This window comes from Saccostrea cucullata, unplaced genomic scaffold (genome assembly GCF_032062105.1).
Source record: "Saccostrea cucullata isolate Sc308-1 unplaced genomic scaffold, CSIRO_AGI_Scuc_v1 ctg1240, whole genome shotgun sequence".
In the NCBI taxonomy this organism is placed as follows: domain Eukaryota; kingdom Metazoa; phylum Mollusca; class Bivalvia; order Ostreida; family Ostreidae; genus Saccostrea; species Saccostrea cuccullata.
In genome coordinates this window covers 30,016-102,104 of record NW_026921639.1, presented here as the reverse complement: position 1 = coordinate 102,104, position 72,089 = coordinate 30,016, and the positions used below count along the sequence as shown (strand labels likewise).

Sequence of the window (72,089 nt, the reverse complement as noted above, 5' to 3'; positions counted from 1 at the left end):
ATAAAATGTATCTGTCTTCCCACAAATTTTTATTAAAATAACCAAATTTTCTATTTTAATAAAAATTTGTGGGAAGAGAGAAGACTGCTAAAGTAAAGGCAGTGGGGGACCTGAAGACATTCATTCCAAGAAGTTTTCATGTTCCTCCAAACGTTTAGAGAGGTAAGAAATTCAAAAAGAAATTGTTGGATAGGAAAATGGAAACGTGGTGGAATCTTGAGCAAACAAGGCCCAGTCCAGATGAACAGGAACTAGCTAGACAGATAGAAACCCAGGAATGGCCAAATCTAGTGGCGAGGGAAACGGGCGAAATGGGAAGGGGAGTATTCTCCGCGGAAAGGGAATTCCAGAGGGGTGAAGTGGTGGGTGACTACCATGGGAATCACGTTTCGGCTGGTACCGAAAAACTAACTACGCAGTCATACGGAGATGACCCTGCTGGCAATTACCATTTATTTTATACGAACAAAGCAGGACAACAAAAGTGCGTTGACGCATCAGCGATACCTTGCAAATGCCGCCCGCACCTGGAAACAACAAAAGGACGCAGTTTTGACTGTATTAATCCTGTGAAACTTTGTTTAACAAAATTAATGTTAAAAACCCTGGCCTGACACTTAAAGCTCCTAGACCCAAAATGTTGATCTTTTTTGTCTTGTAGCTTTAATCCTGAAGTGAATGAGGTGGTTGTGGATCCCACAGAAGCCAGATTGAGTGACATTCCTCTAACAAGGTAACAAATCACATCAGTGTACAGGCAATCAAATTTGTCAGCTGGTAATTTTTAATGCCAATTCAGCAGCAAAATTAACTGATGCAGATTAATCATTACATTAAATATACTGTTTGTAGAAGAGTCGTATTATATAGTGCCATTGTTCTTATTTTCAGTTCAAATCATCCTGAGGAAAGCAGAAACAGTTATGACCATGAAGAATTTATTTCAAAAAGAAAGGCTTATTTTAAAAACAGTATGTATTGAAGTGCATTTTAATACATATACTTTTATTAAACAGTTTAAGGCCTTTGGCTGTTAAGAGATGATTTCATGTTAAGTTCAAGTGAATTTTGTCTGGTGTCCATCTTGTCACATTTTTTGACTTCTCTAGATTTATTTGGGCCAATTTCAACCAAACTTGTCAAAAAGTATCCTTGGGTAAAGGGGATTCAAGTTTACCCAAATGAAGACACATGCCCTCTTCTAAGGGGAGATAATTATTAATAAGTGAAAAATGCATACATCTTTAAAAAAAATAACAGAATTTGTGCGTTTTTGAAAGGCATCACTCTGTACATCTCATTGCCTGTCTGTTTGCAGTCGTGTAAATGACATGTTTGGTCCTTAATTTTGTGAAAGAAACAATTTCTGTAGCAAAACTGGATTGAAAAAGAATTGCAAGATTCTGGATTCTATGATGTCCCAGAAGAGTATCTAAATTTAGAAGTATGGACAGATTTTGCAGCGAAGTATCATAACCCACTACGTATTGGCAATGATAATAAGGCAAACCAGATTTCGAACGTTCAAAGAATGTGTTGGATAATGGGTGGCTGTAAGATTGAGTTTTCCTCAAAAATTATCCAACGAGAAGCATACCATGATTTCGTTGATTTCATGTCAATGCCCAAACTTGTCATAACTACCTCAAGTGTCTTCCGAAATTCCTTTAATATTTTATCAATAGCTGTCAATGTCCAAACTTGTCATAACTACCTCAAGTGTCTTGAGAAATTCCTTGGATATTTTATAAGTGGTTCTGACCTTTACCAAAGAGACATGCCAGAACGAAACGACTGAAAGTTGAACTAGACCATATCCAGAACATTGTCGGCAAGGGTATCTCAAAAGATGCACGAGTCCAATACAGGATGAAGATCCTCACTGCCCCTCCACCATTACAGCCACGACAGATTGCTGAGCGTTTCGACCTTCTTCAGGCCACAGTAAGAAAGGTAATGGATGAAATCGAAAAAGGTAAGTCATTAAATAGAGATAAAATTGCTTTACTCAACAGGTACGTGGCTAGTGAGATCTGTTTGCGGCAAGGACATCGGCTAGGAGTGGTAGAGCACTGGAAACTTCAGACCTACATTGCAGCACTCCAGAACAAGGAAACCAGCCGAGTGATAATGGGACAAAAGATGCTTATTGTTCCAGTCCATGAGCATAAGACCGCCGATAAATTCCTTGCCAAGATCATCCTCAATCCTTTCCTTCAGACATTTATGGAGAAGTACCTGCGACTGGTAATGTGCAAGATCGTTAGCCAAACTAGGAGCGCGAGTGATAATTTTCCTTCTGCAAAATTCAGGAGATCCTTTAGATGTAAAAAAAAAAAAAAAAACTTATTCTAGGATGAGGCACCAGATTCGAACTTCTGGCATAGAAAAGCTCAGCGAAAAGTTACAAAAACAATATTAGAGTTATCGCTCTTTGCTCATAATAAAAATTGCCCCCCCCCCCCCCCCCGAAATACCACACCTTCATAAGGAAGGATTTCTTACTCAGTGAACAAATAAACTTGGTCCCAATATAACAATGTACTTTCTTAAAACTGAAGTTGTGGAACACATGGTCCGTGATGTTTTCAACTTTATTTGTTACTCTAAAACATCATCCATAATATAGCTTTATGTATCATGTATGTAACTGTAGGCCTATCCTTGTATATATTCAGCTGTTTGATGTTGCAACTGACAAGATTGCCAAGGAACTAAAAGACAAATTCACAAGCCCTCCAAGGGGAAATCTCAACTATCAAGAAAATGGGAAATGGACGAGTTTTCGTAAAAGGGACAGTTGAAAGAGTATGTTTGGCTTTCTTTTTAATCCATATTCTTATTAAACTCACTGCATAAAACACTGTGGTTCCAGATAAATCAGGTAATGAGTGAAAACAAAATAAGAATTCAAGCAACACCTATAATAAAAAATATCAAATAAAATCATCATAGATAAAAAGATTTCTTGTTTGAATTACTTTTTATATAATTCAATTAAAAAAAATATCTGAAGCAATTAAGAATTAATCATTTATGTAAAATGATTTATCACATGAAAGCATAAAATTTATATTCAACTGTCTTTTATGTATATCTTTAAATGACAGACTTCCTCATGGGCAAAGTTTCAAAGAGAAGGATACTTACACTGAGGGATATAACTGAATCCATTTACGTAAAGTTGTGGGAAAAGAAGACGTGGTAAACCTACCCATGAATGAAAACAGCACCGTACAGATAAATTGTCTATCTGTAAAGCACTTAATTCCACAATGTCGACAACCATTGAGGTGTGCTAAAATCTTAAATTCTATACATAAGACACTACGTACTCACTAGAAACCTTTATTTAGCTGACCCGGACTCAACTGAGCTTCTTTGAACACATTTTGTCCGTCTGTCTGTCCATCCATCTGTCTGACTGTCCGCCTGCCTGTAAACTTCACATTTTCAATTTCTTTACAAGAACCACTGGGCCAATTTTAAGCAAACCTGGTTCAAACCATTTTTTGGGAAAAGGGACATTTAAATTACTACAATTAAAGCCAAATCCCTTCCAAGGGAAAATGATCCAAAAAAAAAAAAATCAAACAAAAATAAAGTGAGGTCTTCAAAAATCTTCTTCTCAAGAACCACTGTGCCAACAAGAGGCCCAAGGGCCACATCGCTCACCTGAGCACATCAACTAGGAAAAAGTGGGGCTTGAATTTTAACCCTCCTGGGTGTCATGATTTGAACAATGTAGAACCTACACTACCTGAGGATGATTCGATATAACTAGAAAAATATCACTAATCATGGCTTTAAAGTACTTGAAAAGACGATTAAAAGGTTTCCCTATATATCCTTATGTACAGCTTTGGTCAGCCATTTTGGGCCCAAAACTAGCCCCAGAGGTCATGGTTTGAACGAACAAGCTTGAATCTCCACTAACTGAGGATGATTCCACATAAGTTTCGTCTTTCCTGGCCCAATGGTTGTTGAGAAGATTAGAAGATTTTAAAACATTTTTCCTATTTATTCCTATGTAAAAACTTGGCCAGCCATTTTGCCCCACCCTAGCCCCGGGGGTCATGATTTGAACAAACTTTAATCTACACTACCTGAGGATGATTCCAAATGAGTTTCATCTTTCCCGGCACTGTGGTTATTGAGAAGAAGATTTTTAAATATTTTTTCTATATATTCCTATGTAAAACTTTGCTCAGCCATTTTGGCCCCACCCTAGCCCCAGGGGTCATGATTTGAACAAATCTTAATCTACACTACCTGAGGATGATTCCACACGAGTTTCATCTTTCCTGGCCCTGTGGTTTTTGAGAAGATTTTTAAAAAATGCTATTCATTTTTCACATTCATTTTTATCTCCTCTTGGAAGAGGGCTTGGCCCTTCATTTGAAAAATCTTGAACCCCCTTAACCCAACGATACTTTGTGCCAAGTTTTGTTGAAATTAGCCCAGTGGTTCTTGAGAAGAAGATGTGAAAAGTTAACGACAACGACAGACGACGGACAAAATTTGATCAGAAAAGCTCACTTGAGCCTTCGGCTCAGGTGAGCTAAAAAAGGAGATGTTAATTAATATGCATCTGGATTCAAGGCTGTTTCTTCCAAATACAAAAGGAATCCCGTGCGGCGGGAATTTATTGTTCAAAGTAGGTGCCAATTCAGAAATATTTTATGGATCTAGTAAGAGGTGTTCACTACTGTCTAATAAAGTGCCCTGCCACAGCATGATACGCCCATCAAATATTGTTCCATAATCATAAATTGTTTAGGGTGCAAGAAAATCAAGTAACCTTGATTAACAGATTGACACAGATTTCAATGATCTAATTTCCATTTCTTATGTTTAAAATATTGATCATACATCTCTAAGAGACTTACAGTGTATGGATTAATTAAAACAAATAATACATCATATAATTCTAAACTGGCTGTGTTAGAGCTTAATAAATATCCATCTGCAGCTTTAAATTGTTAATTGCATATTTTATAAAATAATGGAAATGCTACAGTCTAATAAAAAAATCAAAAATTAATTATTCTTTAGATTATAAAATTCTAAGTGAGACATGACTGCAATTTGTTGCAAATATATAGAAAATGAGATGTAATTTTTTTTCAATGAACATATGTATAATAAATTTTAATTACTGTATATTATACAATACTAATTCAGTTTTAATCATACACTAAAACATCAATTTGTTTTAATTACATTACACCAATTGAAAGATCTTTATCTGAACTACAGCCATCAAGAACTCTTAATTAACACAAGCAACTATAAGGCCATTTCTTTTTGCCCAACTCCCCAGAGATGAATTAAGATAATACTGCATGATGCTCTTGCCAGTTAACTCCCGACAATGAACTCATTAATTTCTCTCTAATTTGACATGCACATTTCTGCTATCAAAAATTCTCCTTGACCAGTGCTTGATAATTATGCCCATGGGAAAAACTGAATTCCTCTCAAATCATTAACATTTGTTACAGAATTTGCTGTAAAGTATATGATAAAAAATATGTTTTTACTTAATTTAGCATTTTTTAATAAGGATAAAACTATATTTTTACATTTTTTAGGATTATGAAATTTAAAATTTTAAAGACTTAGTTTTTTAAAAAAAATCACTTAAATTAAGGGTCACAGTGACCTTGAAATAGGTCGGGACACACCGTCTACCCAAGATGCATAAATTGTCCAAGTTTGATGATTGTAAGTCTAATAGTTTTCTAGTTAAGAGCCAAACAAAATCACAAAATAAACAAGAGGCCCATGGGCCTTATAGGTCACCTGAGTATCATGTAACAACTTTCCAGCGATTGTAATTGGTTCGTGTTTTAATCCAAAAGCCATGAAATTCACAAATTTTGAAGGAGGCACCATTGCTTATCAAAGGACAGATTTCAAAGCATTAATTTATTTTTAGTCAAAGTACCCCCTGGTACCCCTGACCCAGCGGCCCTGAAATTATCTATTTGAAAGAGGCCCCTTTCTTCATTATAAGGCCAGCATTTTTTTTTATGTTTAGGTTTAGTTATGAACATGAGAATAAATCAAAGTACTGAGAGTACTGATAGCGGAAGCAAGATTGCTAGTTCTCATGTGCAAAACTTTCATGACACATATTTGAAGCATAATCTGTTTTAAATGGGGGGGGGGGTGTGATAAATATTATGATGGATTGTAGTATTGAAACCAAGGAACAAGAATAAACAATATGTCTCCCTTTTGAAGCAGATACATGAGAAGTGACGTCAATAACAATATGAACATTCTAAAATTTATTATACCCCCCGCTTGAAAAGTGGGAGGGTATACTGTAATCAGTATGTCCGTCCGGCCGTCTGTACGTCTAGCTGTCCGTCCGTCCATTTGTTAAGCTTTGGGGTACTCATATCTTATCTGCAACTCCTCTTATACCACTGAGTGAAATTTAATGAAACCTTCACAGAATCCTTATTACATATTGCCATTGTGCACCTCCTATTTTACTTTTTGATCCGACACATATTTTGGGTTTCCCGGCCACAGCAAAAGATGGACTTTTCCATTATAATCATATGGGAAGCGGGGGTATCATTTCGTGAGCTCATTGCTCACAGTACCTCTAGTTTTTATTAAGTATAACAAGTTAAAATTGAAATGCAAGTTGCAATACATAAAATTTGTAAGATATGGTTTTGGGGAACAAGAAATGGATAATTATAAAATTTCACACAAAAATGAGAACTAATGAGTAATAGAAAACAATAAATATCACAACTGCTTTTGGTTTTTGGTTTTTTTTATGTGTATTAAGTTTCAGTACCAATGAAACAAAGTCTTGTTATAAAACAGCAAATTATATAAAGATGCAACATACATAGAAGATCTTACATATATTTACAATGTGCTTGTGGTTCTATGAATTGTTTTCATTCAATACATATATAGCCCAGGTAGAACAAATCACAAGTCTCTAATGCTGATGACAGGTGAACACTGTGTCATGATGTCCACAATAAATGGGATATTTTTTCAAGAGAGCTTCTACCATGGTAAGCCCTTGAACGCCAGAAAATTGTATTTTTATTCCTGTGGTAAATTTGTCTTTGATGATTGTAAAATATTGGTACATGTACATACATCCCAATATCAGTAGTGATTTTTTTTCTGGAGATTATCTACACCATTCCCCTCACAACTGTCTCATGGCAGAATTTTCTACAAAGTGTATAATTGAAAAAAAAAATTAAGAATATCTCATAATGTTTATTTAACAAAAATTATTTTACAATGTATCCGACTTTCAATGAATGAAATCAAGGACTTCAAATAACCTTTATGATATATTTTAATATATTTTCTAGGGAAGTCAACTTCACCAGGTACTTGATCCAAGGTCCAAGTATCGAATACTAAAAATAGGTACTCGTTTACTCGGATGTATATTATTTATTATTTCAATGTACACATTTTTATCAAAAACTTATCAATTAAAACTAAAACATGCAAATGGTATTAGCATGTCTTCATCTACACCTAGCTGTAAAACACCCGCTATCACCTTGATCTACATTCATTCATTCATTGAAATCTGACATGCAAAGAAATTAATGCCACTATACCCACTTCAAAAGTAAAGTGGGTATATAGAAATAACAAAAGATTCAAAACTGCTGAAAGTCAACTTGTGTAGTAAGTTTAGTGTAAGTATACTGGAAACAAACAACAAATGAAATAAGATAAGACTAGCCATCCTGACCAACAACATCTGTCCCCTCTCTTTGGCTAGTTATATAACCTACATGTGTACACAGCAGTTTGTCAAATAGATCCAATTAAAACAACCTTTTGTAATTTTGGGTGTATTGTGCATTCGTGTTTTATTTGATAACTAATTTTAGTACCAAAAAATATTTCCAATGGAATTGATAATTATTTGTACATGTATTACATTGATAAACACGACAAAATCAGCTTTGTGGGTTAGCAGAGCTTAACTAGGCTCAAGAACAAACTTCTGTCTACAATTTACCGTGTAACTGTGTATTCAATTGGGAAAAAGTCAGATATCGAGTAAGCGATTATTAAGGGGGCCGACTATCGTTTCCATTGCGCAATATTTCGCGCATCATAGTAAAATGAAGCGTATTTACTGTTTTAATGCAACTTTATTCGCTTAATTCTTAAAATTAAACAAAATTAAGAAATTATAGGTATGAAAATGTAATTACAATTTCATATAACTGATTTTTTAACCGATATTGCAATTGATAGGTAGGTTGACGTCGTTGCAGTGTGTTTTTGACGTTATGATAATCTTTAGCTCTTAAAGAATGGGTAAGAAAAATATTATTAAAGAAAAAGTGATAAACATACGCTCTTGAAATTTTAAACATAGAAATTAGAGAATATTCGCAATATTTTTATTATGTTTTCATGTGAATCCATTGTGTACGTCATATTTTGTAATACTCTATAAAAATAGTAAAATTTGTTAATTTTTTGCATTTTGAGATGCCCCCTCTGGTAACAAGACGGTAGAATTTTGCGTTTCTTACATACATTGTATAATATAGTATTACTCATCAAATATTATAGTTTGAACAAAATGTCTATTGTAGTATTTGTATAATTTGCTTTAAAGTGCTAAAATTGGCATTTTCCTATATAATCCTATAGTAAATGTACCTGTATTTTGAGACGGTCCCTCAAAAATACCTGGACGGTAGATTTCCCCCAAACTTTGCATGTACACTGAAGTTAATGTAAGTTATATATGGTATAAAAATGAAGAGTTTCGCTATTGTAGTTTTCACACAATAGAACTATAGTCGGCCCCCTTAAATATTAACCTATTGACTACCCTAATATTTTTTTGTATTTTTTTTCTCTCTCAAAAGCCTACTATTATAAGTAATCATGTATTTGCATGTATTTAAAAAAAAATGAAAATAAAATAAGTCAACAAAAATAAGAAATGTCAAAATATACTTTCAAAAATAGTATTCGGTTCATTTTTGCCATCATAACAAGAAAATTTGTTATGCTATCAAAAATACGTATGTATCATAACTTATGAAAAACTTTTCCACTAGAAATATAATAAATTGATGTACTCACCTTCAGAAAAGTGTTTCTGGTTGTGCTGAGTTGAGTAGAGGTGACACAGAGCAAATTCACTATGCAATCTTAATTATATCCCACTTTCTGTTAGCTGCCACTGTAGCAGGGACACATCTATACAGACTAAAACACAATGTAGTTCTTATGCTTGCGTCTTAATTTCTGTCCAAATTTTACAGTTTTGGTCCATCCTTAAACATACATATATTTACATTAAATGAGAAAGGATAAATGTATACACAAACTCGGCGTGATAATTCCTAAAATAATTTCTCCCAGGCATGTAATCATGGTAATTAAAGAGTACCAGTCTTTCGATAAGAGCCGACCATAACAGCTATCATATTACGATATCTAAAGCATGCCTGCATAGGGAGGCGACATTCTCAAGTTAAAACAATCAAAGATAAGGGTGACAATAAAAGACAGCCTAATCACACAGCGTGAGTTACCTTGCTTATTTTGAAGAGAAGGCCCATCACTTCCAATCAACCATTGTAAATCATTTGTGCTCCATGTGCATGGGTTTGTTGACAATAATTTCACGCTGAATCGTCTATGTTAGATTATTACGCGAATGTAGTACATAGGCCTATATATAAATAAAATATTAAAACAATTGATAAAAGGAGTTACATACCTCTTTTCTTCTATTTTATACAAGATTATTGAAAAGATTAGTTCCTCAGTAGCTATGTACCTGTCATTAATTCTTAAACATAATTACCTATACTTGAACTATTTTGTCCCTTGTAGTATTTCTAAAGATCGCTTCAGGACCCCGTGCTAATCAAATGTTGATCCCGATTTGTTTATGTTTTAGACATACAGAGTTGTCGTTCGTTCTTCTCTCAGACGTGAAACGTATCAGGAGTACTAAAGTAACTTTTCGTTCTATTATTAGGCTGTTAATTTTATTGGACTTTTTTACATTAATCAAAATAAATTGTTAAAATAAATTCGCCATAACACACGCTTTTTGATATGATAATAACGATAAAGATTGGGAAGGGGGTAGAATATAATTTAGCGGGTTGTATGCCCTTAGTTTAAGATACATCCGTTTGGAGTACCACGAAACGGGGCAAACATCTTGAGAGGTCGAAAGGTCAACAAAGCAAATGCAAAAGGCGGCTTCCGCCTAAAAAGTCCCGAAGTAGAAGGAAATAAAAATTTTTTTTTGATAAATCAATTATTAACATTTGTACATTCTTCTTTTATGCTATTCTAACATGTCTAATAGGCTCCTTACTACTGGACACATAATGCTTACAAATAGGAAAGTAGAACTTTTAATTGCTTATTTCATCATCTGCCAGTTTGGGCCAGTTATATAAATTTTGTGATGTTGGTCAAAATATATTTTAAAAAATCAATTCTTTAAAAGTCTTTCAATATATCTTCATTTTTTTTAATATGTGTTAGGTGAATGTGTAGACATTGTTCTAAAATTTACTTGATGCCTAAAATTATAATTAATTCCTATCATAAAACAGACCGGGAGTATTGGGGAGTAGGGTGAACATCTTGCCTTTTAATAGTAGATTTTTTTTTTATTTCTTCAGGTTATTGTTTATTTCTTCCTCAAGTGGACATAACTTCTTCCATAGTTTTATTCATTACTTCTGAAGCATAAGCAACCCTTTTCTGAAGAATGATGCTTAGACTGTAAGCTATAACAGAGACCTAAACAATGTCGCTGGCAATATGCCATAGCTACCACGGGCAGTTTAAAACCTGGGGGAGGAAAATAATTTACCGACAGATATTTTTGAAACGAATACATAATTATCTCACCAGCATGTCAATGTGCAACAAAGTCGTCAGCATTTTATCTGTCCTTTGAACGGGTGAAACGTTTTGAATGGCACTCGTATCGATGAATTTTACACTAAACCACTCTCCTCAGATCTAGCTTTATTTACCCGCCATTTCATCTTTAAAACCGGAAGTGCGAGTTCGTAAATTTGAAATCTCGATCCCGACTCAAATTTGACATAGGAAAGAAAAAAAAATTGTTCTATTTTTTTCTGAAAATTCAAAACCTTGAACGGAGGGTTTGTAAAACAGAAAATAAAATATATCCTGGCCTTAAATATGTATTAGATCATTAGTATATTAACCAGAAGCAAAGGATAAGATGTTCAAAGAATTCATGCATTTCACTATATAATCATTAGAGCTCCACCCTAAAACAAGAACCCCTGACCCTGGGGCCATAAAATTCACAATTTTGGTAGAGGCACTCTTGCTCATCATAACTATGTACTTAGTTAGTTTATTTAATAGCCAGGAGCAGAGAAGAAGATTTATCAAAGAATTCATGTATTTTCACTATATAATCAATAGAGCCCCGCCCTAACACCAGAACCCCTGACCCTGGGGCCATAAAATTCACAATTTTGGTAGAGGCACTCTTGCTCATCATAACTATGTACTTAGTTGGTTTATTTAATACCCAGGAGCAGAGAAGAAGATTTTCAAAGAAATAATGCATTTTCACTACCTACTTATTTAGCCCCGCCCTAGCACTAGAACCCCTGACCCCAGGGCCATGAATTTCACAATTTTGGTAGAGGACTCTTTGCTGATTACAATCATACAAACAGTTTGACTGCTTGATGTCCAGGAGTAAAGAAGAAGATTTTTAAAGATTGCATTAATTTTAGTGGTTTTGGCCCCACCCCTCAGGCCCCAGGGGGGCAGGGATCATGAAATTCACAATTTTTGTTCCCCTTCACCCATAGATGCTTTGTGCTAAATTTGGTTGAAATTGGTTCAGTGGTTTCAGAGAAGAAGCTGAAAATGTTCAAATGTTAACACACGACGGACGACGAACGACGGACGACGGATGCCGACGGACAAACACGGATGGCAATAGGTCACCTGAGTGACTCAGGTGACCTAAAAAGAAAAAACGCCTGTAAAATGCAGAACAATTATCCAATCATGATGAAAATCCCAGGTGCACACCTTCACATGGTGAATAATAAGTGTACAAATTTTCAGACAAATCCATCCAACAGTTTCTGAGAAACGGTCCGGACAAAATCTTGTCTACAGACAGACGGACAGACGGACATGGTGATTCCAATATACCCCCCTAAACTTCGTTTGCGGGGGTATAATTATACTTTATATCCCTAGAATGTGACCCAGAGACAATATCAATACTTGGATGGACGAAGGAGGCAGTACCTTCCGCACGGGGAAAAAAGAAAGTAAGAAATGAAATAACTGTGACAAATGAAATAAATGAACAAACTCTCTATTTACAGTCCTTGTTTTTTAGTGGTTAAATGGAAATTTTTTAAGGGTGAGTATCTGGTTAGAACCATTTCTAAAGTTGTTATTTAAAAAATTATTGAAGAAGCTCCACCCCTTCTCCTTTTAAATATGCGTCGTTTTGACCGTCGTCAGTCGTCCAGTACAGCCATTTCGGCAAGGAGAGGTAGCGGAAGTTATCGGACACGACGGCTAGAAAACATCTTAGATTTAAAACAACGAGATTTTGGAAACCCATGGGATTTTTACGGCCTGTTTTCAAGATCTGAAGATGTACATAACTGGTGCAGGGAACACGGCATTCTGGCATCAAAATTTCGATCCATGGCCGTACAACTGTGATGGTCAGATAAAGCTCAAGGCGCTAGCTCGGGCCCATGGAGTCAGCATATTCCGATGTTCAATAAACAGAGAATCAATGGACAATGTGGAAGCGTGCAATATAGCAGCGGCAAATGAATTTCTGCATGAAATACAAGGATCCGATGAAAGTGCAAGTTCCACAAGTACTAGTACACCAAAGGAACAAAAAAGGGACGAATTTGGCCAGTACTCACAAGCCATGCGAGCTAAAATGGCAAGATATTGTATTGAAAACGGCCCTTCAAAAACAGCTCGCCATTTTTCAACAAAACTTGGACAGACAATTAATGAAAGCACGGTAAGGAGCATAAAATCCTCATATCTTAAATTGGAAACTCTAAAAAAGTGTTAAACCCAGCCACACCATTTCAACGTTCGCCAAGGGGCTGTCAAGTTGGAGTATACGACACAATGATAGACTTACGTTAGACAAGAGGCCCACGGGCCTTATAGGTCACCTGAGTATTGTGTAACAACTTTCAAACAAATAACTGGTTCGTGTTTTAAAACAGAGGCCATGAAATTCACAAAACACAATTTTGAAAGAGGCACTATTGCTTATCATAATTATAAACTTAGCATGGCCGCTTACTCTATTTACTTAATACCCAGAGATTGATCGGAGTATAAACACAGAAAATGTTTATAACCAGTTTTGTACCTCATCTGAAAAGAACCACTGATCCTGGGGCCACATATTTCAAAATTTTGCAAATCTTATCATAAAATGGTTGATTAATACCAAAGAGCATATTTCAAAGCATAAATTTAATTTCAGACTATGACCCCCCTCCCCCCAACCGGGGGGAGGGCATTAAAAAATTACCATTTTGCTAGATGCACCTTTCTTCATCAGAAATATAAACTTAAAACATGGGCATAAAACCTAGGAGCAAATGGAAAGATATTCAAAGAATTAATGTATTTTCACTATATAATCAATAAAGCCCTGCCCTATCACCATAATACTGACCCTGGGGCCATTAAATTCACAATTTTGGAAGAAACACTCTTACTCATCATAATTATGTGCTTATTTAGTTTATTTCATACCCAGAAGCAGAGAAGAAGATTTTCAAAAGAAATAATGCATTTTTACGATATAATCAATAGGGCCCCGCCCTAACACCAGAACCCCTGACCCTGGGGCCAAAAAATTCACAATTTTGGTAGAGGCACTCTTGCTCATCATAACTATGTACTTAGTTGGTTTATTTAATACCCATTAGCAGAGAAGAAGATTTTCAAAGAAATAATGCATTTTCACTATATAATCAATATAGGGCCTTGCCCTAACACCAGAACCCCTGACCCCCTAGCCATAAAATTCTTAATTTTGGTAGAGGCACTCTTGCTCATCATAACTATGTACTTAGTTGGTTTATTTAATACCCAGGAGCAGAGAAGATTTTCAAAGAAATAATGCATTTTCACTATATAATCAATATAGGGCCCGCCCTAACACAAGACCCCTGACCCCCTGGCCATAAAATTCACAATTTTGGTAGAGGCACTCTTGCTCATTATAACTATGCACTTAGTTAGTTTATTTAATACTCAGGAGCAGAGAAGAAGATTTTCAAAGAAATAATACATTTTCACTATATAATCAAAATAGGGCCCCGCCCTAACACCAGAACCCCTGACCATAAAATTCACAATTTTGGTAGAGGCTCTCTTGCTCATTATAACTATGCACTTAGTTGGTTTATTTAATACTCAGGAGCAGAGAAGAAGATTTTCAAAGAAATAATATATTTTCACTATATAATCAATATAGGGCCCCGCCCTAACACCAGAACCCCTGACCCCCTGGCCATAAAATTCACAATTTTGGTAGAGGCACTCTTGCTCATCATAACTATGTATTTAGTTGGTTTATTTTATACTCAGGAGCAGAGGAGATTTTCAAAGTAATAAGGCATTTTCACTATATACTTATTTAGCCCCGCCCTAACACTAGAAGCCCTGACCCTGGGGCCATGAATTTCACAATTTTGGTAGAGGACTCAACGCTGAATACAATCATGCAAACAGTTTGACTGCTTGATGTCCAGAAGATATTTAAAGATTTCATTAATTTTAGTGGTTTTTGCCCAACCCCTCAGGCCCCAGGGGGACAGGGACCATGAAATTGACAATTGTTGTTCCCCTTCACCCATAGATGCTTTGTGCCAAATTTGGTTGAAATTGAATGTGTGGTTGCAGAGAAGAAGCTGAAAATGTTCAAATGTTAACGGACGACGCACGACGACAGACGCCAACAGATAGCAATAGGTCACCTGAGTTTACTCAGGTGACCTAAAAATTAAGGTGTAACAACTCTACCCACTGATTTTCAACATATCAAAGAGAAATACATTGAATGCGTTGCAAAAGTTGTGAGGGAGGATTCAATCCCTCCCGAAATGATTGTCAACTGGGAACAAACGGGGGCAATTTTGTACCTTGCGGGAACTGGACTGGCTGAAACTGGTAATTATTCTCTTCAAATTGTTTTGTGATTAAGATCATAACTAATTATCATTAATCTGCTTTAATATTATCTCCACTTTTGTCAGTTTTAGTTTCAAAACGAGTTCAATTCAAGGGGTATGATGACAAGCAGCAAATGACAGCTCTTCTTGGAATAATGAAGAGTGGATACGTCCTGCCATCTCAGCTTTTATATCAGGGGAAGACGGACGCGTGTCACTCGAAGTTTAAGTTTCCCTACGTTACGATATACAGCATTCGGAAAACCACTGGTCAAGATTAGATATATCCATAAAATAATCGTTCCATATTTTCAGCAAGTCCGCGAGGAGCTTGATTTACCTTTGGTCCCATAAGTTTTATGTATTTTCGACGTGTTTGCGGTCCAGAGAAGTGATGAATTTTTAGACCTGCTCGCCAGAAAAAATATTCGAGTCGCGTTCGTATCAGCAGCTTGCACGGACAAACTTCAGTCATTAGATTTAATTCCAAACAATCAAGCGACATCTGAAAAACGAATTTCAGCAGTACTGCGCTGGTAAAATTGAAAAGTCGCTTGCTAATACCGGAATTGAGAATGTAGATGTTGATTTAAAACTTTCGATCATCAAAGAAAAACACGCGCAGTGGCTTGTAAGCGCTATTAAAAAACTTGCAACACAACAGGATATGATTAAACGATCGTATTTAACCACCGGACTGGAATAGAGACACATACGAAATAATTCAATGATCGAGGTCACTGTAAATATGTTCTGTTGATAATTAGATTGAATGAATTTGTGAAAGTATTGTTGTCTTTAAGTATACATAACCTGTGCTTCGATATCGGATTAATGGTCATTACTTATTAAAACGCACGGATGAATTTGTATGTAATTACATCACGCCTGTACTAGGGCCGTGCTGATTATGCCCCCGGATCGAAGGATCGCGGGTATATTGTTTTTGTCTTCTCTGTCTGTCTGTTTGTTCCACACATTTAACCTAGCCCATAACTATTGAGTGGTTGGGGCTATGGCTTTCATAATTCATAGGTGTGTTACTTGTGACATGACCTTTCTTTGGGTACCACCAAATTTGACCTCTTGACCTTGGAGTTTGACCTACTTTTATTCTATTTGTTATCAACTTTAACCTTCACCATAACTTTTGAACAGATCGAGATAGGGACTTCATATTTAAAATGCATACTCCACTAAATAAGCACTTTCAACTGACACCAAGGACAATTGCCTTTTGACCTTGACTGTGACCAATATGCTAATAATAGATTTTTCGAACTTTCGGTATAACTTTTGAACCATAGGAGATAGAGACTTTATATTTGGTATTCATACTTCACTAATTAAGTGCTTTCAAACGACATCGAGGTCAATGACCTTGTGACCTTGACTGTAACATTTATGCTAAGAATAGCTTTTTTGAACTTTGTTGCCGCCGGGGGCACAGTGTTTCACAAACACATCTTGTTTAGTTTATTTATTTAAAAACAATACCAACTATGTGTTATAATTACTCCTTACACCAGAAAATCATTTCAATGGGACGTACAGAGTGGTGTTTATGTTGAAGTGAATTTTCTCTTAGTCATTTAAACTTAAAATAAAAATACATCTTTTATTTTATTGTATTTCATAAAAAATATGACATTACTTCGTCTGGAAGAATAGGTACATGTGCACTATGATTACGGAGGCACGTGGCTTAGGAATGTGTGAACGTTTAAAAATAAAATCGGTAATGGCGGCCTACACGAGACTATAAAAATGCAGCTCAAACTGATTTTAAATTGCTTTTTCTTAACATTTAACTATCAAAAGTCTATCAAAGTGTGATTCTCAACAAGCATACGTTCCAAAAACTTTCCGAAGTTTAAAATATTGAGAAAAACAAAAGAAATTTCATATATCTTTAAATAGTACTACGGTATGTACATATATTAATACGGTATTCATATCAATTCACTGTATGCTGAATTCGCGGAAGTTTTATCTCCGCGAATATAGCGAATATTAACTTCGCGAGTTAATTTCCTGCTGTACAGTATAACCTAGGAATCAATGCATGTGGTATATATAATAATTAATGGCCTATTAATCAAAAAATTCATTTTGGAGTGAAGTTAATGCCTGAAGTAATTTTTTTTTCGAGAAAAACAACATGTTTTGAAATTTGTGCATTGCCTGTTTTGCATTACCATACAGATTACTCATTTCAAAATATCATTACAATTCAGTTCAATGGAATGAAGAAACGACTCTTTAAAGAGTTTAATTGTGTTAGAATTTGACTATGTAGAGAAAAAGTTGACATGGTGCACTTTATTATTCACTATCTGATTAAGCATATATCTTTACATTTTTCAATAGATAAAGAGAAAACAATCATCAAACAAACTAGATCAAAGCCAAAGCAGCCCAGCACCTCTGAAGCCCTTGCTTGGCTAAAGCTCAGTGCCAGGAACTACGGAGATAAAACTGCCGAACACCACTCAGATACACATGCCACCTTGTCGGCCAAAAGCTTCAGTGTATTAACAAACGGTAGAGGAAACAGACATTAAACTCTCTTTGTCCCATTTCCTTAAGTTACGCCCAAAGTCAACATGTCTCAATAATTTGGTCTTTCCTTCTTTCTGTGGAAAGACCTATTGAAATTCTTCTGTTTATTATTATTCTTTCTTTTTTTTTTCCGCCGCATGTTTTTTTTGTTTGAAGATTTATCGAAAAGATTTATAGTCCATAAGAATGTACTCCGTAAAAGATTATTGCAGTTCACCCTGCGTAAATGAACCTTGACCCCTTTCAAAGTTATTACCCCTTTTGCAAGGAATGCTTGTTAGCGCTACTCCTCTGAAACCGTAAACCGTAGAGGTATGAAACCTTTACCAATAACTTCGACTAATTAAGGGGACTCTTCAACCTATTCATTGCGAAAGCATTCGGTGACCCCTTCAATCAGTTATTGCCCCTGAAACTTTTAAAATTTTCCAAATAATTAAAAATTTTAAAAACGACAAGTCGTAGAGACATGGGACCAACTGCATATGATTCATTGACCTGTGACCTTAAAATTCATATTAAGGTCAAGGTCATTCCAAAAATGGAAAATTTACCTCTTTTTATATCTCTTTTGTCTTTTAACATATATTTAATGTCTATGCATCATTTATATGTACTCTTAAAACTATTTCAAAGATTTCACTCTTGTCCCCCAATATTAACCCTTTTAAAAGTTATTGCCCCTTGTGCGAAAAACCTTGTTATCACTACTCCTCTGAAACCGTAGACTGTAGAGACACCAAATCTTCACTAATGTCTTAAGGGACTCTAGTCCTAACTTCACTATATAAGTGCAAAAGGATCTGATGACCCCTTATATGAGTTATTGCCCTTTAACTTCTTAGTACTTACTCTGAAACCTTATAACTTGAAAATTATAAGCCGTAGAAGCATGGGGTCAATTGCATTGTGACCCTTGACCTTTGACCTTGAAAAATTTCTCAAGGTTAAAGGTCAAGGCATTCTATTTTTAAAAATATTTTATTTTTCTATGCTTTAAGCGATTTTGGTTTCTTTTTCATGGAAATTAATTTTAAGGAGTCAGATATAAAACAAATTTGAAATTCAAGAGGGTGGAAAGACCTCTTATTGTTCTGTGAACAATAAGTCTCCTAGTTATTTTTACAATTGCTTCAAATAAAACTATGTGTGGTATAAAGTCAAAAGGTTTACAGTTTAGAAAGTATCACTTGATAAAAAATATCTTAAACAAGATATTTCTGATAAAATTGTGTCAAGAAGTGAGCATATTTTAAAGGAAAACACATGATTAATTCTGTCCTTTTTTGAAAACCAACATTTTAGATATGATAAATGTTCATCATTGAAGAGCAATTTGGACATAAATGGTCTCTAAAAGGCTGTTATTGAAAACATGACATGTATTTTTTTTTATTCAAGTGATATTTTCTATCTGTTAAGCAATTAAAACTTTATAAACTGTAGAAGTTTTAACTTTATACCTCACACAGTTTTAGGGGTCAATTGTCAAAATAATTTTTTGAACATGTTGACACCTTGACGAACCCTTAATGTTAAATCTCACTTGACTTTGAGTTCCCAACAAAAGCAGTAGAATACCTCTCCACAAAAGAGAAATGTAGATATGGAATCTGTACAAATTTTTGCGGACAGCAGAGGAAAAAATATGTCTGTTGACAATGTACATATAAAAACATTCCCAGGAGTCACGATGGTCACCATTCTCCAAACTATACTTCAGTTTGTGAATAATGAAATCAATAATTTTTTCTACCATTTATGTATATGCAGGAATTAACGATTTTACTAGTTTCAAAAGAGAAAAAAGCTATGCGAAACTTGTTGTAGAAGAAAATTTCATTATGCCAGATTTTATTCGCATCGAACATATGAAAACATCAATAGAGGAAAATGGAAATAAAGTTATATTTGCAATAACACCTACAATGAATATTGAAAATGAAATAATACTAGAAAATTACGAGGAAAAACAACTCATTTAAAATTTGAACCCAAATGCCATGAAATGCAAAATGCAAAATAACATCAATGCAAACATTCAAGAATTCAATTGAAATATAATTAAAATAAATTCTACTTCAAATAACTCAACTCCATATATCCATACAACTTTAGAAGTTGACGTCCCAATTAAAAGAGCTGGAACCGTGAAAAGTTTTTACAATCCTTTAAAATACTTCAATCGGCCGTGTTGTCGTTAAAGCAGCTCTGACTCTTTACTTCATATAGACACAGAGTACTGGTATATGCTAATAAAAGTAAACTTAAAGAATATATTAAAACTGAACTGAATGAACACAAAATATTCATATATGGCCCTAACTAAAGGAAGAATGGGACTCCTAATCAACAGTAGAAAACGGCTGAAGGACCACCTTATTGAGACAGTTTTGACATTCAATGAAACATACCAGCAGCGGGAAAAGATGGAGCCTATCTGATATCTATTTTCAAATACGTTTATTAAATACTTTTTGAGAAAGTTAATGACGGCGAATTTCTCACGAAATCTTACAATTATTATTCCAGATGCATTTGTCATCTATCAACGTTACTTTTTTTTACAGGGAAGAACATGCCTGGTGATCACTTTTACAGGGTAGAACATGCCTACTGATCAGTTTCTCTGTGAGGATTGTAGAAAGTATTTCGCAAGAATTTCTAAATTACATCGACATCAGCGACCTGCACATGGATCAAAATCCTCACGTTGTCCAACATGCGGTAAAATCTTTAACAGAAGGGATAGCTATTTACGTCACATTAGAAATCACTCCAGAATTGTAGATCGGAAATCTCAACATGGCAATCCTGAAATGGGGGATCATACACAAGCCTTGAACAACATCAACAAAGAAAATGTAAACCCTGATTCCAAAATTCAACTTAGCGGGGTAGAGTCTTCAAATAACAATTTCTGATATTTAATACAATTCTGCTGATGACACAACAGATCAATTCTGAAAGAAAAACGCTTCAAAAGAAAAAAAATGAAGTTTTACTTTACCTTACAAGTTCGTTTTACCAAGACAAGAGGTATCAAATTGAGCATGCTGATCCCCTTTTCCACGGACGGTGTCACATAGTTCTCAAAAACGAAGACATCGAATCAGCACTATGAAAATTGTTAACTCTTTTGTTGAATACCAAAGAGAAAGTAGTAACTTGGTACTTGATAAAGTTATGGGAGTCAACATCTAAATCGACAAGTTGTCGTCCTTTCAAACTAGAACTGTCCAATAGGGACAAATACCCCCGCTGGGTTTTTCAGAGAAGGTGCCAATTATAAAATACTTAATGGATCTATATGTGTTCACTATTTACTTACAAAAATTTGCAGTGAAATATATTTGCTTATTATGTTTCTTAAAAAATGAAACAAATGTGCAACCAAAGGAAACATCAATACTAATACATTGTAATTCCATTGTAACATTTTTTTTTATTTCTGCATTTAAGAAATATATTTCAATTATGTGTCATGACACTGCAAACCGATTGTTGAAAAAAATTCATTATACAAAATGTTGAATATGTACAACATGTTGACATATACTTCTGTTTATTTTATATGACTACCATTTTAAATAATATAGTCACCTATACACTTTTTGCAATCATTTGAAAATTTGAACTCTATCAAATGAAAATACTTTTTAACATTTAACCATTACAATTCTAAGGGTGGATGACCTTAAAAGGTAGTAAAATAATGAGTTTTCTAATTTTTATTTTTGATATTTCATATAGGTTCAAAGACACTGTGGTCATGCGTGAGGAAGATAAGTTCAAGGTCCACTACTTTGGTTATGGCGCCCATTTCGACAAATTGGTCTTAAACGAAGAGATCAAATTGTTCTGTTTTGTAAGTATATTTTGAGAGTTTAATAAATGAATAACATTCTATACATAGGTGTCGGATTAAAATTGATGGGGGGGGGGGGGGGGTAAACAAACAAAATAAGGTAAACCCCATCTTTCAATAATTTGATCTTTGCAGATGAAAAAGAGCTCTTCCCTCCCAGTTCCAACACCTTATTTCTAAGAAATTGAACTCTTCATAAAATATGTTTAATTGATCAAAATCAAATGTTTATTCTTCGTCTTATCAAGGTAAAATATGTTGTTATATATAAAGTGCTTAAATTAAATATGAAATATTTATTGTTCAATTTTTTTTTACAGGCTGTTTACAGGCTGTTGGAGAGAAGCTGAAGGCACAGTGGGAGGATGGGTTCTTTTACAGAGTCCAAAGTGTTGACGGAAGAGGTAATTTTTGTCAAAGTGTAATAATATGTTGTATTTGTGTGTATCTCAAAATTCATTTATATAATTATGCTTCTTATATAAATTAGCAAAGTATAATATTCAATTCCCCAACATCTTCTTCCTGGAGATATTGCGTATAACGCTTATTGTGTGTTTTTACACGTGGGAGGAAATGACATAATTTCTACTACAGTTCCTAGAGACGTTTTTACATGTACGTTTACGTTGCCGAGGTGATGACCAGGGGAAATTTCGAGCGTTGCCCAGACAAGACCGTCACCAAGGCCTAATTGGACAGAAAAAGAAAGAAGATCAACAACCTTCTGCGATCCGCCCTAGGGAAGTGTTTCGTAGTGCTTAAGGACATTCAATTCCCTAAAGAGTTTGACAGAGACCAGGTTCATCTAGGAAGTGTAAAATCAGGAGAGCGGTCTTCGGGAATGTGCCGTTACATGTTCAGAATTCGTCGTATCCTTCTGGTATTTAGATATTCGGTCACATATAATGAATATAAAAAACAAAAAAATCGCATTTTGAAACAATCCTATCAGGTTTTGTGTTTATCTTATCGTGAAGGTCGTTTATCAGGTCTATCATGTTTTGCGTTTATCCTATCGTATCGTGTATCCTGTCCTATCGTGCGTGTATCCTTATCGTAAAGAATGACGATGCGGGTACTGTACACTAATGTTTTGTTCTTCATTTATTAACTTTTATGTTTAAATACATGTCTAGTGTAATTTTATAACAATGTTTAACTTTATTTTCAAAATAAAAAAGGCTTATGTCCTGGACAAAACAGAACGAAGATCCATCAATTTTCGGCATGCAGCCTCAGGGAAGACCCTGAAGTTTTTTCCCAAGCGATCGTAGAGAGATAAATCACAGTAGTGTCAACATTAAAGAAAGAGCAAGCTCTTATAAACCAAATGAAGGCAAATGCCTAAAATCAATCAAGGCATCAGTAACACAGCAATACGGTGTCGAAATGAATCGTGTGTTAACATTTGAACATTTTCAGCTTCTCCAAAACCACTGAACCAAGTTCAACCAATTTTGGCATATAGCATCTATGCGTGACGGGAACAAATATTGTGAATTTCATGGTCCCTGCCCTCCTGGAGCCTATGGGTGGGGTCAAAACCACTAAAATTATTTTACGAAGTCAAATCTTATTAGTTGAGTAAATTAAATGAGGTAAACGTACAACAGTTTGCACGATCGGCGGTTTTGATCACAGCACAATTTGGTCCCAATGGTGGAGGAAAAAAAATTGGAGCGTCACATCTCCAAACCAAGATGGTTGTTTCACAGTTATATACCCATACATATTAAAAATGTACCTAAGCAGTACATCGATTATCAGAAACTTTCAACAGTAAAAGTTTAAATAAACATCACCTATAAATCGGTAATTGAGCATTTGCCAGCTGTTGAACTTCTCACTTAGCAGAAAGATCAAGATTTGTTAAATATTAAAAGTATTTCTTTTAATGAAACGCAACTTCTGTGTTAATTTGTGTGCTGTACCTATTGGTGCAAGCTTAAGCAGCCTTAGATCGCATAAGTGCATGCACTTAAGTGATGCCTCCCCACGCCTGAAGATGTGCTCAGTTTTCCTTTGGATAGATGCCTCCCATGCGAGATGAATGAAGTTGATCTCCGTTCCAAACTAACAGTCTTGGTCGAACGAATCCTTTGCAACTGAATTCCTTTCTTTCAAGGAGAAGAAGACAATGTCTTGTGCCATATCCCTCATCAATTTTCTCAGAAATCATCTGGGAAGAGTAAAACCTGCTTCTCCAGGTTGGTTTCATTTTGTTGAGTAATTTGTAATAAAACATTTTGACCAAATTAACAATCAAACATGTTAGGATTATGTTATGCCAACCTCAAGGACTAGGTACACGGAATATTAGGTTTCATGTAGCACGTGCTGGAGCAAGGATGCAGGTATTTATTTAAGTTCCCTTTCCAAGTCAAGTCTATGGACATAGATAAGTTAAGGCTGTTTGTTCCTCAGTTATCTGTATTTTTCTTAATTTTCCAAGAGGGTAGCTTTTACGAGTAGTTCAAAGAATGAGTTAATTTTCTATTTCACACGTGTAATGTCACTCGGACGTAAAACTATTCGTTTTTACATACCCGGCATTGCAGTTCCTCGTTATGCAATGATAAGGTTCCCGCCTCCCGCCCGTCTGTCTGTCAGAATGGACGAAAGGGAACAGTATCCCAGGCGGAATTGTACCAAAATTTCTGGAATTCTAGAATCGGGAGATGACGTGGAGCAATTGCTTTTAAAGTATTCAACAATTTGGTTCTCAAGCCCGATAACCCAACTATCGCACCGGACCGAGTGTGCAGGATCCCCGGGTAGGAAAACCCAATAATCGAACTGCCGGACTGGATCGAGTGCAGGACCCTCGGGTAGGAAAACCTAGGGTCCCAGACGTCCCCGTGACATCATTATTTCTGTTTTTCTTCGTCTTAATTCTGATCGGGATCGGTATTCATCTACCATTCTACTTTCGTTTTAGGGGACGACCATTTGATTCGGGGGGGGGGGGGGGGGGGGTGGCAGATTTTGGAAATAAATAATCTGTCCTCCGCCACAGAGAAAATAAATAATCTGACCTTGAATTGATATTTTTATTTCTATTTACGTCAAATTTAATCTCAAAAGTCTTAAATTCAAAAAAAATTTTGGCTCGCTTCAATCGCCATTTTAGAACAAAATAGTATTTAAAATCCTTGGCCTCCACCAGGGCTTCGCCCAGGACCCCCTGGGGGCCCGACGGCGACCCCAGACCTCTTTGCCTGAACGAAGTTTAATACGCCCCCTTCCAAAATCCTGTATCCGCCTATGGTAAATAAATGAATCAAGTGATCAAGGTACGATAATGTAATGATTCCGGAATTTTTAGGTATGACCATGCAGAGTTTAGAATTAGTCATTGTTAACATCACGTGACTTTCATAGGGTATATATACCGCGACTCTACAGTCGTCGGTGTCATTGTTGATGCGTCGGCCAAAGAAAGAAGACGAGTGTAAGTTTCAGTTGCATAAAGCATTGATATTAATTAATTCCTCGCCGTTGGTTCAGTTTGGAGAGAATTTGGAAGGCCATTGAGGTTCACCAAACCAGTTGTAAGGCCTGCCACAGAGGTTAACCTCAAGCGAAGAGGCTAGCCATAAAGTTAGTTCGTCTGCATTGGCTGTCCAGGCCGCTATACTCATTGTCAGTCCTGAATAAGGCATCCTACAGTGAGTGTAATGGTTGAAGGGCTATCACATATACTGTCCGTCCTGAATAAGGCATCCTACAGTATATGCGGTATCCATCATGCAATATAACAGTGTAATGAGTGCAATATCAAAGTACATTAAATCTATTGGAAGCAAAGGTTTACTTAAAAGATTTTCTACTCCATATATCCCGATGTATTATAAACCTTTTCTTTTGCAAAACAGATGTACTAAAACTGTATATGAACAGTTAAATGTAAATGTAATTATTCCTGCATCTGTAGAGAAATGGAATTTAGAGCTCAGCCATTATGGTATAGAGTTATGTGTTAAGGATGTTTTTAATGCTTGTTTTAAGACTACCATAGACTCTTCAATCCAATGGCTACAATATAGAATTCTTCACAGAATTTTACCTGTTAAATATTATTTGAAAAAAATCAATGTTATGTCATCTGATAGCTGTTCTTTTTGTGAACATCATGTTAAGACAATAAAACATGTATTTATTAATTGTGAAAAGGTTTCCTCACTACGGAGTGATCTTAGTATGCATATTTATCAAAAAACTTCAAAAAGAATTGGTTGTAATGTAATTAACATTTTATTAGGTGAACTTCCATTGTCTAAAGGCAACAAAATTGTAAATTTCTTGATCATGTATACAAAACAATATATTTTTTCTTGTTTTAAAAAGGGCAAAATACCAAACCTCTTGGAACTTCTCTTTCACTTATACAATAAATTTAGAGTTGAAAAATATATTGCAAGCCAAAACTTGGAAATGCAAAATTTTGATAATACCTGGCAAAATTTGAAATGTTTATTTGAAAATCTCATTAAGATATAGACTGTTATAATATGTGACACTTTTTTCAGTTATATTGATATGTATATATATATATATTTATATCTTTTTTTCTGTTTACACATAAGAACAAATGTAAACACCACTTACCAAAAAGAATGAGTGTGAGTGAGAAAGAGTGAGTAAATGGCATAAAATATACTTTGTTGAAATATGTCTGTAATAAGACGAAAAAATAAATAAAAAAAATTCTTTTGAGTGTCAGCTCATATCATTGTATTTGAACCTTTTGTGAGTGTTTCATACATACGCAGTATATTTTATCATGCAATGTTATAAATGCAACTGAACTGTGTAAATGATATTGTTTATTCAAATTCTTTGTCAAAATTTATATGATTGTTTTTCTTTAATTGTAGCCTTTTACCACAAAATTGTAGCCTTTTACCACAAACAAATACAATACAGTTTACGAATCAATCTGAAGTTCATTGTTTTATGGTTTACTGGCTGTGACGTCGGTGGTCCACGACTTCACCAGCACAACACCAGAAACACCAAAGATGTCTACGTCTCCAACAAGCAGTAATAATATGGTTCCCTCCACTTGTTCTGATGATAGTATAAGGAATTGGCCTTGACCATTACCTCCATTAAATATTGCCTTACCTCTCCTGCACGAAGACAAAGAAATAACGTCAATGCTTTTACCATCCTCTATTGGAACTTGTACCCCAAAGGGAAATGCAACACCTATGCTTTCACCGTAATCTTTTGGTATATACACTCCAGAGAAAAGTGCAACACCTATGCCTTCACCGTCATCTTTAGAAACACACACTCTAGAGGAAGTTCCACTGACAAATTCATCATCTCTAGTTCCCCCCCCCCCAAAAAAAAAATGAAGAAAGAATAGGGAAGAAGTTGTCACCAATCTTCTCTGCATCAAAGATAGCATCAGTTTGCAGTACTGGGAGAGCATCTTAAGCAAGATTTCAAGACTCTAAAACTGCCAAAAACACCCCCAGTAAGAGGAAATGCAAGGTTCAAAGAAGGGAAAGAAAATGTTTTCCAATCAAGATAGAGATTATTGAAAAAGAAAGAGTTAAGGGGACAATATGAAAAGAAGAAACAAAATCTGAAAACAGTTACCACAGTGGATGAAATGGAATTAATAAGAAACCAAAAGGAGATGTTATCTGACAGCCACATCATTGCTGCTTAAAAGGTATTTACAGAGCAGTTCCCAAAAGTACGTGGACTACAGGACACAATTTTGGGCAGTAAACTTCAGTTTTCTGTTGAAACTGGTGATTTTGTGCAGGTCCTTCATGATGGTGGATTGCACTGGTTAACAATATCAAAACTATTCTGCGATGACAATTGCGTTGATATCCTCGATTCCCTTTATACATCGGTCGCAGTGGAGGTAAAAATGCAAGCCGTGTGCATAATGATGATTCAAGAAAAACTGTTTCCATAAATGTCAGATGTCTTGCTGTCATTCGTGCAAATGGGGGAAATACTCGGTACTAAATGTTAAGAATTTTGAATTTCAGGGTACCTATACCGGAACTTAATTTCATCAAGCATAGGATTAGCAATTAATTTTAGTGGAATAAAATGAAATTCCTTCAACTTACATAAAGGTTTAGTCAATATAATTGCGTTTAAAGGTAATGCTTTTATCGTCTGGGGCGTGTGTATTCGATGGGATTGAAAAACCCACTACAGGCTGTATGAAACGTACTTGGGCCTCTCAACACCCCCAAAGTGCTTTGATTATTTATGTGATTTATATCAATATCATCAGAGTAATTAATTGAACAACACTAGTGCTACAGTAAGTAGCATGTCTGGATTAGACATATTTGAATGAGTGATTGGAGGGTAGATTTATGAGATTTAAATTTATTTAAAAGTATCACATCTAGGATTTCACTTAGTAATGTTTCAGAGTATGACAATAAGATGACGCAAAACTTACCCAGAAAATAACTTGAGACATACGAATGGTATTGTTGTATTTGTAGGTAAAATGAAGAATCTTAAAGTTTGGCTTTTATTACTTACTCTTATATTTTCTGGTACAACAAAAGCTACCCTTGTGATAGAAAATGTGTTTTTTGAGAAAATACACGAAAATCAAACTACAAGAATTAAATGATTTCAACTAATCGTTTGGAATTCTGTTAATTCTCCTGGATTGATTGATTGAATATTGTTTAACGCCAAGTCGGCAATCTTTCAGCCACGTTTTGGCGGAATTCTCCCTGGAGAAACTACCAATCGAGAACGCCCAAACTTAATGCAGTTGGCATTTGCGAATCTCTCCCTCAAACGAAGGAAATTTAATCCTTGTGTAATGACACAAATCAGGTGACAATTTCTTGTTTTGAGACAAAATGGATGAACAGATTAAGAAAATAGATTTTAAAAACAAATGAGGGGAAAAGAGAATGAAAATCAACATTTCACACCAACATTAAGAAATAAAACTCGTGTAAAAGAATCTGGTGGAAATAAGTGTATACACAGTAACATACTTGTCGGAGGTAACAAACAAAAGCAACCATTTCTAAGGAGGAGCAAAGGCAGGAAGCCTATTGTCATACAAAAATTAGAAAAGTGATGTTAGTAACAAAACAAGGCATATCATTTCTAGGGCTTTTGCTAAATTCTCATTTGACAGTGTCTTTCACACCAGCAAAAGCAAAGAACATTATTCAAAATTGTTAGTAATTACTACTTCAGTTGAAATTTTCATCCGCGATTTTTCCAAAAGGCCTATGGGCCTTCAAGGTCAGCTGAGTAAATTATAAAAACAGACTGTTACCATACACTTAGCATGCTTACATATTATCCATAGGTAGATCAGAGTAACAGAGAGAATATGCATTTCCACTTTATCAATTATGCACCCAATCCCACAGAAATCACCGACTCTTTTAAGTCGTTCTAACTCTTTTTCAACTTTAGGTTTTAGCGCGTAAGCAAGCGATCCTGCTTTCACAAATACTGGTTTAGCGTTTTCCTTCATGATGAGATTCGCATTAAGGTAGTTCTATACTCGGCACTAAATGGGCTCAACCTTTAAAAATCTGCTTTTCTAAGATAGACATACATCCCAGCAATGGATAGACACAAGAAAAAGTATATGTCAACATGTTCACTTTTCCGCTATAGCCTATCGGAGTATTTACCCCGAAATGTAAAATACTGAAATTTGACCTATCCTAGATTTTGTTGTATATAAATTAATTTAAGTCTAAATATTCAACTTTTATACCCAAAATAGAATAGAAACATGTTAGTAAACAATATTATGTCATTGTATTGGTTTGCATGTCATTGAATTATTATAAATAGATGCACTTTGTTAGGCTATTGTATCAAAATTTAATGTGAGAAAATATGCTTCACAGGACAATCTCAGTCATTTAAAAAAAAATTATGGACTCAAACTTCGTAAATTTGCATTATTTTTACTAAATTATATTTAAGAATAATAATAGGCTTAAAAAATTATATGTTGACGCATTACTTTTCGTGGTATGAGCTCCACACTAAAGGGACCCCCTATTTTCTTTCTTCCAGAAGTAATATATTGCCACATATTTCTGTAATACTGTTAATGTTTGATTGTATACTTGTATCAACAAGGTTGTACATAGTTTAAAACAATAATTATACACACCCAAAACCTATTGTCCCTCAAATTTATCTTATTTTACTCAAAAAATAATAATAAATAAATACAACACTCTTGTCTTTAAATTGGAGACGATGAAAATGTAAGTAATTCATTGATTCTCAGAAACTGGATGATTTTGCTACAGAAAGAAACGAAGTGTGCTGCAAGTGAATCAACTTTTGTCATATACTTATACAAAAGATAATTTTGCATTGGGATACGTGGGTAAGCAGGTTGGGGGAGGGGGTATGCGTTTTATGCAATAATTATTATTCAAAGTAAATTTTGTAATGTTTGATTAGTAAAATCCATAAATTGTCTAAGTCAAACCGTAGTCATTACTTTTCTTCCGAATTATCACTATTAGCTTCAACTTGGCCGCCGACAATAGTCGCCTCGATAGTTTGATACATATTCTGATGTAGCATGCATATGGTCCGTGTTTTCGGCGCGGCATATAAAACATGCATCATTCACAGAAATATCGTTTTATTACCTAATTATTTCTGTCAACCGAAAGTTGTTCCCAGCCTTCTCTTTTTAATCAATTTATCCTTAAACTGTAGAATATGTGTTTGTTGACGCAACCGACTTCGAGCAAAATCGTTACTGGATATTTAAAACGCTAAGTAAAAGTCAAACCAACACAGTTAAAAAATCTCATTTCGGAAAAAGGAAGCGCGGTTCCGGTATTACTATTCGTAAATGACGTAGTGCGAGTATAGACCTACTTTAATTCCATTGACGGATCCAGTTTCCATTGTAAACACGGCACTGTATTTATCAAGAATTTTATCAAGAATTTCTCCAACTTCTGTTATAATTCGTTGTTATCAAGTGTAACATTGTTGAGGGAACTCCAATCCAATTTGATTTTTCGTAGCCATTCACGCCCGAAAAGTATCGCTTTTCCCTTGGAACCACATGCAGTTCTTTCTCTTGTTGATCTCTGTACTAGACGTTTACGTCAGCTACTCCAAGAGGTTTCAGTTTTTCTCCGGAGTAAGATATTAAGGTTTCACTTGTGTCCTTCAGTTTTCTGTAGGGAAACAGTTCTGTAGAAACTTTTTTCGGAACAATGGAGAGCGCAGAGCTTGGTGTCGACTTCCATATCGACCTTTTTTTCCGTCAATGCACACGTCCACCATAATTTCGTTTCTTTTTCCGGTATGCACAGAGTACAATCCTAAGTCACAACAACCGTCTTCATCCACTGCATGTACTTTCTTCGGGAAGGACTTATCCTTCGCACGACATGCCGCCCTAATATGTCCTTTCTTCTTACATTTGTGACATGTTGCATCTTTGAATCTGCATTCTTCTGCTCTGTGGCCACTTTTGTTACATCAGTTACAATTACCACTTTTCGGTTTTTCAAACCTTGCTTTCGATTTCTGGAATTTTAATTTGTTGACACCATACTCATGACTTTTTTCTTGCAATTCCAAGGCGTCTTTTGATGCAATTTCCATAGCGGCCCCTTGTAATTCCATTAACTTCAAAATACTGTTCTAAACGTTCAGTATACGCTGTCCAAGAATCAACAGTGTCGTCAAACGCTTCTATCTTTCCAATATATACAGCCATTGTAAAATCCTCGTCGCCAATTTTGTGTTCTCATTTAACACAAGAAATGAGGCTAGAAAGCATCTATATAGATTAGCATTTTATTCTAGAATAAAGCATACAAACATATGTACGGTGTATAAGCCTGGCCATGCAATTCGATATTCCTAGGATAGATAGCTAATGTCGGAAACCAAAATAAATTTAATATAAACAGTTCACGGGTTTGTTAATTATGCACTTAAAATATCAAAACACAACAATTACAAGAGTATATCTACTAGAATTTATAACCATTATTCTTACTGATAGCATTTTTTTTTAAACAAATTAAAAAGAAAGTAACTGGAATTTAATATTTTCAGATTTAACATACCCATGAGCAGCTCAACTCTGAGAACAACCCCTTACAAAGCCACACCTGTGCCTGAATGTTAGCAGTTAAAATTAAAAACTTTTCTGTTATTTTTCTGAATGGATGTATGTATTTATATGATATGGAAGAATTGTGAATAAAACTACTTATGATATTCTTTTTGGGTTTTATTTAAAAATCAGATGACTTCACATTGTAATAGTATCGTTGAAAGAGCTGAATCTGGGCTAAAAAAATGCAATATTTGCATTTTTTATTTACTTAAAAAATTTTTAAATGCCCCCCCCCCCCCCCCCACAAAAAAAGTAAAATTACCATCGGGTTCGAAAAGAAAAAAAAACCCACAACATTGGAAGCAAAAGTAGAAAGAAAAAGTAGAAACTTTTTATGTTGTATGTACTTTATCCCACAATCAACTACTCATGGGAAAAAATATTCCATACAGTAGAATTTAAGGGATAAATCCTATGCTTGGCAGTATGTGGGAGAAAATATCCCACTGATGAGTGTTCGTGGGATTTATCCCATCGTTACAATTCCATGGGAGCAAAAAATCTCAGATGGGAGAAAGAAAATCTCAGATGGGATTTTTTTTCTCCAATCTGAAAATGTTTCTCCCATGGAATCGCAACGATGAGATATTTGGTGGGACTGAAAATCCCACCATTCCCCATGGAATTCTGATATTTGGGACTTAATATTTCTGTATCTAGATAAGCTTGCGGGTTCACCATGAGATTATGTGCTACTGTTTGAAAATCCCACCAAGTTATTGCGAGCGTCGCGACGCTCGCGAAGCGAGCTCAAAAGACTAACGTGTAAATTCGGAATTGTACATACGTCAAGCAAATTTTGTTGTGAAACATTCCCAGAATTCCTGCACTACCCAATGTCCTTTGCGCGAATATTGCCGAATAAATAAATAAATAATAACGTAAAGCATATTCATGTATAGGGCTTTCAGTTTGTAGAAATCTTTCAAAGAAACAAGAAATAACACTGCAATGTTTCTCGACAAAAATTGCACTAGTTCTATAGTTTCAAACAGACGCTCGGCTGTCTCCGTAAGCTCCGACGAGCTTTGTGACGTCGTATGACGTCACAGCTAGTCGAGATGTCTCCTGCGGCTTGACGTTCGACGTGACTGATCAATTTCTTAAGTGTTTTTGATGGTACAACTGCGCTCGCCCCAACGGTCATACCGCAAAGCATATTATTAATGTTTTTTCATATCGCTATTAGATATGGAAGTAAAAAGACCGGACTATGTCGTGTCAGGAATTAGATGTCGCACTGGTAAAAGCATAACTACAACATATTGTAAATCGAGTCACAAGTCTATCTCTAGGTTACAGACACGTCTACGACAAGGAACACACAGCGGGTGTGAACGGTCGGTAGGGGATGCTCACTCATTTATGGCTCCCGATCTCATCTCCGATGTTTGTGTGTGCTCTGTTCCTATTTTGCACTGTTTTATAGAGTTTTGATTTTGAATACTCTTCGTTATCACCTTTTGTTTCATCTTAAGAGCAAATAATGTCCTTCAAACCCACAATATTCTTCAAAAAAAAAATTGCGAAAACGTTCAAACTATCGGACCAGATGGGGCGAATGTGCATGGTCCAGATTCGGTGATTTCTATGCTGGACTGGGCCTTAGAAAACCATAATTCGGGGGAAGTGTCATGTACCATCCATGCTGATAACTGCTGTGGTCAGAATAAAAATCAATATGTGCTTGGATACTTTATGTGGCGAGTCATGACGAAACAACACAACGCTAAAGAGTTTAAGATGCAAATTCCTGGTCATGCGCGATGCCGCATCGATGGAGGATTTGCTCTTATTAAAAAGTTATACAGGCGATGTGATTGTGATGGTATTGGCCAACTTGAAGATGTTGAACTTCTGATTTTTCTGTACAGTGGTTACAATATAGAATTTTACATAGGATCCTCCCTGTAGAGTCTTATCTTAAGAAAATCAATATGAAAACTACTGATGTCTGTAGGTTTCGTGCCCAAGAAACTGAAACTGTACTGCATGTATTTGTTCATTGTGACCATATTATATCTTTATGGAGGAATTTGAGTTCACATATATACAGAACAATTTCAAAAAGAATTGCATTTAATATTAAAAATATTATTTTAGGTGAATTACCACTTACTAAGGATAATAGATTTGAAAACTTTATGATATTATACACAAAACTATATATTTTCTCAGGTTTATTGCAACCTAAAACACCTTCCTTTTTTGGTTTACTAAGCTATTTAAAAATGAAATACAACATTGAAAGATGCATATTTATTAACAATTCAAATCTACAATATTTTGAAGAACAATGGATTTTTAAAAAAAATATTTTTGAACAAATGTAAGTTTATATATCAGATGTTTGTTTATTACTATTTTTTATTATTGCTTGTTAATATAAAGCAACCTTCTTATTAATTTAAAATGTAAATGGATGTATGGATGGGTGTGTGAGTGTTAAATATCCATTGTAATTTTGCTGTTATTTTAATTTAATTTTTTATGTAATACGATGGATAATAAAAACAAAAAAAAAACTTGAAGATGTTGTGAACAAATCTTTCTTCTACGAACATTGCAATGGAGATAATGGAAAGCTTACCTTAGTCAGGTTTTTAAAGCAATGAAGGGTATACGACAGTACCAACACTTTTCCTTCAATTCTGAAGAACCCGGCATTGTTACAGTGAAGAAGACCAGTGAAGGGAACGAAGAAAAGATCTCAATTTTAAAAGACAAGGATTTTCAGTTTGCAGAAATTAGAAGACCAGATGTTCTCCCCGCAAATGGACTTTCTGAATCTCGGCTGCGATACCTGTTCTCGCATGTGAGGCCATATGTGCGACCAGCATTTCAAAATGAAACTTGCCCTAGTCCATTTCCGGAATAGAGTGGAATTAAATGTATAGATATAGTATAAATGATTTTATTGATTTGAACCCTGTCATTATTGTGAACTTTCAAATAAAAGACGAATAATTATAATTTTAAAAGTATATCATATGTAATAATCAAAGAAGAATTAAAAAAAATATTATAGATATTTATTTTAATAGTTAATTAGTATAAGTAAAACTTAAACATTTTACGTAAAGCAATCCTGAATTAAAGAAATTTCCTACGCAACGTTAGAATGACGTTACGCCGTTTCATGGGTTTATACACATTATAAATGACGTCATTCAATCGCCTGTAACTTGGTTACTATTAAGATTTAAACAACCAAACTTGGTTATATTATTTTTCAGATCAGTGCCACTAATTTCCAGTGAAAAACTCATTTTCATTAAAAATGTCATTAAGACCCTTTTCCCAGAGTGCGGTCCATATTTATTTGAATAATGTGAAGCAAATAGGTATTTTGGACGCCTTAATTGTTCTCCCCATCTTCCTAAGATTGATATTTCTTAGATAAGGAGAATACAGAACTTACAATGAATTGTCTGTTAGTTTAATTGTACCATCCTCCAATATTTGATATTTGTTGATCATGAGAGCTAATTCAGAGCTAGGCATAAATCGAAATGCTTTTATGCTTAAATAATGAGTTGGTGGATTTTGCTGAATTGTGTGGTTGTAGTTAATATCGATGTTATACCATATGCCTTGCCGTCTGTGTGCGTCTGATATCTAGAACTTCAACAGGAATGATTTTCATAGGTCCCCCATTTTATGAGCAGTAATCAGCTTAGCACAGACAAGGCAGCTAAACATTCCTCATATAAACACATGAAAAAAAAAGTTTAGTTACTTATGTTTTTTATAGTGCATACAATTCAAATTTCATCACATTATTTTCACAGAATATGTGGATTTTTGTGTTTTGTAATGCAGTATATATATTTGGGTACAAGTTGAATCACAACGGACTGAATTTATGGAATATCCTAGACGGGCTAGAATTCGGTTATCGGTTTGTATGACTATCAGCGAGCAATCTGGATCAAAGAAGCAAATTATGGACATGCACAGGAGCTAATAAGGGTGGCACCCTCGTTTATAACCCTTTTAATGGCAATTTCGAACTTACTTGACAGTTTGTCATACTAATGAATACAGGCACGTAGCATCGTTTTCGAAAGTGGGGGGGGGGGGGCGAACCTCAGAAATTTTTTACTTACCTGAAAAAGTTGACAAGCAAAAAAAAAAAAAAAAAAAATTATCAGTTGCCCAAAGGCAAGAAAATCATATTAGGTGGGGGGGGGGGGGGGGGTGTTAGTGGCTAACTTTTTTCAACACCAATTATCTTTCAATTCAAACTGTTTGGGGTAAATTTTTCTTGTAACACTACACTATGCTGAAATGTGGAGGGGGGGGGGCAACCTTCCTTTCCGTAAACATTTCCTATAGTAAAGGTAATGTCGGCAGAAAAAGTGTGGGGGTGACCCCCCCCCCCCCCCCCCCGATACTACGTCCCTGGAATATGTCTAATTTATCATTTTTATCAATAATTTAGGTTGTTCCTGAGAACCCAGAAAACTTTGCAGTACCGCGGGGTTATGTTAAATTTGTGGAGGGCCATGACATATACATCGGAGTGGACAACAAGAGTCTGTTTAGGGGGACGACCAAACTCCACATATTAAAATTAGTCAAGAATGGATTTTATGAGTTCTAAGGAGTTGGAGAAGAAAAACTGCAATGACTTTGTTGCAAACACCTCTTATCCAGGCTTAGAAAGGTTAGATTGATTACAGGAATTTGCTTAAATTTATTGTCCCTAATTTCATTAATTACATCTTTATAACTTGAATTATATTTATGAAAATTTTGTTTATTTCCGTTTTTTTTTCTTACAGCATTTGCCATAACAACATTGGCATGAGGAACAGACTTTTTTCATCAAAATAGCTCAACACATCTTTTGCATATATAATTAACATCTGACCCTTGATGCACAGTAGGAATAGTGATTATTGTGGAAGTAGCTCTGACAGCTACCTAAATGCTGGTGATATGTCCACCTTTACAAGTGCATCCTCGCACGTTTTGCTATTAAGAAAATACAGAAATCAGAAATACACTTGTTTAGAATTTAAGAAGTTAGTTTTCGTTATTATTATGTATCGTTATGATACGCAGCGGACGCAGAATTATCAGTGGCCTCCGGCGGCTTGCTGTGTAGTAGGCATATTGGTATTTCATTGTTTCAACGTTAGAATTACCAGGGAATTTACTTTTGTATGATTTACATATCGAATACAATATATGTTTACATATTGCTAATTTATATAATATATATACCTGACTGTGAGCACAAAGTCGACATTCCCAATATAGGTTACAAATCCAGCTTTTCTTACCCAAAACCAATTAAATGTTTATTTTTCTTTCATTTGCGTTGTTTAATTACTTTGCACTGGGTTGTGTTTAAGTTTGCAATTGTTGATACCGACAAGACGGAGGTGGACGTTGTGCATGTCAAGTGGTTAATATAGAAAGTCTGAACAACATTCTCGGGCATCCCGAACACCTAAGAGCCGCCACAACAGATGATGTTGAATGTTTCTTCAGCTTGACCAGGCGGCACCTTGATACCTTCACATTGAAGGAATTTCGTACTGGTTGGAGGAAACTGGTGAGGGAATTCTGCAAAAGAATTGATCCAGATTTGAAATTCCATTACTGGACACTTAATGAAAGATTCCATGTGGAACAATTACAATTTGACGAAAGTACCGGCTCGTCGTTAAACAATATTTTAAATCAATCAATCACACGCGGTTTCAGAATGGACTCAAACGCATTCAGGTTAGCACGAAATTATGTGAAATAGCGTGATTCAGGCATATTGCAAAGGGGGAGCACTTTTTCCAGACACAACTTTTTCAATCGAAAATGTTCATTGAAATGCTGACCCCACCCTTTTTACTACAGTATATGAATATGAAGGTAATTTATTATTGTACAGTGGGAAAATGGTAGTGGAAGAAATTGGAATTGAAAAAAAAGTTCAAACACGATGCTACGTAAGTGATTTACAGGGGAAATGGTATGGAGAAGATATAGCTACTGAACTAATGAATATCCTTGTAACAAGAATTTATATTTTTGAAAAATCATTGTGTTAAGATGACAAAGCCCTTGGAGTGGGTATCGCTGTCGAAGGTGAAATAGCTAGCTTGTCCAAGTTTTATGACCCCAGGCCACAGGGTTTTCTGTCGACCTATACATTATACAAAGCCTAGCCATTTTTTTCAATACTGTTCAAGGCATCGGTAATATATAATTGATACTTTTGGTGCCTACATAATGTACTATTATAAGATTTTCTACTCTAATCATATTACAAATTACCATACTTACGTCTTTCACCTTCTTGAAATCTTCCAGGAAGTCGGACTCTTCTTCTTCCAGACATCTTAGAAAATAACTCTAAACTTGCTTTAAGAAATATTACCGTAGGCACTGGTTGTACTATAAGACTTTCGCGAATCCTGTGTCTTGAATTCTTAATACAATATTTGCGCCAAGCTCGTTGATTGGTTGAGCTGGTTATTGACAAACACGAAACGGTATTTAACAAAATGAAAGTTACATTCTAATTTTTTTAGCTAGGGCCCTGCTTGGCGGGCGCCCTATAGTGATCAGTCTGTCCGTCCGTTTGTCCGTCCGTCAGTCCGTCCGAGATCTCTTGTCCGGAGCATATCTTCTCTCTCCTTGGCCCAATCTGGCTCATACCTCACCCACAGAGTGCATTTGGGTAACCGGTGTGCAGTGACCTTGAACCATGTTTCTAGGTCAAAGGTCAAGGTCATAACAGACTTATATGAAAAATTCTTGTCCGGAGCATATCTTTTCTCTCCTTGGCCCAATCTGGCTCATAATTCATCTACAGAGTGCCCTTGGGTAACTGGTGTGCAGTGACCTTGAACCATGTTTCTAGGTCAAGGTCATAGCAGAATTGTGTGAAAAATCCTTGGCCGGAGCATATCCTTTCTCTCCTTGGCCCAATCTGCCTCATATTTCACCCACAGAGTACTTTTGAATAACCAGTGAGCAGTAACCTTGAACCAAGTTTCTAGGTCAAGGTCAAAGTGATAGCAGACATATGAAAAATTCTTGTCCGGAGCATATCTTTTCTCTCCTTGGTACAATCTGGCTCATACTTCACCCACAGAGTGCCCTTGGGTAACCGGTGTGCAGTGACCTTGAACCTTGTTTCTAGATCAAAGGTCAAGGTCATAGCAGATTCATATGAAAAATTCTTGTCCGGAGCATATCTTTTCTCTCCTTGGCCCAATCTGACTCATAATTCACCCACAGAGTACCTTTGAATAACCGATGTGCAATGACCTTGAACCATGTTTCTACGTCAAAGGTCAAGGTCATAGCAGACTTGCATGAAAAATTCTTGTCCCGAGCATATCTTTTCTCTCCTTGGCCCAATCTGGCTCATACTTCACCCACAGAGTACCTTTGAATAACCGATTTGCTTTTTGATTCTTTAATTTGAACTGCCCCCCCCCCCAATTTTCGACTTTGCAAGTTCTTTTATTTTTTTTATTTATTTTTTTGCTTGTCAACTTTTTCAGGTAAGTAAAAAAAATTCTCTGTCTGCCCCTTTCAAAAACGATGCTAAGTGGCTGAATTTTTTCACAATTATATTTATCTATTACACTTATTCTTCGTGTGTATTATAGGATAAAATCTTGAAACCCGAAAATAATCACTCAATAAGAAATACCGCACTACATGTATACATGTTCGATATGACATAGTGGGGTGTTTTTATGGAGCGATTTTTTTTGGGTATTCACGATTTTTCTTCACAAGTTAGATTTTATTCTATTGTCAATACATGTTTTTTTAAATTATTTTATAGTGTGTTGTCTTACATCATTGTGCAGAAGGGCCCAAGTAAAGGGGGGGGGTGTTAAGATGCAACTTTTCCACTGTGTATTGCATGACATAAAGGTGTCTGTATTTCAGTATGATATAAACATGGTCCATATAATTTTCTTAAAGGGACAGAAATATTTTTATTTCCACAATATCAAAGATAAAAAAAGTTAACATAGAAAAAGTTTATGAAGTCATGAATAAAATTGAACTTCCAATCAAGTGGTGAAAATTAGGTTTTGATTTTTGTTTTTAAAAAATGCATAAAAGGGTTTGATATAAAAGCAATGCGTCAGGAACATTTTCAGGAATAATTCTTCTAAATTCGTCTCGGTTTAGATTGCAGCGACGTTCCAGTTCGCACCAAAAACTATTCGGACATCCCCTTTCATCAGGTGCTTCAGTGCAGAGTTCACTTAAAATGTCAAGATTTTCGCTGCCATATGGTAATCTAAAGGAACATTCTACATCTCCATACATAACAGGCTGGTTGTATAGCACATCTGGTATACCACAGGGAACTTCAGAATTTCTCTGCGATCTTATCCTATGTGTATTCCATAGATGTTTGAATAAATCAAGCCTCAATTGTATTAAGGGGAGAAAAGAAAACCGCAGACAGTTACACTGTTCAGGGTTGGCATCGTTAAAATGTCCCCCGTCTCTCAAATCTTTGAAAAAAATTCTCCAGAAATGTGTAAAGTTTTTCATTAAAAAACTCCAGAGCATCTCTATCCTTTGATTAGAGGTGGAAGATCCGTACTGGAAGCTTTTTTCACCATGCATTGCATCTGTGTGGTCTCTCCTAAAGAATGTTTGAAAGTCCTTTATAATACCGTTCTCAGTTCCACGATCTGAACGAACAACTCGAGGGACTCTTTTTAGTTTTCGTATGTAGTTCATGTAGTATCTAGCAACAATTCTCGGGTTGTTATTTGTATTTGATGCTTCAAGCCAAAGGATTTTCCTCGAATATCCATCAATTGCCCCATGAATACTAATTCCAAAAGGTTTCAGTTTATCATATCCGTCAATATGAATTAAAAAATTAGGCCCCTTATTGTAATATAACCTTCGTTGAAGACGATGACGAGACCTCTGAGCCACAGCATTTGGACTGATTGCTTTTAAAACTTGACGAACTGTTTCTTGCGTTGTTCTGACTTTGCACACAACATTCACCAATTTCCACATTGCTCTGTATCCCAAGTTAACATACCCTTCTTGATGGAGAAAAATAATAGTCTCCATGATTACAATCAAAGGACTTTCCATATTTTTCCTTCGTAGACCCAACCGACGCAGAACTCTTTTTAAATGTCCTAAACTCAATGTTATACCATGGACACAAAACATAAATCCAATGATCTCATTATACTTGTATCCCAAACGAAAATAATGTTGTGTCAGTTGATTGATCTCTGTTTGTTCCATGCAGCATACGCTTGGAATAAAATGGAATAAACAGACTCCTGTCAGTAGGCTGGTCATCTGTAATATGTAATATTAATGCAATGAATAAGAGTGTCAACAGAGAATTTTTTCTTTGGAAGCAATGTCGCATTCATTTTTTAGGCATAAAGTTCCAGTGTTTTAAATTTCATCCACTGTACTTATTTACTTATTTGTACTACTTACTAACCCCCCCCCCCAAGGATAAAATGAAACAGAACTACTATTTGTCATAATTATGTGACTTGCCACCTCTTACATATCATAACGTGTAAATTGGAAAATCTTAAGCCAGATATGAAGTCAGATGGTTTCAACCAATCATCAGCAAGGTCAGAAAGGTTACCTGGTTATCTGAATTAGGCACAATTAAAACATATTTCCCCCGAACTTTTGCAGGCACGTAGCATCGTTTCTGAAAGTGGGGGATCACACATATAACATAATGCAATGATATACTGATTTGATATAGTGTTTGTCAAATTTTATTTCAACATGTATTATTAAAGTAAAGTCATGATGAACATTTACTATAGTAAAGGTTATGTTGGGGAAAAAAGTGGGGGGGCTGGGCAGCCCCCCCCCCCTGGCCCCCCGGATGCTACGTCCCTGTTTTGCTCCAGATAATTTATGATTTCAGTGATACATGTACATGTATATTACATGGCCAAATCATGCAAGGAGGAATAAATATCATTCCGTGTACTTGAATTGATAATGCCATGAAAGTGAATTGGTTAACAAATAATACTACGAAGTAAATTCATCTGAAAAAATTGAAACAAAGTTGTTCTTCCATTACTCTTTACTTATTGCATAATATGCAAAATGCCCTAACCAGTATTTTTTGTGTTAAAATGGTACAGTATAAGCTGTTTTCATAAAGAAATGGAAAGGTAGTACGTTACTGACAAATTATACAATGTAAATAAAACACTGGTGTCCGAGGTGAAATCACATCTTACAAGTCAGACCGTGTAAATAAGGCTTAATAAATAAAAATTGTACATGTCCTTGAATGGTAATAAAAACACTTACTTTCCAAGATCTTTTTCATTTCTTTTTCTCCCATGAACGTTCAAATGTGCTATCTCCGAATCCCTTCAGTAAAACAAAGTTTTGGTCTTAGGAATTCCCGCGCCCGCTAAGCTATTTCAATAACAATACTTCTCCCTGGATATATCGACAAATTTATGTCAAAATATCTAATATATAAAAATTTTTATTGCTTCATGTATAATTACATATATCGATATAATTTCAATGTCAATATTTTTCAAATAGATATTTTGTTCACTCGATTTAACTTTTAGCAATAAAAACTATCAAACAGAAATAAACGCTTTAAATTATGTAAAAATATTTAGATATAACACAACATATAGGTAAAAGTAAAATAGTCATAACACGTTACATGTCAATAAGACAATAAAAATTAAGATTATATATCGAGTTATAACACAACAAGTGTAGAGCCATTTACGCTTCCGTAAATGCCAGTTGTATCTGATATCATTGATGCAAGATGCACAACATTTTATATAAACTTGCAACTTATTTCATTTTGTGTGAACGTGCAAGATAATTATGTAGAGAAGCAACTTCTGTGAACATGCAAGATAATTATGTCCACAGAGACTTATTTATGTCAACGTGCAAGATATGCAACTTATTATCATGTATGATGATGCCATAAATATCATTTATGTAAAAATATAACTCGCATGTTGACATGAATAAGTTGCATGTGAACATCCTGCATGTCTACATATTATCTTGCATGTTAACACAAGTATCTTGCATGTTAACATAATTTACTTGCATGTTCACATAAATATGTTGCAAGTTGACATAAATTATATCTTGCATGTTTACAGAATTATATCCCATGTAAACATATTAAATAATAAAGTTGCATGTCAACATAATTTTGTTGAATCTTGCATGTATATGATATCAGACGCTGGTATGTTAAATAATTTACCCATATAAATAAATTTAAGTTTTCATAATATTGGAAACTTGCATGCTGTAACAATCTTGTATGTAGACATGCGTAATAACAGTGAATGTTGACATAATTTATCTTGTAGTAGGATATGCACCAAACTGCAAAATTATCTGTGATGGTGCACTTACTCATTTGTATATGTAGTCGCTCGAGTTTCTGCGATGTCAATATAGCAGGCTGGAGTGCCCCTTGCAGCTAAACCTTGCACCTGATCCTGCATCAGCGAATTTAGGGGTGCAACAACAACAACAATTATAGGTCTTGGTAACTCGAATTTCCTCTGCATTAAAAACGGCAACACTTGGAAAATTGCACTTTTTCCATATCCGGTGGGCACAATTACAACTGTGTCTTTACAATTGTACAAAGATTGGAGAGCTTTAACCTGTTTTTCTTTAAAACCAAAGTCAAAACCAACATGCTTTTTAGCGTATTCAAGATGTTCTTGGAACTTGCTTTAAACTTCACGTGGTAATGTTTACATATTTTCAATGACGCAATGACCAATGTTATAGTTCTTTTTAATATAAGTTAAATTAAAGAAAAAACGACAATAAGTTTTTGTTTCTATATTATTATAATTCATCTTTTTGTAAAATATGCAGAAACAACCAAATTAAAACTCATTTTAATTGGACTTAAATTTTGCCGCACTAATACGAATCCTTTCGCTAAACTGCTCAATTCGAGCATTATTCATACGCTTACTTCCGAGTCTTTTTTCTAGTGTGCGACGGAAAAGGGCGAGGTGATCCGATTGCGTTTAAACCATGGACCCATGTCTCTATAGATGCTGGCACAAAAAGATCGTCAGTTTCTATTATAGGAAAGAATGTGCAGCTCTCCGCTGAAAAGCCTTCATTTGAGCAAAAAATTCCTGATAGGGACATTAAACAAAATACATTGTACTATCAATCTTTAACATGTTTAACGTCCCTCGAGAGAATTTATCTTCTACGAGATCTTGCCATTTCCAGTGAAGTTGCTCTCGCGAGGGGATGCTCCGCTTGGCGGTGCCCTTGTTAAGTTCTGTTTTGAAATCTAGAAATGCACATCTTCTTTTTCAACATTCAACAAAATGGATAACTCTGAAGCAAAATAAGACAACAAAATATCTATTGCATGTAAAATAATTTTTTTCTAAAAATGAGAATTGCTCGCATAACCATTATTTATAACAAATACACATGTACATGTACCTAGTCAATTGTACATAAAATGCTGAGTATGCAATACTCACACTGTCTGCTGCAGCAATAAAAATTCATTCTATTGAAGTACACTTGACTACAGTATAAGTTCCAATAAGAAAAATTAATTAATTTTGGTGTAAAAGTTTCATTGGACAGTAATAAGATACAGTAATTGAAATGCATACTAGGAGTATCTTCGTTCCAAATCACTTTAAACATTGTCCTTAGTATTGTATGCATGACATGTACATTGTATATGCATAAAATACATGTAAATGTATACTAGTATCCGATATGTTAGAAAACAGTCCAGGGTATTACTCAAAACATAAATTATGTCATCATAATATACTCATAGTCTGCTGAGAAAGAGATGTACATCTTTGGTCAATAACACTTTCAAATTCAAACTGCATGTGCTCAAATCTCACCATTAGCTACCATACAGGAGCAGGTTTTAAAATTCAAGAAATATCCCTTTACAAAAACATTCTATTTTTGTTTATAGATCTTAGTATCATAGTACAATCTCATAAAAGTCAATTGCTGTACAGAAGCAGATTATAGTGCACATACACTGTACTAACATCTAAGAGTTGATTCAGTTTTCATGGGTCATATTCTCTGAGCAACTTTGGAACATGATAAAACTCTTGGTTTGCCGGACTGAGTAGGTTCCGAGAGCTATGCTTGTAATCCATCAGATCAATCTCTATCAACCACAAGCCTCAGCCGGGATAGTTTTAAGTTAGAACGAGCAGCTTTGGTAGCCATTGCTTTAGAAATAGCCTTACACCGTATGGCATCCATGAATGTTTTCAAATTGTCCTGCTCTTGCTGAAAATCACTTGGATAAGCGCAATGGAAATATAAAATTCTCTACCGTTTCCCGGTTAACTTGGCCCTTTTGCTCAATCAGCTGAAGGCGTCGTCAGTGGCATTATGAGCTTTAATTCTTGGGTTTCTCTTTAGTGATTCCTGGCTATAAGTATCAAATCCAGGATGACTGTGTTTTAATAACTCTAACATCAAAAAGCCACAAACCAGATTGCTAAATGCAGTCCACATTTGCCTTCAATGCATTGTACAAAACAGGACAGTCAAACGTTTTGATATTGTGTCCAATTAGTATTAGTGTCTGTGGGAAAGCGGAAAGATACATGATGAATATGTCTCAGTCTGAAATTTGATTAAAATTAAAAATTTGGTTGAATTTTTTTTTTTACGCTAAACAGTTTGCAAAGTGTGACGGAAGAAGGGAGGAAAGAAGATTGACAGAAAATAAGGTTTTGTGACCTGGCCATATTCATGGAAGGGCATAAAATACAAATAAGAATAGTTTAATTTTTAACATATATATATGTTGGAAACATACCTATTTTGGGAACTGTGCAATGTTGAATGTGTTGATTACATTCTAACCCCCGGAGAGGGTGAAAAACTACAAACAAACAATACAAGAATGTAAACAATATGTCGATACAAAACATACACAATAAAAATATGACTAGAGTGGCTTTCCATAGTTTTAAATTTTCAACAAATCTAAAGAAAAGGCTATTCTAACGAAATAATTTCCATGAATTAATAAGCTGACATCAACATGGTTAATCCCTAGCATGGTTACAGATGTATTCATTACCGTCTTCCTTGGAAGACGGTATTGTATAGTTGAAGTTTTTTACAGTCTTCGGACTATGCACTTCCTCTCTTTTGTGATTGGTAGAAATTGCATGATGAGAAAATTTTCAATTATTTCATTGGTTGAAATGCTGTTCAAGGCAAGGGAGATTATTTTCTGATGATCTAATTTTCGTACGACTTAACAATTTTGCAAGATTTCCAATCTTAAAAAACTGACAAAACGAACAACAAAATCAGCAGTAATTATTTCTTAATAACATGATATTTTTTATAGCAATAAACAAAAAGGTCTCTTTGATTTCATTATAAATGAAATTTGATTGTTAATGCTTGCAGGCTTTACAATTTGTTATTATTCTTTTCCCCTTTCTTGTTTGAAGAGAGAATGGGAATCAGCCGAGGTTTGCCGAAAGCTCTCAGTCAAAGTTTACGGAAATGACCGAGCGACAACCATGGTAGGGCTAATGCCCGTAAAAAGCTAATTTAGAAAAACAAAATGAAGAAATTCAAAAAAAATTATACGGCCTGATAAGTGTAGATCTGTGTACTGTTTAAAATTGTTGCAAAAGACGGTAATCTTTTTTAAAAAAGCTCTACTTGTAATGCAATTATCAATCAATTGTTGCAATGAAATTTAACGATCGAAACAAAGACAGACAAAAACGCGCCAAGTGTCAAGTGACTCAATACGACAGTTAAAAAAATACATATGACTAGAAAACGAGTATTATGCATTGCCTACACATCATAGTTAATGAAAAATCACAAAGCTTACTTCATTGGTGGCTTTAAATACGATAAAATAAGCTGGGTTTTGGATGACGACGATTTTACTTTGCCTACAAAGGCCTTAATGCTTGATCACAGGTGAGGCATTCTTGATTAAAAATATACCCTGGCTCGCATTATTTAGTATTAAATAAAAACATAGGCTATTGAACGTGTCATTATGATACACATATGCATCGGAATCGGATGGGGGGGGGGCCTTTTTTCAAAGACAGACGTAATATACACTTTGAAAAATTGGGGCGTACCTTTTTCGTTGGTTAAGCCCCCCCCCCTTTTGTCAATCAGCCACCCCACTTTTAATATATTAATTTGCTACCGACACCTATGGGTTATCACTGCTTATGGAATCGTGATTTTCGTTCTCTCTCTGCAGGGCAAGAAGGACAAGAATAAAAACTCAACACTTCTTTGAAACAACTGTTCCGTTGTTTCTCCCAGATACATTTAGAAGATTTTTTAGAGTTTCCAGAGGTACCGCGGAGATATTATACCAGCACCTTGGACGATGTCCAGAGCTTAGAAAAGGGAGTACAGAGGAGGCAGAGAGGAAATCCAGACAGAGAAGAAAATTTTGATGACATTACGGTACTTAGCATCCCAAGAAAATACTATGGAAATTAGTGATAGATTCGGGTTGACAGAATTCACTTTTCCGAAGCATAAAAATCTGGTGGTTAAATGTATCATCAACAATCTCTTGAGTAAATTCATAAAATGGCCATGTGTAACAGAAATGGATATGATTGCTACCAACTTCAACGACTTTCCTGGAATCATTGGAGCCATTGACGGATCTCGTATCCAAATTGAACCACCTTCAGAAAACCCCCAGTCATATTACAACAGGAAAAGATTTCACTCAGTTATACTTCAAGGCATATGCAAAGATGATATGGAATTTATTCATACTAATATTGGTTGGCCTGGCAGAGTCCACGATGCCAAAGTTTTGAAAAATTCTGACGTATGGGATTCGGGTTACCAAAAATGTGATTTTGGCCGGTTTCACCTGCTTGGAGATTCAGCTAACCCTTAAAGAGTCTGGCTTTTAACCCCTTACAGAGATACAGGACATCTTACCAGACAGCAGACATATTTCAACAAATGTCTCTCATCCAAAAGACAAATTATTGAACGGGCATTTGGACTGCTAAAAGGTCGCCTCCGCAGATTAAAATACATTAATAATAGAACAATTAAGAATACTTATGAAATTATACAGGCAGCATGCATCCTTCACAATGTGTGCATTTCCAGTGGAGAGGAACTAGAATTCCTTGACCGATCGAGATGAAAATCAGGATGTAAATCCGATGCAGTTGGCAGTACAAGATGCACAAGGACCATTGAAAAGAATAACGATTACAAACAGATTGTCTAATTGAACAATGTTTCTGAAAGGTTAACTTGATTAAAAGTGAATAATGTATAAAATACAATAAATACATATGTTGACCAGTTTTTTTTAAAAGGGCTCTTAATAGACTCCATTAGCTCCAAATGAAACAGTCACTTGAAAAAAAAATTTCATTAAAGAAATAAATCATAACAAAAATAATAGACACTCCTATGTGGCACTTGGAAAATAACTAACAATAATGCTGCTTTCGATTGATTGATTTGTATGTTGTTTTACGTCCCTTTTTCACTCATATGGAGACGCCACCACTTGCCGGTGGAGGGCTACAAATGTTGTCCTGTGCTCGGCACTCAGGGCCTTTGACCAGTGAGGGATCTTTTACGTGCCAGCACCTACTGCGACACGGGGCCTCGGTTTATACGGTCTCATCCGAAGGACCTGTTGCTTTCGAATTTCAAAGAAAAAAGTATAAAATTGTCGTTTCAGAGTAATTGTCCTTCATTTCTTTTTCACCATCTTTGACATTATGTCTATAAATCCCTTCATGATTTCCATTTTATCTCTGTGACGCTTTTCCGATTCCTTCTTTGCTCTCTCCAGTATATTCATTACAGTTGGCATTTTATCTGAAAAATCATTATTGTAATTATCAATTATGTAATTCATTACATTTACTGAATGAAATGTTATACACTTTGGAAACAAGAGGCCCACGGGCCTTATAGGTCACCTGAAGATCATGTAACAACTTTTGTACTTAGTTAATTTAATACACAGGAACAGAGAAGATTTTCAAAGAAGTAATGCATTTTCACTACATAATCAATAGAGCCCCGCCCTAACACCAGAACCCCTGACCTTGGGGCTATTACAAATCACAAATCTGAAAGAGGCATTCTTGCTCATCATATGAATGTACTTACTAGTTAGTTTATTCAATACCCAGGAGCAGAGAAGAAGATTTTCAAAGAAGTAATGCATTTTCACTATATAATCAATAGAGCCCCGCCCTAACACCAGGACCCCTGACCCCGGGGCTATAAAATTCACAAATCTGAAAGAGGCACTCTTGCTCATCATAACAATGTACTTAGTTGGTTTGTTCAATACCCAGGAGCAGAGAAGAAGATTTTCAAAGAATTAATGCATTTTCACTATATAATCAATAGAGCCCCGCCCTAACACCAGAACCCCTGACCCTGGGGCCATAAAATTCACAAATCTGAAAGAGGCACTCTTGCTTATAATAACTCTGTACTTAGTTGATTTATTCGATACCCAGGAGCAGAGAAGAAGATTTTCAAAGAATTAATGCATTTTCACTATATAATCAACAGAGCCCCGCCCTAACACCAGAACCCCTGACCCTGGGGCCATAAAATTCACAAATCTGAGAGAGACACTCTTGCTCATCATAACAATGTTCTTAGTTAGTTTATTTATTAACCAGGAGCAGAGAAGAAGATTTTCAAAGAATTAATGCATTTTCACTATAGAATCAATAGAGCCCCACCCTAGCACTAGACCCCTGACCCTGGGGCCATGAATTTCACAATTTTGGTAGAGGACTCAATGCTGATTACAATCATACCAACAGTTTGACTGCTTGATGTCCAGGAGTAAAGAAGAAGATTTTTAAAGATTGCACTAATTTTAGTGGTTTTGGCCCCACCCCTAAGGCCCCAGGGGGGCAGGGACCATGAAATTCACAATTTTTGTTCCCCTTTACCCATAGATGATGTATGCCAAATTTGGTTAAAATTGGTTCAGTAGTTTCAGAGAAGAAGCTGAAAATGTTCAAATGTTAACACACGACACACGACGCACGACGACGGACGAAAACGGATAGCAATAGGTCACCTGAGTTAACTCAGGTGACCTAATGAAAAATATACCATTAATCTAACACCCATTCTTGCACCTTGGGTGAAATTTGAACTCGGTGAGTTTCTCTTTAACCATTACAAGGTGTCTAGGAGTAGTTTCCGGGAAAATGATCAAGTATGAAACTTTAGTGAAAGACCATTGATTTTTCAAGAAAGAACCAATCTGACGTTTAAACAGAAGATTTAGCAGTCCTTCTCTGCAGTTACATTGAGCTATGCAGTGATGACACCCCAAAGCCGCTTGGATGCACTGGTTGTCTCAAGGAATATATGACTTTTATCTATCCAGAATGTTGAAAATAATTTAAGTCTTTTATGCTATTGCATATGCAATGTCAATTTAATAATTTTTTTCAAAACCAGTAAACCAGTTACAAATACAATTTCTTACCACATTTTTTCGCTTTCTTTGCAACGGGTTGCAGCTTCTCATCACTTGTGTCACTGGAACTCGGGGCATCTGAATTGCCTTTGCCTTAATGAAAAAAATCATTCAAGTTATTCGAAATGATAGGATTTTTCGAAGAAAAATTTAATGATACAGTATAGACCAATACTATTTTTTAAAAATAAAAATATAATAAGAGAGATTTTATAGTTTTACTTACCAGATTTAGAGATATGTACGGGCTTGGAGTCTGGAGTAGAGAATGTCTCGGCCATCTTATCTTCCAAGACGTCCTCGACTCCACCCTCCCCTGATGTACACCTCTTTTTCGAAAGTCTGACATGTCTTTCTTTTAGTGATTTGATTTTAAGCCGACACTGCTCAGAAGAATAATTAAATCCAACACCTTTCATTTTTCCTGCAATTTAGAGCCACTTATTTTTTACTGGTTGCTTGCTGACCTCGCGAAAAAAATCTAGTAAACATTTTCTGCTTTCTCTGACCATCCAGGTGGCATGGGTAAAGGTGAGGAGATGCCAGATACACTAGGCCCAGCAGTGTCTGTTGGTGTAATGTCTATAAAACCAGTAAAATCAGTGAAACTTGAAATAAAAAATGTATTTGTACAAAAATTCAAATTATGATTTATGTATAAAAAAAAACAAGGTTAAATTTTATGATTGAAATTAAAATTATGTTTATGATACCTGGAAGCTCGTTGTCCTTTTCTGTTGAACCATGTTCAACTTCATGTTCAACTTCAATTGGGGAGTCGGACTGATCCATTACGGCTTGTATAATTAATGTTTTAGCGAAAGTTTTAGCATCAGTATCTAAACAATCGTAAAATTTATATAAATGACCATAATATAAAAATATTTTGAAGTTAATATTAAAAGCTGTTTTTATTTAAAAAATAAGTCTCAATATAAAAGTTAATGAGGCAGTTTTGTTTAAAGAAAAAAAAATCAGTAAAACCTTAGGAATTATAGTTTTCCAGAAGTTCAGGAGACACCTGGACTGTAACTACTTGTGCATTTTGTAAGGTTACCTCGAAATCCTTGTACCTACAAGGAGAAACAAGGAGAAAGAAATGATTCTGATTTATGTTAATCTTTTCTCCCCCAAAACTTAAATTTTATTTTAATTATTTCTATTATAGATCCACTTTAAAGTTTAGCTGTCACATATTTAGGGACAGAGCATGAAATACAATTTTCAACTCTGCTGCATCGTTTTACACCTCCAGACATTGCAGAATAGATGCTTAAATTTGTTTTTTTTCTTTCGTAGAAATATCTATAAGACAGTTCATGTTCAAAGATATTACCAAAGAACAAAACATTATTTGTACAATTTAAAATGATATTTAATTACCAGGGTAATATCTTTTGATTACTGGAAATACCATCAAACCAAATGAAAAAATTAAATATTACTTAGTTCATAGAGGCATTGTTATAGTGTTTCTCAAGCAAAGATGTTTATTTTTCTAATGTTTGACAAAAACAAATACAAACTAAATAAGTTAAAACAATTTCTTTAATATTAAAAACAAATTTCCAACTCATGTGCCTTGCATGAATGAATGGATGCAAAGCGTTATGCTTTAACGGCTGTATAACTAACTAAAATATATATATATATATATATATATATATATATATATATATATATATATATATATATATAAAAAGGCAACACTTGTTAAAACGTAAGCGCTTTCATTGTTTTCTTCAGACGTTTTTAACAATTTAAACTTGTCACGTCACAAGTTTAAATTGTTTAAAACATCTGAAGAAAACAATGAAAGCGCTTACGTTTTAACAAGTGTTGCCTTTTTGTTTTATTTTAATATTGATTACCGGACACTGAGATATTTATTTTATTTCTTTTGGATATATATATATATATATATATATATATATATATATATATATATATATATATATATATATATATATATATCCAATAAATAGTCTCAGTGGTCGGAATTAAATACTTAAAGTAAAAAAGAAAAACACGAAAAACTCCAGTAAAGCTTTAGGCCTTTCATTCTATCTTCAGAAGCTTTACAAAATAAACAACTGTAGTAACATAGTAACGTTACACAATAATTGGCGGAGTATATGACGTCGTTATTATGAAGTCAAATGTACTATGACGTCATAGTTAACAGCTCTTTGCGCACAGGTAAAAGTACGGGAAATTTTCAAGTTCTTAATAAAATGCAGATATACATATGCATACAAAATTAAATCTAATTGATATACATTACATCAGATTGTTAAGTTTTGGTTTTAACGTACAAATAAAATGTTTTTCTTTCTGACGTCTACTTATATCATTTCCTCCTGCTACTTTATAAAACGGAAATATCGTAAATTTCTTTTGTCCACACACGTCTAAATGTTCACTTAATGGTATTTGTCTATACTCCGGAGTGTTAATCTGTTGCTTGTGGGTACGAACCCGGGTACGGAGGGTGTTACTGGTCTCACCTATATAATACTCACTACATCCCGGACAGGTTATCACATATAAAACATTTTGTGTATCACACGACATATTGGCGTTCACTGTAAATTGTCTGCCGTTGAAGTTATAATAAGATCCTTCAGTAAGAAAATCACAGGTTCCGCACCGAGGATTTTCACATTTTTTCACTGAATAGGTTCCTTCAAAATTAGAGTTACACAGGAGTCTTTTCAGGTTCTTGGGTTGGCGTCTACTTGAGATAAATTTTACGTCCTTATAATCCTTATAAATTGTCTTTGTAGTTTCGTCCTCTCTAAGAATTGTGTTCAGTTGGTGAACAATGGGGTTGATGTTCTGGTTCCGGGGATTATGCGTGTGCACGAAGGGAATGATATTCTCGTTAACTTCACGTCCTTTGGCTAAAAGTAATTCTGATCTTTCATGTTCCTTTGCTTTAAGTATTCCATCATCTATAAGCTGGACTGGATATTTCTGTTTAAAAAGATACGTTTTAAGTTCATGTAAACGAATGTCCCTTGTATCCTTTTCACTGACAATGGCGCATATACGTCTGGCAAGGTTATAAGGAATGGCTGTTTTGGTATGATGCGGATGGCAGGAACCAAAATGTAAGTATTGGTGTGTATCCGTCACTTTGTAAAATATGTCAGTAACAATCCTTGTGTCCTTCTTAACAACGAGAACATCTAGGAATGGTAGTTCATTTTCACTGGTATCTATTGTAAATTTGATGTTGGCATTCAACTCATTTAATATTTTATGAAAAACGTCTAATTTTTCGACACTCTCATCCCATAAAATAAAACAGTCATCTAGAAATCTTTTCCATTTAGATTTAAGGTTATTGGCTATATCTTCTCCCCACAATGTTATGAGTCGTTGGTGAAGTTTGAATTCTAAGTAACCTAGGGTAAGTGTTGCGTACGTCGGTGCAACTTTGGTTCCCATGGCAGTTCCTTTAGTTTGTAAAAAATGGTTATCATTAAAGGCAAACGTATTATTTTGAAGGACTAATTTTAATCCTTGAACGACAAATTCTTGTGGAAAGCGATCATGAAGAAGGTAAGGATGTTTTTTCTATCCAGAATTTTATCGCTTCTATTCCGAGTTCCGTTGGAATGTTAGTATACAAACTAACAACATCAAACGTAACTAATTTAGTATTATCCTTAACGACGTCTGGTAAATGATTCAGGAAGTCAAGATCATCTCTAATGAAACTTGGTACCTTTTCACAGAATGGTTTCAGCAATATATCTAATAAATGGCTCAATCTTTGGGTAGACGAGTTAGGGCCTCCAACAATAGGTCGGAAAGATAAATCCTGTGGGTTAAGGCAGGTAATATATTCAGAATTCTGAGATTCTATGGCATTCTTAATTTCCGTCGATTTATGAACTTTAGGTAAGCCGTAAAACTGACTTTCGCGGGCTTCAAAATTTATAAGATAGTCTCTTTCCTTGTCTGTTAATTCCTCAGAAAAAGGTTCATGGACAAGACTTTTTATTTTTGACATCGATTTCTTTTCATGCGTTTTGTTAATCTTTTGGTAAAATTCGGTGTCTTGTAACATGGTCAGAATTTTATTTTTCGTAAAAGTCTTTGTCCATGATGACAACTCCTCCTCCTTTGTCTGCCTCTTTAATGACTATATTTTTGTCGCTACACAAAAACTGGAAAAACTCCCTTAGTCTTAAACGGCGTGTATATGATTTAATATCTGTTTTTAGTTCCCGTTTAAGACTAAGGGAGTTTTTCCACGAGGATGAGGACGAGAATGATTTTAATGAAGAAACTGAACATACACAGCCCCAGGATCTTGTAAGAAACAAGTCAGATTTTATTCCAAAACGAGGAAGAAATCGTACTTTAGATACTGTTTGCGAGACGCTTGAAAACATCAACCTTCCAGACACCAACATACCTAATTATTAATCAAATCTTTCTAAGGATGAACAAATTGCCCTAAAAGACTTGTGTAGCGACAAAAATATAGTCATTAAAGAGGCAGACAAAGGAGGAGGAGTTGTCATCATGGACAAAGACTTTTACGAAAATAAAATTCTGACCATGTTACAAGACACCGAATTTTACCAAAAGATTAACAAAACGCATGAAAAGAAATCGATGTCAAAAATAAAAAGTCTTGTCCATGAACCTTTTTCTGAGGAATTAACAGACAAGGAAAGAGACTATCTTATAAATTTTGAAGCCCGCGAAAGTCAGTTTTACGGCTTACCTAAAGTTCATAAATCGACGGAAATTAAGAATGCCATAGAATCTCAGAATTCTGAATATATTACCTGCCTTAACCCACAGGATTTATCTTTCCGACCTATTGTTGGAGGCCCTAACTCGTCTACCCAAAGATTGAGCCATTTATTAGATATATTGCTGAAACCATTCTGTGAAAAGGTACCAAGTTTCATTAGAGATGATCTTGACTTCCTGAATCATTTACCAGACGTCGTTAAGGATAATACTAAATTAGTTACGTTTGATGTTGTTAGTTTGTATACTAACATTCCAACGGAACTCGGAATAGAAGCGATAAAATTCTGGATAGAAAAACATCCTTACCTTCTTCATGATCGCTTTCCACAAGAATTTGTCGTTCAAGGATTAAAATTAGTCCTTCAAAATAATACGTTTGCCTTTAATGATAACCATTTTTTACAAACTAAAGGAACTGCCATGGGAACCAAAGTTGCACCGACGTACGCAACACTTACCCTAGGTTACTTAGAATTCAAACTTCACCAACGACTCATAACATTGTGGGGAGAAGATATAGCCAATAACCTTAAATCTAAATGGAAAAGATTTCTAGATGACTGTTTTATTTTATGGGATGAGAGTGTCGAAAAATTAGACGTTTTTCATAAAATATTAAATGAGTTGAATGCCAACATCAAATTTACAATAGATACCAGTGAAAATGAACTACCATTCCTAGATGTTCTCGTTGTTAAGAAGGACACAAGGATTGTTACTGACATATTTTACAAAGTGACGGATACACACCAATACTTACATTTTGGTTCCTGCCATCCGCATCATACCAAAACAGCCATTCCTTATAACCTTGCCAGACGTATATGCGCCATTGTCAGTGAAAAGGATACAAGGGACATTCGTTTACATGAACTTAAAACGTATCTTTTTAAACAGAAATATCCAGTCCAGCTTATAGATGATGGAATACTTAAAGCAAAGGAACATGAAAGATCAGAATTACTTTTAGCCAAAGGACGTGAAGTTAACGAGAATATCATTCCCTTCGTGCACACGCATAATCCCCGGAACCAGAACATCAACCCCATTGTTCACCAACTGAACACAATTCTTAGAGAGGACGAAACTACAAAGACAATTTATAAGGACGTAAAATTTATCTCAAGTAGACGCCAACCCAAGAACCTGAAAAGACTCCTGTGTAACTCTAATTGTGAAGGAACCTATTCAGTGAAAAAATGTGAAAATCCTCGGTGCGGAACCTGTGATTTTCTTACTGAAGGATCTTATTATAACTTCAACGGCAGACAATTTACAGTGAACGCCAATATGTCGTGTGATACACAAAATGTTTTATATGTGATAACCTGTCCGGGATGTAGTGAGTATTATATAGGTGAGACCAGTAACACCCTCCGTACCCGGGTTCGTACCCACAAGCAACAGATTAACACTCCGGAGTATAGACAAATACCATTAAGTGAACATTTAGACGTGTGTGGACAAAAGAAATTTACGATATTTCCGTTTTATAAAGTAGCAGGAGGAAATGATATAAGTAGACGTCAGAAAGAAAAACATTTTATTTGTACGTTAAAACCAAAACTTAACAATCTGATGTAATGTATATCAATTAGATTTAATTTTGTATGCATATGTATATCTGCATTTTATTAAGAACTTGAAAATTTCCCGTACTTTTACCTGTGCGCAAAGAGCTGTTAACTATGACGTCATAGTACATTTGACTTCATAATAACGACGTCATATACTCCGCCAATTATTGTGTAACGTTACTATGTTACTACAGTTGTTTATTTTGTAAAGCTTCTGAAGATAGAATGAAAGGCCTAAAGCTTTACTGGAGTTTTTCGTGTTTTTCTTTTTTACTTTAAGTATTTAATTCCGACCACTGAGACTATTTATTGGATTTTATATGTTCTCAACCAGTGTTCGAGATGGAAACACGAAATTCGATGAATAAAGAAAAAGAAGCGGAGAAAGAAAGTTTATTACTTGAACTTATCAGGAAAACGGATACTACTAATCAACTTTTAAAAGACTTGATTGAGGTATGTCGAAAATGTCATGTTATTCCAAATGAATTTTCCACTGCAGTATTAAATTCTCGCAGTGATACTGAGGAGACGAGTTTGAAATGTGTTCATAATTCTGACATTGGAGTAAGGGCCTATCAATCCCCCACACAATTACTACAAAACCAGATAAACGAACTTGCTTTGGAAAGGGAGGCTGTGAGAGTCAAGCACAATATTAAACGATATGGAGCCAAATTTTGAACACCAGGAAACAAACATATTGGAAACAAATCAGCAATGCAAATCATGCAGATTATTTTGAAAAATGGATTAACCGGGAAAATCCTATAATTCCAAGGAAATTCAGAGTAAAGGAAATTCGAGGAGAGCCAGAGGACCAATTAGCTGTACGGGTTGAAGTTGCTAAAAATCGTGTCACAGGTGAGATTGCATTACTTCGTATGAGAGCGGAAAACAATCAAAAGAAAGTTATAGAATTAGATCAAGAAATGGAAGAAACACTAAAGAAAAAAGCCAACGGGATTATTCTAGATTTACTTCAAGAAATGTGGAAGTCAGAATGTCGAAAGGAAGAAGATAAATCTTACAAAAGATGGCGCTATTCAGAGGCTTGGTTACTTGATTATGAACGAACATATGGTAAGGAAGTTGTTAAAACCAAGAAGCCGGGCAAAAAACCAGCACAAAAAATGCAGTCTAAGAAATCCCAATCTTCGCGTTTAAACTATGCATCTGCTGTGAGGAATGAAGCACTTTCCCATGAGGATGGAGGATACAGACCGACTAGGACCCATTATCAAAAAACATCATCACATGTGAATAATGTGTCCGATACACATAAAAATCCGCGACCAAATGACTGGACAGGATTGAGGAACAACCAGAAAACCAAAAGTTTCAATACGGGCCGTAGGAGTCAAAATAACCAGACAAACCATTCTAGCACCGCTATGGAGCGACACAATCATCCAGCTTTTAACAACAAAAAGCAACAAAATATGAGATTTAGACAACAAAATATCTACAGGGATGAGGACACTACATACAGTGCTGCTATCCCACAAGTTGACATGGGATGGGATCGGATAGGATTCAGGATTGAGGATTCACGATAGAAACATATAGAAGTTAATCCAATCCTATCCTATCCTATCCTATCCTGTATCCTACAGCCAATCAGATTCGAGCAAAGGTTCATTCATATTTCAGAATAAATTACAAAAACGAAATACGATATAAAATGTTTACAAAAGAAATATTTATGAAATGTCAATAGAAAATAAAACATTTTTTTCTCAAAACACAGATTTTACATTATAAACTTCGAGTAACACGGCGTACGATCTAACCGTGAACGATCACCGGAAGATTTGGGAATGTAAACAACGAAGAGTCCAGACATCGAAAGACCGTATTTCTTCAGCTTGTTTGGATGATTTAACCGATTCTTACTTGTGTAAAAGTGGTCTAACATGTTTTCTGTTAAATATGCTCTGTTTGTTTGGATAATTCCTTAGGAACCGTCAACAGCGGACTTGAATAGATGATGTGCGAGTTCATGTAAGTATACTACACACTGTACACTGTACATATTTGCATTTTTATACTTATTTATCCCTCAAAACAATGCTCTCGTGTCTTAAAATATAAACATTTTATTCTATTTAATATAAATAAAAATTAGGTGCGGAAAAAAGAAGTAGTGTAGACAGAAGGGGGGATAAAATATTTACAAAGACCCCCGTTACTCTGTCATATGATTCAATTAGCTATCAATGAGCTCTAAGACTAAAACGATCATATGTATTATGTCTTAATCAGTTTATTAATCTTATTATTTCCTTAATTCTTTCATTTCAGTGTAACTTATAATAAATTAATGTAGAATCATCATGACCATTTCTAATGCTACTGCTGAAATATTTAATAAGCTCACTCAGCAGTGCACTTACATATTGTACATGTATGTATGATGTATTTTGAGTTATGAAACATAAGTTAATCTTTTAATATTCATCATTACAGTGATGGATTTGCCTGCACTCATGCGTCATCATGCGTCATCACAGTATAAAGGATTTTAATCTAAAAAGTATGTATGATTTTATTTTTATCATGTATTTTTTTATGGTCATTCAACTATATAAACATCATTATCTGCTTTGAGGTGACATATCTGCAGTTTCTCGGAATCTTATTAGTTCCTTAATTCTTTCATTTCAGTGTAACTTATAATAAATTAATGTAGAATCATCATGACCATTTCTAATGCTACTGCTGAAATGTTTAATAAGCTCACTCAGCAGTGCACTTACATATTGTACATGTATGTATGATGTATTTTGAGTTATGAAACATAAGTTAATCTTTTAATATTCATCATTACAGTGATGGATTTGCCTGCACTCATGCGTCATCATGCGTCATCACAGTATAAAGGATTTTAATCTAAAAAGTATGTATGATTTTATTTTTATCATGTATTTTTTTATGGTCATTCAACTATATAAACATCATTATCTGCTTTGAGGTGACATGTCTGCAGTTTCTCGGAACAAGTGATTTTCTTCTTTCAAAAATCTTGAGAACAAAATTGAAAGAAATGTTGAATTTTTCTGGTCATCATGTTGCTGTTACATAGATATTTTCTTCTTCTTTTACATGTTCAAATTTCAAGACCAAAAAAAAAAGAAAACCAAGAAAAAACATTAAATAGATAAATACAAGGAGAAAATAGAGAAAAGTCACTAAAACAAATGTACAAATAATTTTGTGATTTTTTTTTTTCAGGAAACCCTGCAGATTTGCAGCTGTGCAGAATGCAGTTCATGCCATATGCTGTTAGAGTAAATGATGAAAGATATTCAAACCAGTGTCAAAGATTCCTAACAATCTTAGTGCTTTTATTAAGGAGATCAGTGTATGTTTTCTGTGCATTGTTGACATTTGTGGAAGTGTTCAGTTTATGACCATCTCTCTGACAATAACTCTGACATTTGAATTTCAATTTGAGCGTCGAATAAGAAAGTCAAATTAAATGCATGTAAAACATGCTACGGTAATAAAAACATTGATAAATATAACGCCTCAATCATCGTTTAAGATTTTATTCAGTTGATACATAGATGATCTTACGATAAAGGCTACAAACAAAAAGAAGAAAACAAGACTGAATACACATCACTGACATTGACACTGAATTTTGCAAGTTTAAAGTTAAATTTACACAAAGAAATATTTCCTAACTGAATTTATATAAATAGAATGTACATTAAATTGATTTAGTATTATTAACTTACTCTATTGTGGCTCTAAAGTCTCAAACATGATAGAAAAACAGTGGTGCGGCAGAGGCGCCAGTTGCGATCTTGAATGCACGAGAAACACTGAATAGTAACACAGGTAGTATCCGGATATAAACGGTAAACTAAAACATTTCACACGGACAAAAACGGAATAACACAAAACAGTCTACGAACATATATACATATAAGCCGTGTAACGGCACAATAAACTTAAATTTAAACAAAGTTCATGTACATGTATCTGTGATTTTTGAATTAAAATTCATAAATGCTGATCATGGATACTTTTAATGACTTTGTATCATGGTAATGGAATATTAAATTGTTAAACATTGTTGAGGAATCACCTTGAATAAAAATATTGTGTACTTGATAAAGTTTTTTTTCTCATTTGAACACTGATAATTTTAAGATCAAATGTCAAGGACAAATAAAAGGTTTACTCAAGAATGTGTTATACATACTGTGAATTCTTATGCATGTGTATAAGATCTAAGGAACATGTGTGGAGCATTTTAATATTTTTCAATCAGACACTGATTACGATTCAAGATCCAATGCCAAGGTCAAATACAAACTTGCTTTACTCAAGAATGAGTTATAAATACTGTAAATACTGTGAATTCTGAATTTCTCTTGCATGTTTTATAAGATCTTAGGAACATGTGTGACCTCACTACAATATTTATTAATATTTTACTTTCATGTAAATTACTTGAATCTGATTCGTCGAGAAACATTTGATAAAAAACACTACTACCCGCTGAATAATGAAGCCATGCCCTACTGCGTAGCAACAGTCAACATTGCTTGACAACGGGTGGTATTACAAAAATAGTGACTGCGCGGAATTTATGCATGCATGGTTCACTGTAATATGTATTTGTATAAAACATTCAGTATAATATAATAAATATTGCATGTACAGTGTAGTTGAGTGTAACATTAAAGATTTTCACCCCTCGAAAACCATTGTCTACCATTGTCTAAATTTTCAATGTTACACTCAACTACATGCAATATTTATCATGTTTATATACTGTCAATCTGTCAACCAATATCAAATTTAGAAAATATATTCTATTAGACATAAATTATTAAATTTTCACACATAAAACAAAATAGGAAATTGAAATACATTTGTACGGCACTGAGCTGACCATAAACTGAGAAGAAACTGAAGAAGAAAATGAAAAAAAAAAACATTTCGATCATCTTGAATTTTATTTAGCAACAATATATTTTGCATGTTTGAAAAATATCACATACGACAGATGATGAACTGAAATTTTATAAAAGAATAAATTATGAATTAAAATAAAAAAATCATACATTTAATATTTGATATTATAAGACAATTTCACATTTAAAATGTTTAATATGTGAAAGTCAAAATATTCTAGATCTACATTTTGACTTTGTCTGTTTGGTTTATGGTCTAGTCAGATCTTCTTTTTGAGAATTGCATGCAGAAAAACCTGTTATGCAGGCACAGTTAGACTATAGATGCAATGTACATGCATGTTATTTTCATGGTGCTCAGTTTAGAAAAAAATAAAATTTTACATGAAACATTTACTTAAACATTTTTATCGTATAGGCCTATGATTTTTAAAAATAATTAATTATAATGCGTCGGAATCAAGTCGCGATCCCGGGGCTCCTGATCATTGTTAGTAGGAAAATTAAAACACTAAGTATAATCTTTCTTTTATTCTTCTGGTAGCCCAATTTCTTTACATATGTTCGCAAAATCAGTACTTGTCCACGTGTAATTACGACCTGTTTGTTAACATTTATTTTTAAAATGGCAATGATAATCGTAAATTTAATTTGTGCGGCGAGTCGGGAATTATGGAATGCCGATCTCGATTATTTTTTTCCATTAAAATTTATAACATTTAAATGAATACCATAACTATGTCTGATTTTTTTTCCTGGTGATTCCCTTTTTTTCGTTTTGTCAAATTAATTCCTAAATATTAAAAAATTGAGAGTTGCAGGATAGGATAGGATAGGATTAGACTGAAATCATAGGATAGGATTGTGGATGCAGGATTCACGATAGGATAGGATAGAATTGTCAACTTATAGGATAGCAGCACTGTACATTGGAAGGGGTGCAAGAAACCATTTTGTAGGCGGAGGCAACCCCAATCAAGGCGAGAAATACAAACCTCGTGCCCAATAGGAAAAAACAACTCCATTAATATAGGTACGGATAGCTCTTCCCCAAACACGTCAACGGATCCTAAAGTATTTAATTTATCATCCAGGACCCTTACAGATTCGGAAATAAAATTACTTTCTAAAGGTTTGAAGTATACTCCTACACCTAGAAGGAACCACCAGGAACTAAAAACAGATATTAAATCATATACACGCCGTTTAAGACTAAGGGAGTTTTTCCACGAGGATGAGGACGAGAATGATTTTAATGAAGAAACTGAACATACACAGCCCGAGGATCTTGTAAGAAACAAGTCAGATTTTATTCCAAAACGAGGAAGAAATCGTACTTTAGATACTGTTTGCGAGACGCTTGAAAACATCAACCTTCCAGACACCAACATACCTAATTATTAATCAAATCTTTCTAAGGATGAACAAATTGCCCTAAAAGACTTGTGTAGCGACAAAAATATAGTCATTAAAGAGGCAGACAAAGGAGGAGGAGTTGTCATCATGGACAAAGACTTTTACGAAAATAAAATTCTGACCATGTTACAAGACACCGAATTTCACCAAAAGATTAACAAAACGCATGAAAAGAAATCGATGTCAAAAATAAAAAGTCTTGTCCATGAACCTTTTTCTGAGGAATTAACAGACAAGGAAAGAGACTATCTTATAAATTTTGAAGCCCGCGAAAGTCAGTTTTACGGCTTACCTAAAGTTCATAAATCGACGGAAATTAAGAATGCCATAGAATCTCAGAATTCTGAATATATTACCTGCCTTAACCCACAGGATTTATCTTTCCGACCTATTGTTGGAGGCCCTAACTCGTCTACCCAAAGATTGAGCCATTTATTAGATATATTGCTGAAACCATTCTGTGAAAAGGTACCAAGTTTCATTAGAGATGATCTTGACTTCCTGAATCATTTACCAGACGTCGTTAAGGATAATACTAAATTAGTTACGTTTGATGTTGTTAGTTTGTATACTAACATTCCAACGGAACTCGGAATAGAAGCGATAAAATTCTGGATAGAAAAACATCCTTACCTTCTTCATGATCGCTTTCCACAAGAATTTGTCGTTCAAGGATTAAAATTAGTCCTTCAAAATAATACGTTTGCCTTTAATGATAACCATTTTTTACAAACTAAAGGAACTGCCATGGGAACCAAAGTTGCACCGACGTACGCAACACTTACCCTAGGTTACTTAGAATTCAAACTTCACCAACGACTCATAACATTGTGGGGAGAAGATATAGCCAATAACCTTAAATCTAAATGGAAAAGATTTCTAGATGACTGTTTTATTTTATGGGATGAGAGTGTCGAAAAATTAGACGTTTTTCATAAAATATTAAATGAGTTGAATGCCAACATCAAATTTACAATAGATACCAGTGAAAATGAACTACCATTCCTAGATGTTCTCGTTGTTAAGAAGGACACAAGGATTGTTACTGTCATATTTTACAAAGTGACGGATACACACCAATACTTACATTTTGGTTCCTGCCATCCGCATCATACCAAAACAGCCATTCCTTATAACCTTGCCAGACGTATATGCGCCATTGTCAGTGAAAAGGATACAAGGGACATTCGTTTACATGAACTTAAAACGTATCTTTTTAAACAGAAATATCCAGTCCAGCTTATAGATGATGGAATACTTAAAGCAAAGGAACATGAAAGATCAGAATTACTTTTAGCCAAAGGACGTGAAGTTAACGAGAATATCATTCCCTTCGTGCACACGCATAATCCCCGGAACCAGAACATCAACCCCATTGTTCACCAACTGAACACAATTCTTAGAGAGGACGAAACTACAAAGACAATTTATAAGGATTATAAGGACGTAAAATTTATCTCAAGTAGACGCCAACCCAAGAACCTGAAAAGACTCCTGTGTAACTCTAATTTTGAAGGAACCTATTCAGTGAAAAAATGTGAAAATCCTCGGTGCGGAACCTGTGATTTTCTTACTGAAGGATCTTATTATAACTTCAACGGCAGACAATTTACAGTGAACGCCAATATGTCGTGTGATACACAAAATGTTTTATATGTGATAACCTGTCCGGGATGTAGTGAGTATTATATAGGTGAGACCAGTAACACCCTCCGTACCCGGGTTCGTACCCACAAGCAACAGATTAACACTCCGGAGTATAGACAAATACCATTAAGTGAACATTTAGACGTGTGTGGACAAAAGAAATTTACGATATTTCCGTTTTATAAAGTAGCAGGAGGAAATGATATAAGTAGACGTCAGAAAGAAAAACATTTTATTTGTACGTTAAAACCAAAACTTAACAATCTGATGTAATGTATATCAATTAGATTTAATTTTGTATGCATATGTATATCTGCATTTTATTAAGAACTTGAAAATTTCCCGTACTTTTACCTGTGCGCAAAGAGCTGTTAACTATGACGTCATAGTACATTTGACTTCATAATAACGACGTCATATACTCCGCCAATTATTGTGTAACGTTACTATGTTACTACAGTTGTTTATTTTGTAAAGCTTCTGAAGATAGAATGAAAGGCCTAAAGCTTTACTGGAGTTTTTCGTGTTTTTCTTTTTTACTTTAAGTATTTAATTCCGACCACTGAGACTATTTATTGGATTTTATATGTTCTCAACCAGTGTTCGAGATGGAAACACGAAATTCGATGAATAAAGAAAAAGAAGCGGAGAAAGAAAGTTTATTACTTGAACTTATCAGGAAAACGGATACTACTAATCAACTTTTAAAAGACTTGATTGAGGTATGTCGAAAATGTCATGTTATTCCAAATGAATTTTCCACTGCAGTATTAAATTCTCGCAGTGATACTGAGGAGACGAGTTTGAAATGTGTTCATAATTCTGACATTGGAGTAAGGGCCTATCAATCCCCCACACAATTACTACAAAACCAGATAAACGAACTTGCTTTGGAAAGGGAGGCTGTGAGAGTCAAGCACAATATTAAACGATATGGAGCCAAATTTTGAACACCAGGAAACAAACATATTGGAAACAAATCAGCAATGCAAATCATGCAGATTATTTTGAAAAATGGATTAACCGGGAAAATCCTATAATTCCAAGGAAATTCAGAGTAAAGGAAATTCGAGGAGAGCCAGAGGACCAATTAGCTGTACGGGTTGAAGTTGCTAAAAATCGTGTCACAGGTGAGATTGCATTACTTCGTATGAGAGCGGAAAACAATCAAAAGAAAGTTATAGAATTAGATCAAGAAATGGAAGAAACACTAAAGAAAAAAGCCAACGGGATTATTCTAGATTTACTTCAAGAAATGTGGAAGTCAGAATGTCGAAAGGAAGAAGATAAATCTTACAAAAGATGGCGCTATTCAGAGGCTTGGTTACTTGATTATGAACGAACATATGGTAAGGAAGTTGTTAAAACCAAGAAGCCGGGCAAAAAACCAGCACAAAAAATGCAGTCTAAGAAATCCCAATCTTCGCGTTTAAACTATGCATCTGCTGTGAGGAATGAAGCACTTTCCCATGAGGATGGAGGATACAGACCGACTAGGACCCATTATCAAAAAACATCATCACATGTGAATAATGTATCCGATACACATAAAAATCCGCGACCAAATGACTGGACAGGATTGAGGAACAACCAGAAAACCAAAAGTTTCAATACGGGCCGTAGGAGTCAAAATAACCAGACAAACCATTCTAGCACCGCTATGGAGCGACACAATCATCCAGCTTTTAACAACAAAAAGCAACAAAATATGAGATTTAGACAACAAAATATCTACAGGGATGAGGACACTACATACATTGGAAGGGGTGCAAGAAACCATTTTGTAGGCGGAGGCAACCCCAATCAAGGCGAGAAATACAAACCTCGTGCCCAATAGGAAAAAACAACTCCATTAATATAGGTACGGATAGCTCTTCCCCAAACACGTCAACGGATCCTAAAGTATTTAATTTATCATCCAGGACCCTTACAGATTCGGAAATAAAATTACTTTCTAAAGGTTTGAAGTATACTCCTACACCTAGAAGGAACCACCAGGAACTAAAAACAGATATTAAATCATATACACGCCGTTTAAGACTAAGGGAGTTTTTCCACGAGGATGAGGACGAGAATGATTTTAATGAAGAAACTGAACATACACAGCCCGAGGATCTTGTAAGAAACAAGTCAGATTTTATTCCAAAACGAGGAAGAAATCGTACTTTAGATACTGTTTGCGAGACGCTTGAAAACATCAACCTTCCAGACACCAACATACCTAATTATTAATCAAATCTTTCTAAGGATGAACAAATTGCCCTAAAAGACTTGTGTAGCGACAAAAATATAGTCATTAAAGAGGCAGACAAAGGAGGAGGAGTTGTCATCATGGACAAAGACTTTTACGAAAATAAAATTCTGACCATGTTACAAGACACCGAATTTCACCAAAAGATTAACAAAACGCATGAAAAGAAATCGATGTCAAAAATAAAAAGTCTTGTCCATGAACCTTTTTCTGAGGAATTAACAGACAAGGAAAGAGACTATCTTATAAATTTTGAAGCCCGCGAAAGTCAGTTTTACGGCTTACCTAAAGTTCATAAATCGACGGAAATTAAGAATGCCATAGAATCTCAGAATTCTGAATATATTACCTGCCTTAACCCACAGGATTTATCTTTCCGACCTATTGTTGGAGGCCCTAACTCGTCTACCCAAAGATTGAGCCATTTATTAGATATATTGCTGAAACCATTCTGTGAAAAGGTACCAAGTTTCATTAGAGATGATCTTGACTTCCTGAATCATTTACCAGACGTCGTTAAGGATAATACTAAATTAGTTACGTTTGATGTTGTTAGTTTGTATACTAACATTCCAACGGAACTCGGAATAGAAGCGATAAAATTCTGGATAGAAAAACATCCTTACCTTCTTCATGATCGCTTTCCACAAGAATTTGTCGTTCAAGGATTAAAATTAGTCCTTCAAAATAATACGTTTGCCTTTAATGATAACCATTTTTTACAAACTAAAGGAACTGCCATGGGAACCAAAGTTGCACCGACGTACGCAACACTTACCCTAGGTTACTTAGAATTCAAACTTCACCAACGACTCATAACATTGTGGGGAGAAGATATAGCCAATAACCTTAAATCTAAATGGAAAAGATTTCTAGATGACTGTTTTATTTTATGGGATGAGAGTGTCGAAAAATTAGACGTTTTTCATAAAATATTAAATGAGTTGAATGCCAACATCAAATTTACAATAGATACCAGTGAAAATGAACTACCATTCCTAGATGTTCTCGTTGTTAAGAAGGACACAAGGATTGTTACTGACATATTTTACAAAGTGACGGATACACACCAATACTTACATTTTGGTTCCTGCCATCCGCATCATACCAAAACAGCCATTCCTTATAACCTTGCCAGACGTATATGCGCCATTGTCAGTGAAAAGGATACAAGGGACATTCGTTTACATGAACTTAAAACGTATCTTTTTAAACAGAAATATCCAGTCCAGCTTATAGATGATGGAATACTTAAAGCAAAGGAACATGAAAGATCAGAATTACTTTTAGCCAAAGGACGTGAAGTTAACGAGAATATCATTCCCTTCGTGCACACGCATAATCCCCGGAACCAGAACATCAACCCCATTGTTCACCAACTGAACACAATTCTTAGAGAGGACGAAACTACAAAGACAATTTATAAGGACGTAAAATTTATCTCAAGTAGACGCCAACCCAAGAACCTGAAAAGACTCCTGTGTAACTCTAATTTTGAAGGAACCTATTCAGTGAAAAAATGTGAAAATCCTCGGTGCGGAACCTGTGATTTTCTTACTGAAGGATCTTATTATAACTTCAACGGCAGACAATTTACAGTGAACGCCAATATGTCGTGTGATACACAAAATGTTTTATATGTGATAACCTGTCCGGGATGTAGTGAGTATTATATAGGTGAGACCAGTAACACCCTCCGTACCCGGGTTCGTACCCACAAGCAACAGATTAACACTCCGGAGTATAGACAAATACCATTAAGTGAACATTTAGACGTGTGTGGACAAAAGAAATTTACGATATTTCCGTTTTATAAAGTAGCAGGAGGAAATGATATAAGTTAAAGTAGACGTCAGAAAGAAAAACATTTTATTTGTACGTTAAAACCAAAACTTAACAATCTGATGTAATGTATATCAATTAGATTTAATTATGTATGCATATGTATATCTGCATTTTATTAAGAACTTGAAAATTTCCCGTACTTTTACCTGTGCGCAAAGAGCTGTTAACTATGACGTCATAGTACATTTGACTTCATAATAACGACGTCATATACTCCGCCAATTATTGTGTAACGTTACTATGTTACTACAGTTGTTTATTTTGTAAAGCTTCTGAAGATAGAATGAAAGGCCTAAAGCTTTACTGGAGTTTTTCGTGTTTTTCTTTTTTACTTTAAGTATATATCCCGTTCTATAAGATGTTCGGAAACCAAATCCAACGAAGAGAAAAAGAAAAACACTTTATTACTACTTTAAAACCAAAGCTAAATAGCATTGTTTGACTTTCCCGTAATAACTGCTGGGAGAATTACGTCATAGAGACTGTATTACGTTCCGCTAATTATGACGTCATAGAAGGCGTTACTATGTGACAGTTAAAAAACTTGATTGTAAAGCATCTGAAGATTTTTAAATGAAAGCGCTAATGCTTTACTTTGTTGTCTTCGTGTTTTCTTTTTAATTATTTTACTATACAACTATACCGACCACTGTGAATTCATGGACTTCTGATATATATATATATATATATATATATATATATATATATATATATATATATTGTAAAATATAAATAGATTATAATTACCTCAAACGTTGTCAGTGGTTTGAAGGATTAACACCTGTGGTTATTCCAAGCGTTTGCCGGTTGAACACTTTTGATAGTGTATGTACCCTGCGGCGTTACGGCTTGCTCAGCCTCCTTACTTCAAAAGGTAAGGAAGGCTGTCTTTCCATCCATGGATAACTGTAGTTCTCTTCTTTTGGAACCACTGCTGACTACAGTCACGTCTCCGACCTAAATTATTAAAATTTATTACTTAAGGTAGAGATTGATAGCTGGTCAACAAAAAAACTACTCATTGAATTTTTCTGATTTTTTTTATATGTTTGTTTCGAGTCCTTCTTCTAAATCATATCAAAAATTCAAGGCAGGTCATCGGGCTAGTTTTAGAGAAATTTGACAATTTTAATATAGCCTTCTTCAACCACCGAAGAGCTGAAAAAGCAGGGTAAAATAATATAAGAATATGATATGAAAAGGGCTGTAATTTTTTTTATTGCTAGATCAATTATCATTTGTCTTATATGAATTCAAACATCTGTCTGTATGGATTAATATTTGACATCACTCTTAAATTTATCAAGCATTGTAAGCAAAAAACAGAATTACATTTACCAAGATGCATGGTCAAATTAGGTTAAAATATTGCCTTTTCATTGCACAAGGTCTCACACTTCTGCTTCCACTGTGAAAAAATTACCCATCAAATTTCTTTTTTTATTGCATATTATAGTTAGCCTATAAGTGTCTTAAATTTTAGAAAAAAATCATACTACATAATGGGGTTTAAATTCAACCTGAAAGTTTATTATCTTACACCCTACCCTACCCCCTTCCTTTAGAAGGATACAATTTTGAAGAATATGGTGACTAAGAGAGATTATCAAGAATTTATCAAAATATTTCACAGAAAATCAGTAAATTCTTTGTAATATTCTTCTAAGTTACATTTTTGTATCACAAAAACAATTTATACATGTACACCCACACACACCTGGTTGACTTTTTTGCACCTATATTAAAAAAGATAAGAACTTTCTTTTATATCGTTCAAATTGACTTTGATAGATAGAATTAATCAAAATATTTCAAAGAAAATGAGTAAAATTCCAAATAATATTCTTCTAAATTACATTCTATATCACAAAAAGGAATTCATACATGTACACCTGGGCACATGTTGCCCTGCTTGACCTTTTTGCACTTATATTAAAAAAGATAAGAACTTTCCTTGATATCGTTCAAATTGACTTTGTAGATTTATTATACATATGATTCTTGGATGAATTATCAATGACAATATGTTTTGACCAATTCTGTGCATAAGTAAACTGGTTTTATTATCTTCCTTTGACAACAATAGAATGATTAATTTCACTTTTCTTTTAACAATTCCTTTTTTATTCCAAATACATGTACAACATAAATAAGAAAACCCAGTGATTATAAAGTTTTGAACACAGAATCAATCTATGGCATGTTATCCTTGTTTTAAAAATATTCAGATGAAAATGTGTTATGTACTACACTGTTAAATGAAGACTGCCTGGTCATCAGTTGTCAGATATTAATACACTAAAGCATGGTAAAAGAAATGCAAAATAAAGTGAATACATTTAGTACATGTACAGTAATAGGATAAACTTGCTATTTTGCTTTTTGTCTTATTGGCTAACAAAGATCAATGTAAATATGTATGCATTTTTTATTGCCATTGTATGCAGCCAGTTGCGTCATGTTTAATGATCCTGACAATCCCATTGTTTTTAAGTCACAACAACAAAGGTGTTCTTTCACAAGGATCTGCAGCAAGGAATATTCACTCTGTATATTTAGATTTCGAAGCACGTCTTATGGTGTGATATGTCCGTTCCTCTTCTCCTTCTGGTTTTTCTTTTTCTGAAAAGAACAAAATATCTTAATACAATAAGAATGAAAATACATGTTTTGCTTCTTTCTTACACTGCAAACATAGTATGACTATTTCTATATGAATATAAGACACTTTTGAGATACACTCTAAGGCCAAGACCATGGGGTTAAAGAAAAAGAAATAAACGTGAAATACAAAGACGCAGCACAAACTGTTCAAGAGTTAATACCAAAGGATCAAGTTTTTGTGGAAATAAAAAAATACATGTATCTGTCAGTGACACACCAATGCATATACATACCAATGTATATACAACTAGCAACCTAACTATTATATGTGGAATTAAAATACTTTTTTTTTTACATCTTATTCCATTTTTTAATTAAGTTTTATCCCTAATTACCTTATTTATATAAATCCAATATTTTTTTGTAACACTGCAGATGATTGACTCTTGATTAGCCAAGGATCCTTTATTTCCATGGGATCTGTAACATGAAGAAAATAAAATAAAGTAAATAACTTGATTTATTTTAAAAAAATGTAGAATTTAACAATTTTGATTTATTTTGCAAATTTAGCTATGATAATGTGAAGAGGTCAATATTGTTAAAAAAACATGTCAATTTCAAGTTTTCTAACAAGACTGACTTCTTCATATTATCATAG

At 34.8% G+C, this 72,089-nt stretch overlaps 1 long non-coding RNA gene and 1 pseudogene across 1 annotated transcript; both read left to right on the top strand.

Moving 5' to 3' along the window:
• Positions 1-15,179: 15,179 nt before the first annotated feature.
• Positions 15,180-47,930, top strand: LOC134260469 (uncharacterized; annotated as a pseudogene).
• Positions 47,931-58,527: 10,597 nt separating this feature from the next.
• Positions 58,528-60,092, top strand: LOC134260470 (uncharacterized). The gene is made up of 4 exons (XR_009990549.1): positions 58,528-58,738; positions 59,204-59,270; positions 59,567-59,633; positions 59,969-60,092. It is a non-coding gene; the product is annotated as an uncharacterized LOC134260470 (long non-coding RNA).
• Positions 60,093-72,089: the final 11,997 nt, after the last annotated feature.